General features: G+C 34.1%; 2 non-coding genes across 2 annotated transcripts; one reads left to right on the forward strand and one right to left on the reverse strand.

Moving 5' to 3' along the window:
• Positions 1 to 48,213: 48,213 nt before the first annotated feature.
• Positions 48,214 to 48,320, reverse strand: LOC139851220 (small nucleolar RNA R71). The gene has a single exon (XR_011760575.1). It is a non-coding gene; the product is annotated as a small nucleolar RNA R71 (small nucleolar RNA).
• An 11,686-nt stretch (positions 48,321 to 60,006) lies between these two features.
• Positions 60,007 to 60,113, forward strand: LOC139850809 (small nucleolar RNA R71). Its single transcript, XR_011760187.1, has one exon. It is a non-coding gene; the product is annotated as a small nucleolar RNA R71 (small nucleolar RNA).
• The last annotated feature ends 9,687 nt before the right edge of the window (positions 60,114 to 69,800 follow it).

Consider the following 69,800-nt stretch of genomic DNA (forward strand, 5'->3'; position numbering starts at 1 on the left):
TAGTAATCGGGTTTATTGTTATTGTTGGTGGATTTCGGTTTGGTGAACAAATTGGTTATGTTTAGAACTTGAAATTGGGTTTAATCACTAGGTTTAGTGATTGTGGAAGTATTGAAACCTATTTAGGGTTATTTGGTTGACTAACTTTGACTTTGGGTCAAATTAGGGTTTGGTGGTGATTATGACCCAATTGGCGATTTAACAAAGTTTATAAACTTAAAATGGATTAAGTTGAAGTGTTAAACCGAGTTAAATATGTTTTGGTATCAAAACTTGCTAATAGCGTGATATTGACTTCTTATGGGTCAAACTAGGGTTTAAGTGTCATTTTGGGCAAGATAGGTGTTTAACACCTATGATCGGGTTTAATTGGCGTATTAAGACCATTCTCACTTGTGTTAGTGATTATTGGTTAATTTTGGGTGCGTTTTGTACTTGGAAGTGCATTTGGGTCAAATTTGCACTAAGTGTCAATTTGGGTTGATTTGTGAATCCATTCTAAGTGTATTGTTGTAATTATGATAATGGAATAGGTATTTTCCATTGGCGAGTTGCAGATTATTTGGAAGCTTTCATCAAGACTTCAAGGTGAGTGTTAATATCCTATATGCATATGTATGTGTAGGATGGGTGCGGGTCGGGTGAAGTGATTCTCGGCTATAGAGCTCACTTCACATATAGGTGGATTTGATGGACTTGTGCATAGGTCCAATTGGCACGGTTGTGCGTTTTGGTTGACTACCTTTGGCAAAGTACACATTTTGGGTGTACGTTATCACACGTGGTTGTGAGTGGAATAATTATGCGTGTATGTATGTAATGTATTTAATTGTGTTGTACGAATGTGGTATTGTCGCGGTGTTTAAGACACCACGTTCTATGAAACGAGTAGTATTGTCGCGGTGTTTAAGACACTACTCATTGTGGAATTGACGAGTAGTATTGTCGCGGTGTTTAAGACACTACTCATTGTGTAATTGACTTGTGGTATTGTCGCGGTGTTTAAGACACCACAATGTCATGGGAGTGGAAGTGTCGCGGTGTTCAAGACACCACTCATTGTATTGAATGAAGTGTGGATTCGTCGCGGTGTTTAAGACGCCACATTGTTGTAAGGGTGAGTTAGTCGCGGTGTTTAAGACATCACCCGGGGGACTAGTGATTACGCGGTGTGTAAGTAACACTAGTGGATGTTATGAACTCCAACGGACTTTCATGTACCGTTCTCTTGTGTACTTGGTTAACCATGGTTGTATGAGTTATGTATTGGCATATTTAATTATGAACTATATGCTTTTGGTATTGCTAGCTATTGTGGACTTGCGGTTATTGGTATATGCACGATATGTTGCATGATTGTCGAATTGCTAATTCGTGATTAATGTTGTGTTGTCGTGATGTAGTTAACCCTCCGGGGGTAGTTATTGGCGTTGTTCACATTGACGTTGGTGAACTTACCTTATTGATGGTATTATTAGCTTGTTGCTTAGTGATCGTATGGTATACTTAGATTAGCTTGCCTTTAGGCTTGGACGCTCCGGTATGCGGTATTTGTTTATTTATGTGGCGTGTCCATTTTATGCATATATATGTATGTAGTATATTATCATTCACTAAGCGTTAGCTTACCCTCTCGTTGTTGACTCTTTTTATAGATTGTATGCGGACGTTGGCTCGGGTAAGCGCGGGGACTAGAAGACTTGCATAGTTGCTTTAGAGGCTTGCTTTTGGATTGTTTAGGATTGGGTAGCGTATCCCCAATCTCCATTCTCGGCCTTGTTTCGTATTAAGAGTCTTATGGTCAAAAAATTGTATTTTGATACTTAAAGGGTAATTTGGGTCGATGTGGGCCCCGCTTCGTAAACTTAATTTTATTAATTAAACGTGCTAGTTTTATATATATGAATTTATGGTTAAAAGCGTTTTGGCTAAAAATGTCGGGAACTAGTCAAACATTTTCGTTAAATTGACTTCCGGGGACAGCGGGCTGTCCAGGTGGTTTGGCGCGCCGCGCACCCACCTGGCGCGCCGCGCAAATGAACTGCACCAGAAATTTTTTTTTAAGTAGTGAAATTTAACGGGAATTGTCGTGGTTTGGTTTGGGTTGTTACATATCTCCAGACCCGTAATATGTCTATCCCCCACTTCATTCCAACAAATCGGAGACCTGCACTTTCTACCATAAAGTGCCTCAAACAGCGCCATCTCAATACTAGAATGATAACTGTTGTTGTAGGAAAATTTTGCAAACGGTAGGTGTCGATCTCAACTGTTTCCGAAATCAATAACGCACGCTCGTAGCATGTCTTCAAGCGTTTGTATCGTCCTTTCACTCTGCCCATCAGTTTGTGGATGATAGGCAGTACTCATGTCTAGACGAGTCCCCAATGCTTGTTGCAACGTCTGCCAGAACCTTGAAACAAATCTACCATCCCTATCAGAGATAATAGAGACGGGTATTCCATGTCTGGAGACAACCTCCTTCAAATACAATCACGCCAACTTCTCCATTTTGTCATCTTCTCTCATTGGCAGGAAGTGTGCTGACTTGGTGAGACGATCAACTATTACCCAAATAGTATCATAACCACTTGCAGTCCTTGGCAATTTAGTAATGAAATCCATGGTAATGTTTTCCCATTTCCATTCCGGGATTTCAGGTTGTTGTAGTAGACCTGATGGTTTCTGATGTTCAGCTTTGACCTTAGAACAAGTCAAACATTCTCCTACATATTTAGCAATATCGGCTTTCATACCCGGCCACCAAAAGTGTTTCTTGAGATCTTTATACATCTTCCCCGCTCCGGGATGTATTGAATATCTGGTTTTATGTGCTTCCTTAAGTACCATTTCTCTCACATCTCCAAACCTTGGTACTCAAATTCTATCAGCCCTATATCGGGTTCTGTCTTCCCGAATATTAAGATGTTTCTCTGATCCTTTGGGTATCTCATTCTTCAACTTTCCTTCTTTTACAACCCCCTGTTGCGCCTCCTTTATTTGAGTAGTAAGGTTAGTACGAATAATTATATTCATAGCTTTTACCCGTATAGGTTCTCTGTCCTTTCTACTCAAAGCGTCGGCTACCACATTCGCCTTCCCCGGGTGGTATCGAATCTCAAAATCATAATCATTCAACAGTTCAATCCACCTGCGTTGTCTCATATTCAGTTGCTTGTGATTAAATATATGTTGGAGACTTTTGTGGTCGGTATATATAATACTTTTGACCCCATATGAATAATGCTCCAAGTCTTTAAGGCAAAAACAACAGCACCCAATTCCAAATCGTGAGTTGTATAATTTTACTCGTGAATCTTCAATTGTCTAAACGCATAAGCAATCACCTTCGTTCATTGCATTAATACACAACCGAGACCTTGCTTTGATGCGTCACAATAAATCACAAAATCATCATTCCCTTCAGGCAATGACAATATAGGTGCCGTAGTTAACTTTTTCTTCAATAACTAAAACGCCTTCTCTTGTTCATCCTTCCATTCAAATTTCTTCCCTTTATGCGTTAATGCAGTCAAGGGTTTTGCTATTTTGGAGAAATCTTGGATGAATCTTCTGTAGTAACCAGCCAATCCTAAAAATTGATGTATATGCTTCGGAGTTTTTGGGGTTTCCCACTTTTCAACGGTTTCGATCTTTGCCGGGTCCACCTGGATACCTTCTTTGTTCACTATGTGACCGAGGAATTGAACTTTTTCCAACTAAAATGCACACTTTGAAAACTTAGCGTACAGTTTTTCTTTCCTCAATACTTCTAGCACTTTTCTCAAATGTTCTTCGTACTCTTGATCATTCTTTGAGTAAATAAGTATGTCATCGATGAAAACAATGACAAACTTGTCAAGATATGGCCCACACACTCGGTTCATAAGGTCCATGAACACAGCTGGTGCGTTAGTCAATCCAAACGGCATAACCATAAACTCGTAATGACCATAACGCGTTCTAAAAGCAGTTTTTGGAATATCATCCTCCTTTACTCGCATTTGATGATATCCGGAACGTAAATTGATTTTTGAATAAACAGACGAGCCTTGTAGTTGATCAAATGAGTCGTCAATTCTCGGCAGTGGATAACGGTTTTTGATGGTAAGTTTATTCAACTCTCTGTAGTCAATACACAACCTAAATGTACCATCCTTCTTCTTGACAAACAAAACAGGAGCTCCCCATGGTGATGTGCTTGGTCGAATGAAACCACGTTCTAATAGTTCTTGCAGTTGGCTTTGCAGTTCTTTCATCTCGCTGGGTGCGAGTCTGTAAGGAGCACGAGCTATTGGTGCAGCTCCTAGTACAAGATCTATTTGAAATTCAACAGATCGATGTGGAGGTAGTCCCGGTAATTCTTTCGGAAATACATCGGGAAATTCTTTTGTGACGGGAACATCATTGATGCTCTTTTCTTCAGTTTGTACTTTCTCGACGTGTGCTAGAACAGCATAGCAACCTTTTCTTATTAGTTTTTATGCCTTTAAATTACTAATAAGATGTAGCTTCGTGTTGCCCTTTTCTCCGTACACCATTAAGGGTTCTCCTTCTTCTCGTACAATGCGAATTGCATATTTGTAATATACGATCTCTGCTTTCATCTCCTTCAGCCAGTCCATGCCAACTATTACATCAAAACTCCCTAGCTCTACTGGTATCAAATCAATCTTAAATATTTCGCTACCCAGTTTAATTTCTCGATTCCGGCATATATAATCTGCTGAAATTAATTTACCGTTTGCTAACTCGAGTAAAAATTTACTATCCAACGGCGTCAATGGACAACTTAATTTAGCACAAAAATCTCTACTCATATAGCTTCTATCCGTACCCGAATCAAATAAAACGTAAGCAGATTTATTGTCAATAAGAAACGTACCCGTAACAAGCTCCGGGTCTTCCTGTGCCACTGCAGCATTAATATTGAAAACTCTTTCGCGGCCTTGTCCATTCGTGTTCTCCTGGTTTGGGCAATTTCTAATAATGTGGCCCGATTTTCCACATTTATAACAAACTACATTGGCACAACTTGCTCCGACACTACTTGCTCCGCCATTACTCGTTCCGAAACCATTTGTTCCTTTCGTTCTGTTAACCCCTGGTCCGTAGACCTCACACTTCGCTGCGCTATGACCATTTCTTTTACACTTGTTGCAAAATTTGGTGCAGAACCCCGAGTGATACTTTTCACACCTTTGGCATAGCTGCTTTGTGACTGTTGTTGTTGTTGCGGTTGTTATTGTTGTTGGGATGATTGTTGTAGTTGTTGTTGTTGTTGTTGTTATTGTTGTGCCGTTTGTTGTAGTTGCGATTGATGTTGCGATTGTTGGGATAGTGTAACACCGGCCATTTTTTTTTTTAACACACACACAGCGGAAGACTTTATTAACAAACCCACTATAAGTCGCGTCATTACATTAATCTGAGTAATTAAGTTTAAGTTTACACAACGGTGTTACGTTATTACAAAACATTATTTATACAAAAGTTCACATCAGAGTTGGGTTGTCAAACATGTCTTCTACAAAATCACCCTTCCCGACTAGCAGTACCTAAACCTGCAAGGGGAGAATATGTGGGGGATTAGCGCACCGCTAAGTGAATGGAATCTATCTAACAGATATAGCTTAAGTCACACACAAGCTATATACCAACAACAACACATGATAACTATCAACTAGCATACAATAGGACAATACGAGGATCGGCGGCTTGTACGAGCACACGACTCCTAGCTGATCGGGCCTGAGTCTACCGATAGTCCCTGCTACTCAATTAACAGTATAGTTATCCAGATGCAGGGGATGCATCATTCACACTATACTCCACAATTAGTAGCCTATGGACCCAACCTCCCCTAGGCACGGTTGACCTCATACGGACTCTAACCTCTCCCAGGCACGGTCTCGAGTCCCCAGTCTCCCTAGGCCCGACTGGTGCCATTCACACAGTGTACACATAATTCACATACAACATCAGGCAAACGACATTATTCTATCATGGCAATTCCTACACTATGCATGGTAAAAGAGTCAACCACAGTAGCATGACATGCTACTTAAACTCTATCCGTAGATAGACCCACTCACCAATTACCAGCAACTGCTCAGTTATTATTTCTGAGCTTCCTCCTTGTCCTTTTCTCCTGAGAACAGCAAAAACCAAGTTAGAATAGTGTTCCCATCAAGATTAGACACACTGACAGCGAATTATAGCAAATTTGTAAAAAAATGCGTCCGCTAAAATTTTCATGCTTAACACTTATGCACTTTCAAAATTTACATCCTGAAAATCTTAAAAATACACGGACAGCATAACGGCTATAAATCAACACTTAGTAAAATTTTCACTGTCTAAGACCATCGGTCGATGGTCCCATCCATCGGCCGATCTTCAACACACCATCGGTCGATGGTCTCCCCCAATCGGTCGATCGTCAAAATTACATCCGCTGGTCAGAAATCATACACCATCGGTCGATGGTCTCGTCCATCGGCCGATCGTCCTCACCATCGGTCGATGGTCAACGACCATCGGCCGAAGGTAGTTCATCAGCTGCAACAGCAGCAAAGTGACGGATTTCAACCCAAAATCACCAAATCTCAACTTTGGACACGTTTTTGACCTCTAAACTGGTTACATCTTTTACACTAAACATTTAGAAACATAAACCCACAACTTTTATGAACAAACAACAACAAATTGAACCAATTTGGACATCAAAACCCACTTTCATAAAACTTGACTAAAACACCCATTTTGACACTGATTTGATCACGAAATCAGATAAACTTTACCTTGTTAGAATCACAACAACATAAGGAACGATTTGACACCAAAATCAAGCTTTAATTCGAGATCAAATGATTTAGGGTTGTTTGAAGGAGGTGAAGTTAGGTGAGAGTGAGTGAGAGGAAGGTTCAGGAGCAATTGAGAGGAAATTAGCTGGTCTCACACTTAATTTGGGGTTAAAACCTCATACCCCACAACACACGGGTATTTACCAGTTATCTGATATCTTTCGCACAAGATTAGGTAACCCAAACGAGGTCCAAATAAAGTAAACAAACCTGTTCTGGGACCCTTGTCACAAACTGGTCACAACACAATTATATTAAAATACTAATAAAATAATTAAAATAAAAGCACTTAAGACTAAGAACAAACCCTAAAGGCAAAAATAGACAACTTACAACTAGCCCGGGTTTCAGTCTGTTACAAATCCACCCCCCTTAAGGAGATTCTGTCCTCGGAATCTGGTCTTGGTCAAACAAATAAGGATAGCGGTTTCTCATCAACTCTTCCGTTTCCCACGTAAGATTAGAACCCAAACTGTGTTTCCACTCGATCAATACCATCGGTATCTCTTTATTTCTCAACTTAGTCACCTTTCGGTCAACTACACGGACCGGCTCTTCCACCAATTTCTTATTCAAATCGACCCTTAAATCTTCTAAAGGAAGAAGTTGTGTTTCATCATCGACTTTACACTTTCGAAGATAACACACGTTAAATGTATTATGAATACCGGCTAACTCTGGCGGAAGATCTAGCACCACAGTCTGATCATTCAACACTTCACTGATCAGAAATGGACCAATAAATCTCGGTGCTAACTTACCACGTTTACCGAATCTGATAACCCCTTTCCACGGCGAAACTTTCAGATACACTCGTTCACCCACACTAAAAGTTACCGGACGTCTACGCGGATCAGCATACATTTTCTGCCTATCTCTAGCGGCTTTCAACTTTTCTCTCGCAATTGCAACTTTTTCAGCTGTCATTTGAACAATTTCGGGACCTGCAAACTGCTTCTCCCCGGCTTCTAACCAACAAGTCGGAGTTCTGCAACGACGACCGTACAACATTTCATAGGGCGGCATTCCTATACTCGAATGATATGAATTATTATACGCGAATTCGACCAACGGTAAATGTGTATCCCACGAACCACCGTATTCTAACACACAAGCCCTTAACATATCCTCCAAAGTCTGTATCGTTCTTTCACTCTGACCATCTGTCTGAGGATGATAAGCTGTACTTAAATTCACACGTGTACCCAAATTTTGTTGAAGACTGTTCCAAAAATTTGACACAAATCTGGAATCTCTGTCTGAAACGATCGATAACGGCACACCATGTCGACTAACTATTTCTTTCACATACAAATCGGCTAACTCACTTAACGAAGCTGTCTCACGAGTAGCAAGAAAATGAGCACTTTTAGTTAGACGATCCACTATTACCCAAATCATATCATGTCGTTTCTGAGTTCGAGGTAATTTGGTCACAAAATCCATCGTTATATATTCCCATTTCCACTCTGGAATCTGTAACTGACGTAGCGAACCATAAGGTTTCTGATGTTCTGCCTTCACTTGAGCACAAATATGGCACTTTTCGACATATCGAGCGATATCTGTTTTCATTGTCGGCCACCAATACACTGCTTTCAAATCATGATACATCTTATTACTACCCGGATGTACTGTCAATCTGGATTTGTGAGCTTCCGTCATGATTAAATCCCTCAAATCTCCAAGCTTAGGCACCCAAACACGATTGTTTAAGGTCTTTAGTCCACGTGAGTCATCAATTAAGTCTAATTTTCGTTTGGTCATTTGTTCAGATTTAATATGTTCGTCCTCTAAAGCACAGGCCTGAATGGTTTTTAAGCTGTTAATCAAATCTGAAGTTATATTCAAACTAAGAAATTTCACATTTTCACTTGACTTTTTACGACTTAGCGCATCTGCAACCACATTTGCCTTACCCGGATGGTATTTAATTTCACAATCATAATCTTTGATCAACTCTTGCCACCGTCTCTGACGCATATTCAATTCTTTCTGTGAGAAGATATATTGCAAACTCTTATGATCTGTACAAATAACACAATGAGTTCCATACAAATAATGTCTCCACAGTTTCAAAGCAAACACTACTGCAGCCATTTCAAGATCATGCACTGGATAATTCTTCTCATGAACTTTCAACTGTCGCGAGGCGTAGGCGATTACTTTATCTCTTTGCATTAATACACAACCCAACCCAGCATATGATGCATCACAGTATACCACGAAGTTGTCTGAACCTTCTGGTAAAGCTAACACTGGTGCCTGACACAGTAGCTGTTTCAAAATCTGAAAAGCCTTTTCCTGTTCATCAGTCCATCGAAAGGCTACATCTTTACGAGTCAACTTAGTCAATGGACCCGCTATTTTAGAGAAATTTTTGATAAACCTGCGATAATAACCAGCCAATCCCAGAAAACTCTTAATCTCAGTCGGAGTCTCGGAGAATTCCAATTCATTACCGCTTCTATCTTTGTCGGATCAACTTTTATACCCTCGGTACAAATCACATGACCCAAAAACTGCACTTCACGTAACCAAAATTCACACTTTGAAAATTTTGCAAATAGTTGCTCACGTTTTAACAAGTTCAAAACCAATCTCAGATGTTCAGCATGTTCACTCTCTGTTTTCGAATACACCAATATATCATCAATAAACACAATCACAAACTTATCTAAGAATGGACGACACATTCTATTCATTAGATCCATGAAGACTGCTGGCGCATTCGTCAACCCAAACGGCATGACAAGAAATTCATAATGACCATACCTTGTTCTGAACGCTGTTTTCGGTATATCTGATTCAGCAACACGAACCTGATGATATCCGGATCGTAAGTCTATCTTAGTAAAGAATGAAGCACCCTGTAACTGGTCGAACAAATCGTCTATTCGAGGTAACGGATACTTATTCTTCACTGTTCTTTTGTTCAATTCACGATAATCAATACACATACGCATTGACCCATCTTTCTTTTTAACAAACAATACCGGAGCACCCCACGGTGAAGAACTCGGTCGGATAAACCCACGATCTAATAGTTCTTGAATCTGTGACATCATTTCACGGATTTCAGACGGCGCTAATCGGTATGGAGCTTTTGCAACTGGAGTTGTTCCAGGAACCAATTCAATCTTATATTCAACTTCCCTTACCGGCGGCAGACCTGGTAACTCATCTGGGAACACTTCGGGAAATTCTGATACTATCGGAATATCGGCCACTGTTTTCTTTTCTTTCTTTGCATCAATCACATATGCAAGAAATGATTCACAACCCTTTGCCATCGACTTTTTCGCTTTCATCATGGTTATCAACAGAAAATTATACCCGCCCCGCTCCCCTCGGGCCACAACACGGGTTCCATCGGTCAAATGAAAGGTAATCATTTTCCTATCACACTTAATATTAGTCCTAAGCGAGCTCAACCAATCCATTCCTAATACTACATCAAAGCTAGGAATAGGTAACACTAAACAAGTCACCGGGAACGACTTCCCTTCGATCTCTATACAAACCCCAGTCACATAGGTTGTGACGGGTGTGGTCTTACCATCAGCTACTTCTACACTAACCGGCTTGGGTAACACAGTAGCTGGTAAATTCAACTTAGCACAGAAATCTAGGGACATAAAACACCTATTGGCACCACAATCAAACAATACGCGAGCAGGTATTGAGTTGATTAGAAACATACCGGTGATTTCTTCGTCGGTTGCCACAGCATTTTCCACCGACATCTGAAAAGCTCTAGCCTCTGCTGTTGGAGGGTTCTTCCTCTTCTGCCCACTCGAGGCGGTTGACCCTACGGCTGATGCTGAATGCGCCCCTGACCCTGACCCTGCCCCAGAACTACCACTCTTCGACGGACAACTAATTGCACGATGCCCTAGTTTGTGACAACTCCAACATACACTATTCGGATACGGGCATGCTGAAGACTCATGCCCAACAACACCACACTTTAAGCATCTTCTTGTAGCCTCGAAACACTGACCACTGTGAGAAGATCAACACGTGTGACACCAATTCCCTTTACCTGATCCAGATCCAGAACTATTCTGACCACTTTTACCCTTCGATTTAAACCCACTAGACTTCTTGGATTTAGATCCTGATTGACCAGATACTTTCCCACCTTGTTGTAGCACATTACCAAACATTCTGTTTCTGGCGGCATGAACATCACTTTCTACCATCTTAGCCATCACAACCGCTTGAGACAACGACGTAGCCGTTCTAACAAAAGTTTGGTACTCTGGCAAAATGATATTAACAAAATGTTGTATACGAGAATCTTCGTCTGGAACCCACTGTTGTACAAACCTTAGTTTATCCATATACTTCTCTACTACCTCGTCGATCGTCATTTGAGGTGTCATCTTCATTTCAAGAAACTCAGTCTTGATTCGATTCATATCAAACGGATTACAGTACTGTTCACACACCTTTCCATGAAACTGCTCCCAAGTGATCATACTCACTTGTTCTTTCGGTATACTGGAAATCAAGGAATCCCACCAAATCATAGCCCTACCTTTCAACATTCGACTAGCATATGTCACTTTCAGCTCGGGTTCACACTGGCACGCTTCAAATACCCTTTCAATTTCTCGTAACCAATTGAGAGTTACAGTCGGATCAGTACTTCCAGAAAACTTAGAGGGTTTGCAATCACGGAAGTTCTTATAAGTACATCTTTTGGGTGGTTGCATGTAAGGTTGTTGGAACATTTGCATTTGGTACGGGTTCATCATCATGGGATTTTGGTAAGTAAAAGTGTTTTGCGGTGGCATATAATATTGGTTAGGTATTTGATTCTGAAACTGGTTCTGGTGCACATTAGGTATCGTTTGGGATTGCGCGGTTGGGAATCCAGGTGGTGTATCATCATTTCCAGAATGCCTTGCCAATTCAAGCTCATTAATTTTGTCCTCAGCCTCTTTTAGCTTACTTTCTAATTGAAGGATGTAACTACTCTGATCATCATCAGACTCAACACCCTCTTCTGGTGCTCTGAATGTTCCGGGGTTAGATGGGCTAGTTGCGTTTCTATCAGCCATACCTGTGCTACAAAACAGCTCACACAAAAGCTTAGTGGATAACAGTTAGTTCAATCACAACTAACACACGTATATCCTATTTTCACTTAGCCCCCACTCCCACAGACATGTTTGACTTGCCTCAGGGTTTGGGAACAAAGTACGCTCACGTATTTGCTGCCAAACCATGCTCTGATACCAACTTGTAACACCGGCCATTTTTTTTTTTAACACACACACAGCGGAAGACTTTATTAACAAACCCACTATAAGTCGCGTCATTACATTAATCTGAGTAATTAAGTTTAAGTTTACACAACGGTGTTACGTTATTACAAAACATTATTTATACAAAAGTTCACATCAGAGTTGGGTTGTCAAACATGTCTTCTACAAAATCACCCTTCCCGACTAGCAGTACCTAAACCTGCAAGGGGAGAATATGTGGGGGATTAGCGCACCGCTAAGTGAATGGAATCTATCTAACAGATATAGCTTAAGTCACACACAAGCTATATACCAACAACAACACATGATAACTATCAACTAGCATACAATAGGACAATACGAGGATCGGCGGCTTGTACGAGCACACGACTCCTAGCTGATCGGGCCTGAGTCTACCGATAGTCCCTGCTACTCAATTAACAGTATAGTTATCCAGATGCAGGGGATGCATCATTCACACTATACTCCACAATTAGTAGCCTATGGACCCAACCTCCCCTAGGCACGGTTGACCTCATACGGACTCTAACCTCTCCCAGGCACGGTCTCGAGTCCCCAGTCTCCCTAGGCCCGACTGGTGCCATTCACACAGTGTACACATAATTCACATACAACATCAGGCAAACGACATTATTCTATCATGGCAATTCCTACACTATGCATGGTAAAAGAGTCAACCACAGTAGCATGACATGCTACTTAAACTCTATCCGTAGATAGACCCACTCACCAATTACCAGCAACTGCTCAGTTATTATTTCTGAGCTTCCTCCTTGTCCTTTTCTCCTGAGAACAGCAAAAACCAAGTTAGAATAGTGTTCCCATCAAGATTAGACACACTGACAGCGAATTATAGCAAATTTGTAAAAAAATGCGTCCGCTAAAATTTTCATGCTTAACACTTATGCACTTTCAAAATTTACATCCTGAAAATCTTAAAAATACACGGACAGCATAACGGCTATAAATCAACACTTAGTAAAATTTTCACTGTCTAAGACCATCGGTCGATGGTCCCATCCATCGGCCGATCTTCAACACACCATCGGTCGATGGTCTCCCCCAATCGGTCGATCGTCAAAATTACATCCGCTGGTCAGAAATCATACACCATCGGTCGATGGTCTCGTCCATCGGCCGATCGTCCTCACCATCGGTCGATGGTCAACGACCATCGGCCGAAGGTAGTTCATCAGCTGCAACAGCAGCAAAGTGACGGATTTCAACCCAAAATCACCAAATCTCAACTTTGGACACGTTTTTGACCTCTAAACTGGTTACATCTTTTACACTAAACATTTAGAAACATAAACCCACAACTTTTATGAACAAACAACAACAAATTGAACCAATTTGGACATCAAAACCCACTTTCATAAAACTTGACTAAAACACCCATTTTGACACTGATTTGATCACGAAATCAGATAAACTTTACCTTGTTAGAATCACAACAACATAAGGAACGATTTGACACCAAAATCAAGCTTTAATTCGAGATCAAATGATTTAGGGTTGTTTGAAGGAGGTGAAGTTAGGTGAGAGTGAGTGAGAGGAAGGTTCAGGAGCAATTGAGAGGAAATTAGCTGGTCTCACACTTAATTTGGGGTTAAAACCTCATACCCCACAACACACGGGTATTTACCAGTTATCTGATATCTTTCGCACAAGATTAGGTAACCCAAACGAGGTCCAAATAAAATAAACAAACCTGTTCTGGGACCCTTGTCACAAACTGGTCACAACACAATTATATTAAAATACTAATAAAATAATTAAAATAAAAGCACTTAAGACTAAGCACAAACCCTAAAGGCAAAAATAGACAACTTACAACTAGCCCGGGTTTCAGTCTGTTACAGATAGTTGTTGTTGTTTTGGTGACTCTTATCACCGTTTTCCTCCCACTTTCTTTTGACTAACTTCACATTGGCCTCTTCGGCCGCCTGTTCTTTAATTCTTCCCTCAATCTGGTTCACTAGTTTGTGAGCCATTCTACATGCCTTTTGTATGGGGGCAGGCTTGTGTGAACTTATATCTTCTTGGATTCTCTCCGGTAACCCTTTCACAAACGCGTCGACCTTCTCTTCCTCATCTTCGAACGCTCTCGGACACAATAGGCACAATTATGTGAATTGTCTTTCGTACGAAGTAATATCGAATCCCTGTGTTCGTAACCCTCTAAGTTTTGACTTGAGCTTATTGACCTTGGTTCTGGGATGGTACTTCTCGTTCATCAAGTGCTTGAATGCTGATCACGGTAGCGCGTAAGCAGCATCTTGTCCCACTTGCTCTAGATAGGTATTCCACCATGTTAATGCAATACCTGTGAAGGTATGCGTAGCATACTTCACTTTGTCTCCTTCAGCACACTTACTTATGGCAAACACCGATTCAACTTTCTCGGTCCACCGTTTCAATCCGATTGGTCCTTCGGTCCCATCAAATTCTGAAGGTTTGCAGGCAGTGAATTCCTTGTAGGAGCATCCTACACGATTTCTTGCACCGTTAGCTGTATTGCTAGATTCAGAGTTATTGTTGGTATGTAGCGCGGCCTGTACTGCGGCTATGTTTGAAGCAAGAAAGACACCAAATTCCTCTTCGCTCATATTCAAGGTGTGTCGAGTAGTCGGTGCCATTTCCTTCAAAATAGTCAAATGAAACAAGTTAATCATACAGAATATTAAGAGTAGTCAATAGTATCTCGTAGCATAATATGAACTCATTTATAAAAGCTTTTTCTTCATATTAGCGTTTTATAAGTTTAAATTCAGGTACTACATACCCGTTAAGTTCATACTTAGTAGCTAATATACAATTCAACTACTACAATTCCATATGAAAAACTGGTTATAATAATATATCACATAAAAATATTCTTCAAACTTACAACTTCGATATATTACATATAACATGAAATATAGTACACTATGATACAGAACAGTTTTGAAGATAAATCTAGTTAATACGCAAGTTGTTCAGCAAAGAAAATAAAGACACGTAATTCATAAGTCCAGAAACAAGTCATGCATTCTGGTTTTACTAAGACGACTTCCCATCCTTGTTCTTGTGGAAAATAACCGTTATGACCATTAGCTAGGCAGCATGTTGTAATGTCGTCAAAAGGACGAGGGTTTCGTAATGTCCAACAGCCCCGTAATAATCTAAAAACCTTGTTTCTCACCCCAAATACTGAATCCGTCACAACGGTGGAAACCCCAATCCGAACACCAACTCAAACCAGAACTACAAGGGAACCTTACCACAATGCAAGCGGTGCTACAAGCACCATACTGGGTATTGTAAAGTTTTTTGTGAAAAGTGCCAACGGACTGGACATATCGGTAAGGACTGCAAGGTCACCACCCTGAATGTGAAGGCGAACCCCAATGGACCGAAAAAGTGCTACGAATGCAGACAAATGGGCCATTTTCGAAATGCGTGCCCCAACAAAAGAAAAGATGGCAGACCACCGCGTGGTAGAGCTTTCAACGTTAATGCAAGGGATGCACGCGAGAATCCAGACTTGGTGACAGGTATATTCACTATCAATAATTTATTAGCTTCTGTCCTATTTGATACTGGTGCCGATAGGAGTTATGTATGTAGACACTTTTGCGATAAGATTAATTGGTCGTTAGTGTGACGATCGCTCCAAATCCTTATGGACGAACACGTCATTCATCGATTTCATTGCGAGGTATTTGACCTCTATATGATACGTTTTGTAAACATTGCATTCTTTTGAAAAGGCACACCATAAATGAATATTTAAATCAAAGGTTTTCGACATCTGATGATTTCTACATATAGACAATCACCGTAAATAATAGTTTACAATAGTAATTCCGTTGACAATGCAGTCAAAATAAGATACATGGTGATGATTTGGTGAATGCAACGTTTCCTTGATAAATATGCCATGTAAGACTCCATGCACATAGCTTGTCTAACATATAAGCAAACAGTGGAAGACTTCTAGGGAACCTGAGAATAAACATGCTAACATGTGTCAACAAAAAGGTTGGTGAGTTCATAGTTTTAGTGTTTCGCATAATCTGTATATAAAGGTGGATCACAAGATTTCAGTTGTTTTATCCGAAACGTTTATCAAAATATTCTACGAGATTGAGCACCCTGGTAACTAAATTTTAACGTATATATAATAAGTACCCCTATTTTAACATACATGCAACCAACATGTACAATACACGCAAACCAACGTGTACTAAACTCAAATAGCATACGTCTGTTTTATAGTTTAGGCTAGGGTTTCTATACCTGGAAAAGACGGGGATGTCAAGCCCTATGGATCCATATACCTCTATTCGCGCCCATCGGTTCTTATAACCGACAGTTACTAGTTACCAAAACTAAGGGATTTTCGGTTCCAACTCGGTGTAGAATTTAGTATGTACTTGTGTCCATTGCGTTTAAAATAAATTACATGTATTCTCAGCCCAAAAATATATTGCAAAAGCAATTAAAAAGGGATCAATGGAACTCACCTTAGCAGCACATAAGGTCATTCATCAAAAAGTGACCGTAACTCGGAATGCAAGATTAACCGTAGATCTCAACCTAGAGAACATATGTTAGTCAATACATGTCTAATAAACTAGGTTGGGTTATAGTGTATCACAATCCTAATGCTCGAGATCGACATACAAAAGTTATCAAAAGTCATTTCAAAAAGTCAATTTTGACAATTGTTCAACAAAACGAGACGTGCCTTATATAAGGATTCATTTACTTGGCTAGTAGTATTTTATCAATCTCACAAACAGGTTGTTTAAATATTAATTGCAGATTCAAAAGCAGTTCCAATTAACGTCAATTATAATTCAGTTGACCATATCTTTTGATTCGTTCATCGAAATTACGCGATTTCTAAATGAAAAGTTATTGATTTTTCGCCAGCTTTCCGAAAACATGTATATCATATACCTTTTACCAGTAATATATGTATTTAATTCGTGATTCATTATAAACTATTTAACGACAAAATTTAGCATACAAGCATGTATAAATATATACTCGAGCACTAGACATGTATACACTATTAATATATAAAAGATAAGATATGAATGCTCACGTATCAATATTGAGATTCAATATTGCAGGAAAGTACGTAGACGCAACAGAGATGATAAATACTAGGTTTGACTTGCGAACAATACCCATGAACATTACCCATAACCTCCATAGCTATAACCCATAATTTCCTTAGTTCTATCCCGTTTGAAGCTTGTTTTGAAAGTGACACGCTCATGACCTCGTCGTAATATTTTATGTATAATATTACTAAAAATATTAAGATTAATAATAATAATAATCTTAATAATATAATAATAATAATAATAATAATAATAATAATAATAATAATAATAATAATAATAATAATAATAATAAATAAATAAATACTTAGGAGTAATATGTGTAAAAAAAAACATGCGCAAGAAACTTGGTATTTATAGCCATAATTCCTGATTCTGATGCCCATGCGATCGAATGGGTTTTATGCCTATTTCTCATGCGATCGCATGGCCGTCAGATCCAGCTCACATATTTTTTGTTTTCTTGTTTGTCGACATAATTAAATATAATATATATAATATATATAATATAAATAATTAATTATATATTATATTAAATTCATGTGCATAGTTGACTTGTAATTTTCGTTCCGATGACTCGTACGTTGTCACTCGACTTATGTCTCGATTCTGGTTTCTCGAACGCATTTTCGTACGCTTAGAAAACTCGCAATTTATGTTTTGTGACTCGTACTTTTGTTAAAATATAGTCTTAAATTATCAATAAACTATATCATTCAAAGTGTATCTTAAACTTTCGAGTGTTTTGGTCATTTACTTCTATAAATCATTGTCTCGCTATTTGTTAATATATATATATAATAACAAATCATTTTATGACCAAGTTAATATATATTTTCAACATTCATAAACACGTTTTAAATATACGTCGTAAGTTATTCATACAATTAATATTCCAACTTATCATATATATTCAAATAAATATTTAAACCAATAAGTTTAATGTACGGTATCAAAAAAATTAATACATTGTTACGTTTTCAAGTTATAGTATATATATGTATCTATATACATATAATTGTTCGCGAATCGTCGAGAACAACCGAAAGGTATTTGAATATATGAAAATAGATCAAAAATTTTGAGATTCAGTTTTGCAGACTTTGTTTATCGTGTCGAAAATGTTACTCATACAAAGATTAAGTTTAAATTTTGTCAGAAATTTCCGGGTCATCACAGTACCTACCCGTTAAAGAAATTTCGTCCCGAAATTTGAGTGAGGTTGTCATGACTAACAATAAAAATGTTTTCATGCCGTATATGTGTTGATAAATAGAGTTTTATCACCGTTGAATAATATGGATAAAATAATCCGATTATTCGAATCGTATGAGAGAAGTTATCGTAAAAGAGTGAAATGAAGAGTAGAGATTCGTCTTAACTCTTGACGTATTAACGATTGATTTCCGTAATTTAAGGAATAGAAAATATTCATAATCTAAATAAGATTTGATTCTTCGAAATTTAAGGAAATTAAGATTTCTTTTGATTAAATGCGTAATTTGCCTCGATTGCTATGTTTGATATTTCGCTATAAATTGACCTCTTCCGTTTTATTATTTTCATCACTCTTACATCTTCTTCCTCATTTCCTATTTTCAAAAGATTGTAAAAATGCTTCATCCAGTTCTGATTCTTGATATACTCCTAACTTTCATATCTGTCATTCTTCTTTTTCATCTACCACCGAAGGAAGTTATTTTCTTCTACCTTTACCTTGGGGTTATAGTGTTTTTCATTCTCCCGTGTCTTTATATTGCTATACGCATTGATATACACGGTTTGTAATTTCTGGGTGGTTGTTGGGTTTTATATCTTCCTTTATATTTCGATGTCTCTGCTTCTGTCTTTCCATAATCATTGACATCCACAGTTAATACTCTCTCCAATTTACTGTGATTTATATATACTCCCATTGATATTTTGAAGCTTCATGCTTTTGTTTTATCTTCCCGACTTTAAATCAAGTCAATAATGGTCCAGAATTCGTAGGTATGAATTTCAGAATGAACATAATTAATGTTCTAAAAAAAAACGGTAATAGCACAATCTGACTTGTCAAATTACCAGAATACCTCGAAAAAGACCGAATCATTAAGAAAATATTTTCTTGATAGTTTAGAGGTTAAATAGAATGAAAGAGATATGTAACATGGTTTATAATGAGGGTATGATCTGTGAACCTTTATCACGTTCCATTAGAAACTCAGCATGACTTACTGTAATATAATCACGTTGATCAAGTGTCATTATATTATACTAACTCATGCTTCAGTTCCCAACACCACTTCAAAAACATTCATATTTTAAACTCGAAGGTTTCAGAATTTAGAAGCTAAAATACTTTCTTTTATGATGTTACATAGATATCACAAGGAGAAAATTGATTTCCGATGAGAATGATTATGGAATTATCTCCAGAAATATGGAGGATATTTATAATGAAAGATACGATGATATCTTAGAATTTCTAATATCAGAGGATGATGAAGAATATTGTCCGCAAGGGTTTAGATTCGGAAGCAAGGTATTCGTTAATGGCTTCAGCAGATACTGAATAATTTGGATTCTTTGAAGGCAGGTTTAGTCTTTTTGATTTATCCACAGCCTCCTTCATACTTTGCTCAATCCGTTTTCCAGTTCCAAACCTTCTCTTTTTCTGAGCTTTGCCAACACACTATTCTTTATCATCAAACTTTTGGCTGTTAAGGTCGTTTATAGTTTTTGCTGCTTCATCAGCATTCATAGTTATCATAACCGAATCGTTGGTTATCAATCCAAGGTGTTTTCAAAAGTTTGAAGGGTTTGCATGAAGATTGTAATTGTCAAGATACATATGATGTTCTAGAATTTTGAACGATACAAATTTTTTATTTTTCTTTTTTTTCCTGGGTTTATGAATAGAAGTGATGTTCTAGCACAGTTTTGAAGTCAAAGTATAGCATTTGAAAGATGTAAGAATCTAAGAGTGATGTTTTCTGTTAAATCTTGGCTTGGATTCTGATTTTTCAAAATCAGAATATGTAATTGAATTTGTATGTAAACGATTGTATATCGCTGTGAGCATAGTTAATAATTTTTGAATCAAAGTTGAAGAATGTACAGTATAACATATTAATTGTGAACTTATATATTTCCCGAGTATTACCTACCCGTTAAAGATTTCACAATTAATACTTTGTACAAAAGAATTTCTTTATTACCGTCTTTATGAAAATATATGTATGTATATTTTCTTCAGATGTAATACAGATTTGATGAGTTAATATCATATTAAGCTCATTTGATTTTTGAATTGAATGAATAATCTCTAAAACATTAAGGATTACATAATCTTCGCGGAGTATTTCACTAATAAAATCAATACTTCATTATTTATTCTTATTCCTCGGTGAAGGTTGTTGATGCTCGTGGAATTCTTATGAACTTCATAAGATATAAATGATGTTTTCTAGAAAGTTTCGAGTACATCGAAGATAAAAGTGTAAAATCAAACATGTAATTGATTAATACACCAAGTTCATTATGAAATGAAATTCATTGAGTTGAAACAGATATTTGTAGTTAACGATGGTTAAGTTGTTAACGACGGATGTACATCATAGCATATTAGTAATATGAATTAACCGAGTAGTATCTACCCCTTAAAATTCACACGTAATAGCTTAGTACGAAAAGATTCATGATGGTTTTAAAATTTATATATATAAGATATACATATAAATTCTTTAGATGAATTGAGTTATTACTTCATAACTCATTGATACAATATACTCGTTGTTGACTCGTAATGATATCCACGGTGCTTTCTTGAACTGACGGAGCTTGTGATGTTAGAGGTGCTGCTGATTCTGACGATGCTGACAGCACTGCCTGTGCTGGTGAGGCTAAGGGTACTGTTGATGCTGTTGGTAAAACAAGTCTAGCTTGTTTCTTACACCATTCGGATAAGGGTTTCTACTCTATCTGATTTAGGGTTAAGGCTAGAATAGATAATCTCTAAACTTTAGAAATTACATAATCGCCGTAGAATGTTTCTCCTCCGATGAAGTTATGAATCCATACTTCATCGTTTGTCGTTGCTGGTACTTCTTGGTACCTATGGTGCGTATGATGTTGATATCCGAGGTACAAATTGTGATGTTGAGGCGTGTGATGCGGATGTGGTTGTTAGTGGTGGTAATGATCCTGTTGGTGTGGATGATGGTGGTACCGGTTATGCTGCGGGTGCTGCTGCTGGTGTTCGTAACCCTTGCACCATATTCTCCAAAGCCACTACCCGAGCACGAAGCTCGTTGACTTCTTCTATTATACCGGGATGATCGGTAGTTCGGACGATCGGATAAATAAGATTTATAATATGGGATAGTATATAATCATGATGAGATACTCTGGAAATGAGAGAGAAAATAGTATTACGAATAGGTTCGCCGGTAAGTGCTTCAGGTTCTTCGCCAAGAGGTGAATGTGGTGGATGGAAGGGATCACCTTCTTCTTGTCTCCAATGATTAAGTAGGCTACGAACTCATCCCCAATTCATCTAGAATAGGTGATGGCTGACTGGTTGATCCATTCCGGTTACACTTTCTTCAGAGTTCAGGTGAATATCCATATCGGAATAGTTGTCAGAATTTAGGGAATTTGAACTAGATACGGGATCCATCTTGTATAATTAGAGAGATAATTTTTGATATGAAATAGATTATAGAATTTTATTGGTACTCTTCAATACATAATTTACATATGTATATATAATACCAAAATCCCGTAAATTACGGAGAAATTTTCGGAAGATGGCAGTCAAAGTTTACTATAATAGATATGCCAAGATATGAATTTTGTCTATACATTATCTATGCAATCAATGCAATAAGATGCGTTTAGACTTAAGATGATAGACAGGTAATTTCTGACAAGAAATGATAAGTAAAACTTTTGACATGCATACACAGTCGAAGTCCAGACTTACTAATGCATCCTAACAACTATCAATTAGACACACTTATGCAAGACCTGGTTCACTAGGACCAATGCTCTGATACCAACTGTGACGATCGCTCCAAATCTATATGGACGAACACGTCATTCATCGATTTCATTGCGAGGTATTTGACCTCTATATGATACGTTTTGTAAACATTGCATTCTTTTGAAAAGGCACACTATAAATGAATATTTAAATCAAAGGTTTTCGACATCTGATGATTTCTACATATAGACAATCACTGTAAATAATAGTTTACAATAGTAATTCCGTTGACAATGCAGTCAAAATAAGATACATGGTGATGATTTGGTGAATGCAATGTTTTCTTGATAAATATGCCATGTAAGACTCCATGCACATAGCTTGTCTAACATATAAGCAAACAGCGGAAGACTTCTAGGGAACCTGAGAATAAACATGCTAACAAGTGTCAACACAAAGGTTGGTAAGTTCATAGTTTTAGTGTTTCGCATAATCTGTATATAAAGGTGGATCACAAGATTTCAGTTGTTTCATCCGAAACGTTTATCAAAATATTCTACGAGATTGAGCACCCTGGTAACTAAACTTTAACGTATATATAATAAGTACCCCTGTTTTAACATACATGCAACCAACATGTACAATACACGCAAACCAATGTGTACTAAACTTAAATAGCATACGTCTATTTTATAGTTCAGGCTAGGGTTTCTATACCTGGAACAGACGGGGATGTCAAGCCCTATGGATCCATATACCTCTATTCGCGCCCATCGGTTCTTATAACCGACAGTTACTAGTTACCAAAGCTAAGGGATTTTCGGTTCAAACTCGGTGCAGAATTTAGTATGTACTTGTGTCCATTGTGTTTAAAATTAATTACATGTATTCTCAGCCCAAAAATATATTGCAAAAGCAATTAAAAAGGGATCAATGAAACTCACCTTAGCAGCACATAAGGTCATTCATCAAAAAGTGACCGTAACTCGAAATGCAAGATTAACCGTAGATCTCAACCTAGAGAACATATGTTGGTCAATACATGTCTAATAAACTAGGTTGGGTTATAGTGTATCACAATCCTAATGCTCGAGATCGACATACAAAAGTTATCAAAAGTCATTTCAAAAAGTCAATTTTGACAATTGTTCAACAAAACGAGACGTGCCTTATATAAGGATTCATTTACTTGGCTAGTAGTATTTTATCAATCTCATAAACAGGTTGTTTAAATATTAATTGCAGATTCAAAAGCAATTCCAATTAAAGTCAATTATAATTCAGTTGACCATATCTTTTGATTCGTTCATCGAAATTACGCGATTTCTAAATGAAAAGTTATTGATTTTTCGCCAGCTTTCCGAAAACATGTATATCATATACCTTTTACCAGTAATATATGTATCTAATTCGTGATTCATTATAAACTATTTAACGACGAAATTTAGCATACAAGCATGTATAAATATATACTCGAGCACTAGACATGTATACACTATTAATATATAAAAGATAAGATATGAATGCTCACGTATCAATATTGAGATTCAATATTGCAGGAAAGTACGTAGACGCAACAGAGATGATAAATACTAGGTTTGACTTGCGAACAATACCCATGAACATTACCCATAACCTCCATGGCTATAACCCATAATTTCCTTAGTTCTATCCCGTTTGAAGCTTGTTTTGAAAGTGACACGCTCATGACCTCGTCGTAATATTTTATGTATAATATTACTAAAAATATTAAGATTAATAATAATAATAATTTTAATAATAATATAATAATAATAATAATAATAATAATAATAATAATAATAATAATAATAAATAAATAAATACTTAGGAGTAATATGTGTAAAAAACACATGCGCAAGAAACCTGGTATTTATAGCCATAATTCCTGATTCTGATGCCCATGCGATCGCATGGGTTTTATGCCTATTTCTAATGCGATCGCATGGCCGTCAGATCTAGCTCACATATTTTTTGTTTTCTTGTTTGTCGACATAATTAAATATAATATATATAATTTAAATAATTAATTATATATTATATTAAATTCATGTGCATAGTTGACTTGTAATTTTTGTTCCGATGACTCGTACGTTGTCACTCGACTTATGTCTCGGTTCCGGTTTCTCGAACGCATTTTCGTACGCTTAGAAAACTCGCAATTTATGTTTTGTGACTCGTACTTTTATTAAAATATAGTCTTAAATTATCAATAAACTATATCATTCAAAGTGTATCTTAAACTTTCGAGTGTTTTGGTCATTTACTTCTATAAATCATTGTCTCGCTATTTGTTAATATATATATATATATATATATATATATATATATATATATATATATATATATATATATATATATATATATATATATAATAACAAATCGTTTTATGACCAAGTTAATATATATTTTCAACATTCATAAACACGTTTTAAATATACGTCGTAAGTTATTCATACAATTAATATTCCAACTTATCATATATATTCAAATAAATATTTAAACCAATAAGTTTAATGTACGGTATCAAAAAAATTAATACATTGTTACGTTTTCAAGTTATAGTATATATATGTATCTATATACATATAATTGTTCGCGAATCGTCGAGAACAACCGAAAGGTATTTGAATATATGAAAATAGATCAAAAATTTTGAGATTCAGTTTTACAGACTTTGTTTATCGTGTCAAAAATGTTACTCATACAAAGATTAAGTTTAAATTTTGTCAGAAATTTCCGGGTCATCACAGTTAGTCCCTTTAAAAGAGAGTATGCTTGTCGAGGTCGCCAATGGAAAACTTGAGAAAGTTGACCATATTAGTCGAGGAGCTATTATCAACATAGCTGGTGTAGATTTAAAGATTGATTTAATACCCATTAAGTTGGGAAGCTTTGATGTTATTATCGGTATGGATTGGTTGACCAAGATAAGGGCCGACATTATCTGTGGAGATAAAGCTCTTCGTATACCACAAGGAGATGGTGAGCCACTGATCATTTACAGAGAGAGATGTACCTCGAAGCTGAACCTCATTAGTTGCGTGAAAGCGCAAAAGATCATGAAGAAGGGACGTCTTGCTGTCCTAGCACATGTGAAAACGGTAGAAACCGAGGTGAAGAGTGTGGACGATGTTCGAATTGTGAACGAATTTTCTGATGTCTTTCCTGAAGAATTGCCTGGATTACCGCCACCGAGAGCAGTAGAGTTTCAGATCGATTTAGTACCAGAAGCTACACCTGTAGCTCGCGCACCTTATCGACTCGCACCTTCTGAGATGCAAGAGTTACAGAGTCAATTACAAGAACTGCTAGACTTTGGATTCATCCAACCAAGTTTCTCGCCTTAGGGCGCACCTGTTATATTTGTGAAGACTAAGGATAGATCCTTCCGTATGTGTATCCACTACCGCAAACTCAACAAATTGACAATCAAGAATCGGTATCCTCTTCCCCGTATTGACGATCTTTTTGATCAACTACAAGGATCGAGCGTTTACTCTAAGATCGATTTACGATCCGGTTATCACCAGTTGAGGGTGAAGGAAAGTGATGTGATGAAAACTGCATTCAGAACTCGTTATGGTCATTATGAGTTTCTCGTGATTCCATTCGGATTAACCAACGCACATGCCGTGTTCATGGACCTCATGAATCGTGTCTGCAAGCCATACCTGGATAAATTCGTTATCGTCTTCATAGATGATATTCTCATCTACTCCAAGAGCGAAGAAGAGCATGAGCAACATCTTCGATTAGTGCTTGAACTCTTGAGATAAGAGCAACTTTATGCCAAATTCTCCAAGTGTGAATTTTGGTTGAAGGAGGTCCAATTTCTGGGTCATGTTGTGAGTGACCAGGGTATCAAAGTTGATCCCGCCAAGATTGAAGCTATCAGCAAGTGGGAGACCCCCACTACTCTGACTCACATTCGCCAATTCCTAGGTCTCGCCGGTTACTATCGAAGATTTATTGAAGGATTCTCTCTGATTGCGCGTCCTTTGACCGTGCTGACTCACAAAGGGAAGAAGTTCATTTGGGAACCCGCACACGAATCATCATTCCAAACTTTGAAGAAGAAGTTAACCACCGCACCTATCTTATCACTTCCTGAAGGCAGTGATGATTTCATCATTTATTGTGATGCATCGAAAAGTGGTTTTGGTTGTATACTGATGCAAAGATCAAAGGTTATTGCCTATGCTTCTCGTCAACTGAAGATTCACGAGCGGAACTACACTACTCACGATCTCGAACTTGGAGCCGTTGTCTTTGCGCTCAAATTGTGGAGACACTATTTGTATGGAACTAAGAGCACTATCTTCACCGACCACAAAAGCCTCTAACACATCTTCGATCAGAAGCAACTGAATATGAGACAGCGTCGGTGGATCGAGACACTGAACGACTATGATTGTGAACTTTGTTATCATCCTGGCAAGGCCAATGTTGTAGCTGACGCTTTAAGCCGAAAGGAGAGGACGGCACCTCTTCGTGTTAGGGCTCTGAACATCACCATCCATTCGAATCTTGTGACGACCCGGAAATTTCCGACCAAATTTAAACTTAATCTTTATATAATTCTGACTTGATAAGCAATGAATTTTTAATAAATCTTGAACCTCTGGAAAGAGTTTTACACAAGCTTTTGTTCACCCTTTTATTCCGACGATTCACGAACGTCATAACTTGATTTAATTGTTTAATTATTGTGTATATATATGGATTTATATATATATAACTTGAAAATATGATAATTAAATATCTCATTAAGTATATTAACAAAGTATTGTATATATATTTTCATACTACTAATTTAAAGAGTTTTTGAACAATATATATGTTACTATTTAAACGACGTAATTAACTTATGTTAAAATGTATTTACATATAATGTATTACGAGTGTAAATATATCCTTACAAGTATTGAATACACTTTATAATATACCAATACATATAAAGGATAGCTATACTCATATTTCTTTTCAATTTTCTCAAGAATTCTACTCGCAATCAAACGGTATTTTTACCCGTATTATACACAGCTTCTAGAAGTATTTACTATTGGTATATACCAATAGAAATCTGCAATTATTTGTGTAATATGTCATCCATGACCTAATCAATTTAATATGTCATCCATGACTTAATACATTTTAACTTATCTTAGATATTTTCACTAAAAACCAAATTTTCAAGCCTATAAATAAGCACCATTTCTAACTCATTTTTACACATTCATTTTCCAAATTTTACTTTCAATTTTCAAACACACTTGCAAGAACTCTCTCAAGTTTTGTTCTACTACTTCTTTCCAGCAACTTTATATTCTAAACTTGAGGTAAAGACTCTACTTCAACTCTTGTTCAATTCATATGTTTATAGCTATCTATATAAGAGTTTATAAACTAGAACATAGTTTAGTTGATTCTAAACTTGTTTGAAAAACTAATCTAATCTTTCTAACTTAACTCTAATAACACTTATTTATATGTATTATGATGTTATATTAAGTTAATATAAGAACTTATAACTTGTACATATGAAGAACACCTTGAAACTTAACATATATCCTTTAATCTCCATTCAGTAAAAAGCGGGCTATTTTGGGTTGAGAATTAAAAACCTATCTTAGACTTTGAGTTTGAGGCTAAGACTTTGGAAATATGTTAATATATGTAAATAAGACTTCCAGTATTTTTTTCATGATTTTAGACAAAGTGGAAGTATTTTATCAAAAATCATATATTGGGTGGATGCCGGGATTTTTCCAAATCTGTCCACCGACACAAAAAGAGGGTAAAACTCTAAAAATTACTACTTGGGATGAACTTTTCTAATTGGTTTTGTAAAATTTACTTCTTAAGGAATCCATAGCAATTTGATTCACTTTAAACGGAGTTGTAATGAATATTTGGCGAGCAAAACAAAATCTGCTAAAATTAACGTGGTATGGACGAAATATATATTATAAAAACTATATTAACCATATCCTTGTTAACTTTTCCTATATCCTATATATATTTGGACATGTTATCATTAGTATAACAAAATATTATAATCTTGATTAATTTCGAGATTGTATATATATAACAATCTTGGTACATTCCATGACAATACGTGCACAATACGTTTTGATAAATCCTAAGACAATACGTACACAATACGTCTTAGTTAATTCTAAGAAAATACGTATACAATATGTCTCTAAATTGATGCAAGAAAATACGTACACAATACGCCATGGGGTAATTCTAAGATTATATATATATATATATATATATATATATATATATATATATATATATATATATATATATATATATATATATATATATATATATATATATATATATATATATATATATATATACCGATTATTGGACTGTTGGACTGTTGGACTTTTCGGACTATTTTGGACTACTGAACTTGACAACTTAAACAATCACATGTGATTGAATATATGATATGAACTTGCTATATTAATTTTGTTCACATGTATTATTATCTGAATCGTTATTATTATTATAGGTTCGTGAATCCAAGGACGACGGCCATATTTTTAATAAGTTAAAAACTTATTATCAATATACTTTTACTACCGTGAGTATATAGTCCCATTTTTAAACTCTACAAATATTTTGGGATGAGAATACATGCATTTTATGTTTTACGCCATGGACACAAGTACTTCAAATATATTCTACGTTGAGTTGTACCACCTTGCATATTTTCCCAAATAGCTTGGTAACTAATATTTACATGTTGTAAGAACATGTAAGCGCGAATCCTATTGATAGATCTATCGGGTTTGACAACCCCAACCGGGCTAGTCGCTCTAGTATCGTAAACGGTTGCATAGTACTTCGTTTTTACTACACTTGGTACAGTGTAGGGAGATTTCATAATAAAGGGAATATGCCACATTAATGGTTAAGTATGGTTACCGAAGCGCTCAACAACTTATAGAATACTTTTATATACTTGCGAGTGTACATATATTTATAACTATGAAAATCTTGTGGTCTATATTTATATCGATGCTAAACCTATATATCTCACCAACCTTTGTGTTGAATGTTTAAGCATGTTTATTCTCGAATCCTTAAGAAAGTCTTCCGCTGTTGCATTATCTGAGCAAGCTGTGCATGGAGTCTCATGCTTTTGTTTAAACGAAGTGGTGCATTCAATAAAACTTTTGTCATGTATTATATTCGATTGTTATGTCACGTGTGTAGTTTTTGGAAACCGATGTATCATGGGGATTATTTCTTAAATAATTGCCCACTTGTTTAAAACATGCATTAGTGTGTCTAACTGATAAGTCGTTAGGATACATTATGAGTCTGGACTTCGACCGTGTCTGCATGTCAAAAGTTTTGCTTATCATTTGTGTAGAAAATTACCTATTTATCATCCTTAGGAAATTACCTACTTATCATTCTTTGTCTAGACACGTCTTGCTGCATTGATTGCATGAATAGTGTATAGACAAAATTCATATCTTAGCGTATCTGCTAAATCATATCTTATCGTATCTATTACCGTAAACTTTGCCTAACATATTCCGTAAATTCCTCCGTAATCTATGAAATCTTTTGATCTATATATATAGATATTCTATGTAGTTAGAATACCACCCGATAGCCGGAAAATCATTTCGTATCAAAAAATCCTTTATCAAATCGTACAAAATGGAATTCATCATCAGTTCAAGTTCCTCGGATTCCGAAATGGAATCTCACTCAAGCTCCGAAAGCAGTGTGACTGGAATAACCAATCAGCCATCATCTATTCTGGATGAATTGGGGATGGGTTCGTAGCCTCCTTAATCATTGGAGACAAGAAGAAGGCGATCCTTTCCATTCACCACATTGCCCTCTTGGCGAAGAACCTGAAGCACTTATCGGTGAACCTGTCCGAAACACCATTTTCTCTCTCATTTCCAGAGTATCTCGTCACGATTATATACTACACCAAATTCTAGATCTTATTTATCCGCTCGTCCGAACCGACAATCACACTGGTGTAATAGAAGAAGTCAACGAGCTTCGCGCTCGGGTAGTGGCTTTGGAGAATATGGTGCTGATGATAAAGCTAAGGGGTATAAAATACTATTAAATTTTAGCAGGAAATACTATTAAATATGATACAATTTTACACAAGATATTTATTTATTTATAGAACGGATATAACTAAACCTTGCTACAACACTTATAGGCAGTGTACCTAATCGTACAGTAGTGTAGTTTTTAGTAAGTCAGATTCGTTCCACATGGAAAAATCTTTAAACAAAGCTTAACGCTATATTAGTTTTAATTTATAAAAATACAAATATATAAAAGTAATATTATTATTATAAAGAGGGGTTTTTACCGTTTAATGACCGGTTTGTCGATTTTAAAACTTTAGTCGCAGTTAAAACCTAATGTAAAATATTAAAAATAAATACAATACTTAATTTAAAGCGTAAAGTAAATAACGATAATGAAATTGCGATAAATAAAAGTGCGATAAAATAAAATTGCGATAATTAAAAAGTACGATAATTAAAAGTGCAATTAAATACAATAACAATAAATAAAAGTGCGATAATTAGAAGTGCAATTAAATATAAAATAAAGGAAATTAAATATGAAATAAAATAATTATGCTTATTTAAACTTTCGTAATCATGATGTTTGACGTGTTGATTTTAGTTTATTCCCATGGGTTAATTGTTCTTTGTCCTGGATTATTTAATATGTCAATACGGATTTGTCCATAATAGTCCATCAGTCATAAATATAAAGAGTGAAAGCCTTCTTCAAATTATTCTTATTCTCGAAGTCAAATATTCCAACTAATTGGGGATTCAAATTGTAACAAGGTTTTAATACTTTGTTTAATGAATACACCAGGTTATCGACTGCGTGTAAATCAAGGTTTTACTACTTTGTTAACAATTACACCAATTACCCTTGAATGTAATTCACCCCTGTTTTAACAAGTCTATTAACTATTAATCCAGTTCCGTGTCAGGTAAAATGAATAATTATTGGTATTTATAGATATCCCGCCCACCGTACCCAGTCAAGCGTATGTGGTTATATATAAGTACGTCAAATTATAAGTTTGTATATTAAATTAACAAGGTATTGTTTAGTTAATATAAAACCCATTAATAGCCCATAGTCTAATTTCCACAAGTGTCGTTCTTTTATCCAAACCCCAATTATGGTACAAAGCCCAATTACCCAATTTTAATATTTTTAGCCCAACATCATGATTACTTCGATATTAAATAAGCATAATAATAACTTAGCTATGAGACATTAAATTAAAAAGGTTGAACATAACTTACAATGATTAAAAATAGCGTAGCGTTACACGGACAGAAATTCGACTTACACCCTTACAACATTCGCTAACATACCCTTATTATTAGAAATTAAAATTAAAATTAAAATATAAATATATATATAATACGTTTAGATAGAGAGATTGATATATTTATCTTTTTTACGATCAGAATGCGCGAGCTTTATAGGCAGTTTCAGAATTTGGGGCTCCGCGACTCGCGGCATTTTTCCCCTTCAAACTCCGTGAGTCGCGGAGTTTGATTTTACAGCTCACTCCATTTTGGATCCTTTCTTGCCGACGGTTTTTAAATATAATATAATATATATATTAATTTTAAGAATTAATTATATATTATATTATATTCATGTGCATAGTTGACTTGTAATTTTTAGTCCGTTGCGTCGAGCGTTGAGAGTTGACTCTGGTCCCGGTTCCGGATTTTCGAACGTCCTTGCGTACAATTTAATATCTTGTACTTTGCGTTTTGTAACTTGTACTCTTGTCATTTTTAGACGTTTCTAATCAATAACTGGAACCTCTTTGATTGTATTTTATACTTTTGAGCTTTTTGGTCGTTTGCGTCTTCAATTCGTCGAATCTATCTTTTGTCTTCACCTTTTATTATTTAAACGAATATCACTTGTAAATAGAACAATTGCAACTAAAAGCTTGTCTTTTTTGAGGAATAATGCTATGAAATATATGTTCGTTTTTAGCATTATCAAATATTCTCACACTTGAGCGTTGCTTGTCCTCAAGCAATATAGTCTTGAAATACTAGAATCACATCTTTATTCTTCACACTTTGTACATCAGTGATTTCTATATGGCGGTATAAACAATGGTAGTAACGATGTGGTTTACAGTCCCACATGACTATAAAATTTAGATCCTTTAAGGAAATTGGATCTTTATGAAAATATTTGATCTTTTGAAAATTAAATCTAGTTTTTACCCTAGATAAGTTTTCCGGAATAACCCTTCACCGGTGTTTGCAAATTCTTTTTGTGGGTTTGGTGGGTTTCAGATTTGAAAATTTTAGCTCAAAACTTGCGGTTTTGTGTCACCCACTTTCTAACCTTGTATTGGGAAAGCAACACGTCCAGTTTACTTGCTCCGTATATTATCTTTCGTTAAACTACTGTTCGGTTGTAAAGGAAAGCGTTGAAGAAGCAACTGTTAAGGCAATGTCCCCTGACATGCTTTTAATTATGGTCTATAACGTGTCGGACGCAATTACTATCCTTTGTAGGAGCAATAGTAAAGCTCGCCCTTATAATTTTTTGTTCTGACACAAGGTCCTGTCTTTGACCATGCTATGCAACTACCGTTCTTACGGTTGACACCCGAATTGGTTCAGGTGACCTAATGAATTCCAGGTGAATTCCTAGGATTTTACGTTCAATGGTAATGAACGCATTGAAAATGGGTTTTTAGAAAACAAATCGGTTTGTAATTTTGATCAAAATATTTTCTCGTTCAAGCTCGAGTTTAGATATCATTGAATTCCATGAGTTTGAATTCTCAATCTTTAAGGTCAATCTCAAGGATTGAGTAATATCAGTCTTAAAAGCTGATTTTTGATCTTTTAAGGAGATTATCCTTTCTGGGGATCTGAGTCATTAGTCTTATCAAGCTAATTTGCACGGTGCCCTCCCCATTTTACAAGACATATCCTCTCATGGTTAGGATAAGTCTGACCACTTGGCGACCCTGTTTGATGCTGAGGTCCGTGGATTTCCTGCTGATTTTAGTGATGACTTTTCTAGATTTTTCGTCAACCTACAGCTGGTCTGGACGACAACTTCATGACCTAAATCAAGAAGCGCGTTTCTTTTTCGGAAGACTTTACTTCCTTTTAATGATGGAATTGATTCATCGTGTAGATCCATCTCTCTTTACAGTAAATCGGGTAAGACAGTTAATTATCGTCCAAAACAAAAGTATTTTCAATTAATTGTACAAAAATATGTGATATATGTTTTGAATAACTTGGTGAATTTTTCCACACTTGGCTTTTATTTTTCCTTTTTGTTCTCCTCTATTCCATTTTAAATGAATTCTAACATTTTGGTTTGTTTCTCAATTTATGTCCTTTCCGAGGTAACAATAATTTCGGTGTTAACACCTAGTTTTATCGTTCATAAATATGTATAAACATGATTTTGAGTTCATTTAATTGAAAATTTTCAAAAATTTTACTAGAATTGAGTAGTCAGTATATAAGACTAGGGCCGTTCTTTATTATCAGAGAGCACTAGATTCTAATACAACTACTGCGTTACTAGTATTTTTAATGGTAACCAAGTGTTTAAAGTAAAAATTTTTAAAATCCGAAAGAATTTAACCCCTTCCCACACTTAAGATCTTGCAATGCCCTCATTTGCAAGAAATCAGTAACAATTTAAATTATTGAGGGTGATTAGCGTAGAAAAATGATTAAATTTTTACCAAAGTTTCCAAACATATTGTCGTTTGTTTTGAATGATAAATGGTGCACATCATTTGTTCATTCCGTTTTGTTGTTACATCACATATATTTTGCATCTTGTCGTCAAAATTAGTTGCTTTTACTGAACTTAATGCCAGTCTTTGAAAATGCGTTGTTTTACCCTGTTGTGTACATAAGATAAATTGCAAACATATATACATATTTTTGAAGTTTGGTATATTACCCCACATTCAAAAATTATTAAAATCTAATAATAAAAGTTAGAAAATTATAAAAACTATTACAATATCAACATAAGTGTTAAATGTAGTGACATTACAAAAATAAAATAAATAAAACTAAATAAACTAGGGTTGATACTGATACCAGTAGGGGTTCCATGCATAACCGTATGTGTTATAAAATGCTTCAGCTGGGTTATAAGTAGGATATGGTGGTTGGATCTCTATAGACCAGGGAGGAAATACGGGCGTTGGAGTAGGAATATAGTTTCTACCTATATGTTGGCAATGAGCTATGATTTGGTTTTGATGAACTTGCCAATCTTCAAATGCTCGATGTCTAGCATTTTCATACTCTTGTGAAGCTATAAACCTTTGCATTTCTGTCATTTCATTTCCCCCTCCCACATTACCTGGCTGTTGATTTCTCTCAACCTGTGGATGTCTTCCATTATATCTTACTGCGGCATTATTTCGCCTCTTCAAAACCTTAGCACCATGATATACATTTAAACCAATTGTATCGTGGGGTTCTGGTTCTTCGATTAATAATCCCCCGACTTATATCCACATTGAGATACTCAGCAATTAATGTAATAAATATACCACCTCCTATTATACTGTGCGGTCTCATCCCCCTAACCATAGCTGATAAATAATAACCCACACAATAAGGTATACTTACAGCGCTTTGTGGGTCTCGAATACACATGTGGTAAAATAAAATCTTGCTCATTTACCTTTTCCTTATTTTTACCTCGCTGTGTAATCGAGTTCGCTAGAAACCTGTGAATTACTCTTCACTCAGCTCTATCTATATCCAAATAAGAGTAATTTCCCTCTTTAAATCGGTGATGGCTAGTCATTTGACTCCATACACCATGCGTATCAAAATTTTCATCAATCTTCCTACCATTTAATATCAACCTTCGACAATCGGCAGATGCTAGCTCCTCAGGCGTATATATACGTAAGGCCTGAGCCATGTCTAGTAGAGACAAGTGGCGCATCGAACCTTCTAACAAAAATCTAATAAAAGTTTGATCGGATAAACTAGCTACCCGATCATTTATTTCTATACTACACAATAATTCTTCACACCATACTTTATATACAGGTCTACGCATGTTGAATAATCGTACCCAATCGTTAAAAGTAGAATACCTCTGAGTAAGTAATTCCCTAATTGGCTCGGCCAATTCTACGACCTCTAACGGTTCTCATTCTATTACCCTAGGTACTTCAATAGCTTTAGAATGAAGAGTATGCAAGCCACTTTGGTATTTTGGATAATCTATCCAACGTCTGTCTAATCTCAAGTTCGGTTGCAAATTTTCCACGTGCATATCTGAAAATGTTATAACTGGATGAGGTATATCTTGTTTGTAATGGTTATCAACATATTGTTGTTCCGCATTCTCAGGAGGAGCAATGCGAGCTTGGGATGAAGATTCACCCCTTTCAGTCTGCAAAACACGTCAAACACAATTTTTGTCCATCCAAATATGCATTAGTGTCAGCAAAATCATCAAGCAAAATAATTACAATGACATGTTCAATTTATATCAAACTTATGCTCATTTTCATATTTTTATCAAATCTATACTTTTTCAAATAAGCTATATGAAAATGTTCACCAAGTTCATAAGCATTCAACTCAAATAACATGTCAAAATAATCATTATTAGTAACTAAACAAGTTTCAAATTGTGATGACCCAGAAATTTCGACTAAATTTAAACTTAATCTTTGTATGATTAACATTTCCAACACGATAAGCAAAGTGTGTAAAACTGAATCTCAAAATTTTTGAATTACTTTTATATATTTAAATACCCTTCGTTTGTTTTCGACGATTCGCGAACAATTATATGTAAGTAGATACATATATACTATAACATGAAAAGGTAACAATGTATTAATTGTTTGATACCGTACATTAAACTTATTGGTTTAAATATCTATTTGAATGTATATGATAAGTTGAAATATTTATTATTAAAATTTATTTATAAATAACTTCCAATGTGTATTTAAAAATGATTTATGTATATTAAAAAGATATATACATATATATAATAAACGATAGTAACATTCGTTTATTGATTCAATTGATATTTATATAAGTTAACTAAAGCGTTTAAGATGAACCAGTTAAACACTAATTTGCTACAGTGTTTTCAAATTGCCACATTACTCAAAATGCTACAGTGTTTTCGAAAATCACTATTTGCTACAGTAAAAGTTTGACTTTGCTACAGTAACTTTGCTACAGTAAAAATACTATTTCAAAATGAAAATGTATATATTATATATATATTAACAAATAGCGAGACGATGATTTATAGAAGTAAATGACCAAAACATTTGAAAGTTTAAGTTATACTATGAGTGGTATAGTTTATGAATAATTTAAGGCTATATTTTGACAAAGGTACGTGACACGAAACGTAAAATGCAAGTGTTCTAAAGGTACGAAAGGACATTCGAAAAACCGAAACCGGGACATAAGTCGAGTGATGACGTACGACTTATCGGAACAAAAATTACAAGTCAACTATGCACGTGAATTTAATATAATATATAATTAATTATATAAATTATATATATTATATTTATATTAATTTAATATTATGTCGACAAACAAGAAAACAAAAATTTGTGAGCTGGAATCTGAGGCCATGCGATCGCATGGCCACAAGCCTATAAATCCATGCGATCGCATGGAGGCAAAAGTCTGGCCTGATGCTATAAAATGGCATTTTGCTCGACACATTAACACACACACATACATATTGCTCCGTATTTATTTTATTATTATTATTATTATTATTATTATTATTATTATTATTATTATTATTATTAAGATTAATATTATTAATAATCTTATTATTATTATTAATTAGTATTATACATAAAATACTACGACGAGGTTATGAGCTTGTCACTTTCAAAATGGTTTCCAAGCGAGCTAGAGCTAAGAAAATTATGGGTTATTGCCAAGAAAATCATGGGTAATGTTCGGGGGTATTTTTGTGAATCAAACCTCGTGTTTATCATCTCCGATGCGTCTACGTGCTTTCCTACAATATTGTATATCAATATTAAACAGTGAGTTTCATAAGATCCCTTTTACTCTCTACATTTTTGGGCTGAGAATACATGCAAATGCTTTATTAACCGATATACAATATTTATATGTGTGAGTTTCATAAGATCCCTTTTACTCTCTACATTTTTGGGCTGTGAATACATGCAAATGCTTTATTAACCGATATACAATATTTATATGTGTGAGTTTCATTGATCCCTTTTTAATTGCTTTTGCAATCTATATTTTTGGGCTGAGAATACATGCACTTTATTTTAAACGCAATGGATACAAGTACATACTAAATTCTACACTGAGTTTGAACCGAAAATCCCTTAGCTTTGGTAACTGTTAACTGCCAGTTATAAGAACTGGTGGGCGCGAGTAGTAGTATATGGATCCATAGGGCTTGATATCCCCGTCCGAGCTAGAGCACTAGCCTTTTAACGGGCGTATGCTATTTAAGAAGCGTACACGTTGGTTTACGTGTATTATTAAGATGATTATACAAAGGGTACAAATTATATAAACGTTAAAGTTTAGTTACCAGGGTGCTCAATTTTGTAGAACCGATTGATAAACGTTTCGGATGAAACAACTGAAATCTTGTGATCCCCCTTTTATGTAAAACCTATTGATAAACGTTTTGAATAAAACAACTGAACTTTTGTAATCCACATTGATATACGGATTATGTGTAATATTAAAACTATGAACTCACCAACCTTTGTGTTGACACTTGAAGCATGTTTATTCTCAGGATTCTAGAAGTCTTCCACTGTTTGCTTATACGTGATACAAGATATGTGCTTGGAGTCATACATGCTATATACAAGAAACTTGCATTCACCAAACCATTACCATGTATCTTATTTTGACTGTATTGTCAACAGATGTATTATTGTAAACCATTTAAATAGTGATTGTCTATAAGTAGGAATCATCAGATGTTAAAAACCTGGAATTTATATATTCATTTATGAAATACCTTTTCAAACGAATACAATGTTACAAAATGTATCACATAGAGGTCAAATACCTCGCAATGAAATCAATGAATGACGTGTTCGTCCATATGGATTTAGAGCGATCGTCACACATAAAGTAACAAATTCGGTGTTTGAATAGGTTTGATTATTTGAACATTTACCTTCGTGTGACCATTTTCCGCATTTGTGACATTTTTAAAGGTGTCGTGCTCTTCTTTTCGCTGCGGATTTTGATTTTCCTTTACCAAATTGTAACTTATTATCTTCGCATCTGGATTCTTTTCTTACTCCGTCCAATTTACCTCTGATTAATGATACTATTTCATTTGGAAGTGTGTCATTATTACGTTTAGTGATCAAAGTGTGTAGCATTAGACCATGATACTATCAAGGTTTTCCTCCATATTAATCACTATGAAGTTTGCAACAAAGGTCAAACTTCCCACGTTAACGAGTAAATTATTTTCTATTCCAACCGGGTGTTTAATGGTTTAGTCAAATGATTGAACACCTATTTTGGTTGGTTTTAATTTACCCATGCCTAATCTTTTGTATAAGGAAAGAGGCATAATATTTGCACTTGCTCCTAAATCTGCGAGTCCATTATATACAGCACCATCATTAAGCAAGCAAGAAATGATAAATTCACCCGGGTCTCCAGCTTTAGTAAGTTGAGTTGGTTTGTAAACCTTTTTTGGGTGTTCTTTTCTTGGTTCTTTCACTTCTATTTGAACTTCTTGTTCACATTTTTCTTCGTTTCTTGGAATGGGAGGTTTGTATAAGAATTCTTCTTCATCACTCAAATTTGACTCCTCCCTATATTCCAATTTTGATTTTTCATATGTTGTTGATAACATATTTATGTTTTCATTTTGAAGGTTTTCTTGGGTGGTGAAATTATGATTAACTTCATTGTCAACTTCCATCGGACCATGTATGTAATGTTAAACTCTGTGACCATTAACTTTAAATTCAATCCCATTTGAATTTATTAATTCTACTGTTCCGTATGGGAAAACTCTTTTGTCTATGAATGGTCCAGACCATCTTGATTTCAATTTTTCAGGAAATAACTTGAATCGTGAATTGAAAAGAAGAACTCTGTCTCCTTCTTTGAATTCTTTTGAACTTCTGATTCTTTTATCATGCCATTTCTTCGTTCTTTCCTTATAGATTAAGGAATTTTCGTATGCTTCATGTCTTAATTCTTCTAATTCATTTAATTGACTTAACCGTAGACGTCCGGCTTCATGTAAATCAAGATTACATGTCTTCAAAGCCCAAAATGCTTTGTGTTCAATTTCTACTGGAAGATGACATGCTTTTCCATAAACGAGTCTAAAAGGTGTGGTTCCAATTGGAGTTTTGTAGGCTGTTCTAAAAGCCCAGAGTGCATCCTCCAATTTTATGGACCATTCATTCGGATTTGTTCCTACGGTTTTCTCTAGAATACATTTTAAAGCTCGGTTGGTATTTTCAACTTGTCCACTTGTTTGTGGATGATATGCGGTGGAGATTTTATGAGTTACTCCATATCTTTTAAGAATTTTCTCAAGTTGATTATTACAAAAATGAGTTCCCCGATCACTTATTAAAGCTTTCGGTGTTCCAAACCTTGCAAAAAGACGTTTTAAAAAGTTGACTGCAACTTGTGCATCATTAGTTGGGAGAGCTTGTGCTTCCGCCTATTTAGATACATAATCAATGGCTACGAGAATATAGAGATTATTATGAGATTTTGGAAATGGACCCATAAAGTCAATACCCCAAATGTCAAATACTTCACATACTTGAATGACAATTTTTGGCATTTCATCACGTTGACTTATTTTTCCGGCCCTTTGACAAGCATCACAGGATTTGCAAAGAAGGTGCGCATCTTTGTAAATTGTAGGCCAATAGAATCCAGCATCATAAACTTTCCTTGCTGCTAGTTGAGGCCCATAATGCCCTCCTGTTGGTCCTGTGTGACAATGGTTTAAAATTTTACTAGCTTCATCTCCGAATACACATCGGTGTATTATTCCATCTGGACAACTTTTAAACAAATGTGGATCTTCCCAGAAATAGTGTTTTATATCACTAAAGAATTTCTTTCGTTTTTGGTACGACAATCCTTTTTCAAGGAATCCACATACTAAGTAGTTTGCATAGTCTGCAAACCATGGTATTTCATTATAATCTATCTTCAATAGATATTCATCAGGAAAGTTGTCTTGTATGGCCGATTCATTTAGAACTTCTAATTCGGGATTTTCAAGAAGAGAAAGATGATCAGCGGCGAGATTTTCTGCTCCTCTTTTATCTCGGATTTCAATATCGAACTCTTGTAAGAGTAAGATCCAACGGATTAATCTTGGTTTGGCATCTTGTTTTGAAAATAGGTATCTAAGAGCAGAATGGTCGGTATAGACCACCGTTTTAGCTAGAACGAGATATGAACGAAATTTGTCAAAAGCAAAAACAATAGCAAGGAGTTCTTTTTCAGTAGTTGTGTAATTCGTTTGTGCTCCTTGTAACGTTTTACTAGCATAATATATAGGTTGAAATCGTTTTTCAATCCTTTGTCCTAAAACGGCTCCCATTGCAAAATCACTTGCATCGCACATTAGTTCAAACGGTAGATTCCAATTTGGAGTTATCATGATCGGCGCATTAGTGAGTTTCTCTTTAAGAATATTAAAAGATTTGATGCATTCATCTGAAAAGACGAATGGAGCATCCTTTTCTAGGAATTTATTCATAGGAGTGGCAATTTTAGAAAAATCTTTTATGAAGCGTTGGTAAAAACCGGCATGCCCTAGAAAACTCCTAACTCCTCTAACATTGGTGGGATGTGGAAGTTTAGCAATTACATCTACTTTAGCTCTATCCACTTCAATTCCTTCCTTTGAAATTTTATGACCAAGAACGATACCTTCTTTAACCATGAAATGGCATTTCTCCCAATTAAGTACTAGATTTGATTGTTCGCATCTAATAAGCATTCGTTCAAGATTAACTAGACATGTTTCAAATGTATCACCGAAGAATAAAAAGTCATCCATGAAAACTTCCATGCATTCTTCTATCATGTCGTGAAAAATCGCCATCATGCACCTTTGAAAGGTTGCAGGGGCGTTGCAAAGTCCAAATGGCATGCGTTTGTAAGCAAAAGTACCATAAGGGCACGTGAACGTGGTTTTCTCTTGATCCTCGGGTGCTATTGGAATTTGAAAATATCCGGAAAAACCATCAAGAAAATAATAGTAACTATTTCCGGCTAATCTTTCCAACATTTGATCAATAAAAGGTAAGGGAAAGTGATCTTTTCTGGTGGCGTCATTTAATTTTCTATAATCAATACATACACGCCATCCTGTTACAGTCCTAGTAGGAATAAGCTCATTTTTCTCATTTGTAATGACAGTCATGCCACCCTTCTTAGGCACGCATTGAACTGGGCTTACCCATGGACTCTCAGAAATTGGATAAATTAAACCTGCATCTAGCAGTTTAATAATTTCTTTCTTAACAACATCTTGCATATTAGGATTTAGTCTTCGTTGGCGTTGCACATACGTTTTATGACCTTCTTCTATAAGGATTTTATGTGTGCAATACGAAGGACTTATTTCTTTTATATCATGAATCTTCCATGCAATGGCTGGTTTATGAGCTTTTAACACAGAAATGAGTTGTGATTTCTCATTATCAGTAAGAGAAGACGATATTATTACAGGTAATTCAGATTCACCATGTAGATAAGCGTATTTCAAATGGTTTGGAAGTGGCTTTAACTCTAATTTCGGAGGTTCTTCTATCGATGATTTGTATCGATATCTGTCTTCTTCTTTTAGCATTTGAATTTCTTCTATTGTTGGTTCATATCCATTAGCTATTAGTGTAGCTAACATTTCAGTTTCATCAATTGGTTCAGTTCCTTCTCCTAAATAACATTCTCCTGTTCCTTGTAATTCTGGAAATTCTTCTAACAATTCTGCATGTGAATCTATAGTTTGAATATAATAACATGTATCATCTGCAGATTGTGGTTGTTGCATAGCTCTATCAACTGAAAAGGTAACACTCTCGTCCTCTATACTTAGGGTCAGTTTCTTACCGAACACGTCTATCATTGCTTTAGCCGTGTTTAAGAATGGTCTTCCTAATATGAGAGGAACTTGAGAATCTTCTTCCATGTCCAGAACAACAAAATCTACTGGAAATACTAAAGTACCAACTTTAACTAGCATGTTCTCCATTATCCCTCTAGGATATTTTATTGATCGATCGGCTAGTTGTATGCTTATTCTTGTTGGTTTCAATTCTCTAAGGTCTAGTTTAGCGTATAGTGAATACGGCATTAAATTTATACTAGCACCTAAATCTGCCAATGCTTCTATTGAACTAAGACTACCCAGAAAACATGGAATTGTGAAACTTCCTGGATCTGATAATTTTTCTGGTATCTTATTCAACAGCACTGCTGAACAATTAGCATTCATAGTAACGGTCGAGAGTTCTTCCATTTTCTTTCTATTCGATATTAAATCTTTCAGAAATTTAGCATATCTAGGCATTCCTGAAATTACATCAATGAAAAGAAGATTTACATTTATCTGTTTAAACATATCCAAGAATTTGGATTGCTCGGCTTCAAGTTTCTCTTTTTTCATTTTACTCGGGTAAGGAAGTGGTGGTTGGTATGGTTTAACATAAGGTTTAGCCTTAACTGTGTTATCTTCATTAACCTTTTCAACTACCGGTTCTTTTTCTTTATCTTGCTCAGGTTGTGGTTCTTGTGGAGTAGGAATAGCTTCATCAGAAATTACAGGTATTTCAGGTGGTTTAAATGTTGTACCACTTCTTGTGGTAATGGCTTTAGCTGTTTCATTCCGGGGGTTAGCATTTGTATCACTAGGTAAACTTCCCGGTTTTCTTTCACCTATTAACCTTGCTAGGTTACTTACTTCTTGTTCCAAATTTTGAATAGAAGCTTGTTGATTTCTAAATGCTTGAGCATTTTGTTCATTTGTTTGTTTTTGAGATGTGAAAAACTGTGTTTGAGATTCAACTAACTTCGTCATCATATCTTCTAAATTTGGCTTTTAATCATCGGTTTGTGGTGGTTTGTTTTGAAAATTAGGTCTTTGCTAATTGTAAGTATTATTGGATACTTGTTGATTGCTAGGACCTTGTTGGTTGTTGTATGGAATATTTCAGTTATAATTCTGGTTTTGATTGTAAATTGGTCTTGGCGGTTGATAATTATTCTGATAATTATTTCCAGGCCTTTGGTTTAGATATGAAACATTCTCTCTTTGTTCCATTATTAGTTCAATACTGAGACAATCTTTTATCAAATGTGGTCCTCCACACTACTCACAACTAATTCGTATTGAGTGTATATCTTTAGTCATCTTTTCCATTCGTCTCTCGACAGCATCTATCTTTGCTGAAATGGAATCTAAGTCATGGCTAGAATCGGCTCTAGCTGCTTTAGATGATCTAACAATATCTTTTTCTTGGTGCCACTCATGTGAGTGGGAAGCAGTGTTATCAATAATTTTATAAGCATCAGTTTCGGTTTTCTTCATAATAGAACCACCAGCTGCTATATCTATGTCTTTTCTTGTAGTGATGTCGCATCCTTGGTAGAATATTTGTACTATTTGACAAGTGTCTAAACCATGTTGCGGACATCCTCTTAATAACTTTCCAAATCTGGTCCATGCCTCATATAGAGTTTCATTTGGTTTCTGTGTGAACGTAACAATTTCTCCTTGAAGTCTTACGGCTTTAGATGCCGGAAAGAATTGTTTAAGAAATTTTTCAACTAAAACGTCCCATGTATCAACCGCCCCTTCAGGTAACGATTCCAACCAATCTTTGGCTTCTCCCTTTAAAGTCCAGGGAAATAACATGAGATATATCTGTTCATCTTCAACTTCTCTTATTTTAAATAGTGTGCAGATCCTATTAAAGGTACGAAGATGTTTGATAAGGCTAAAAAGGAACATATATTTTATAGCAATATTCCTTCTAAATAATAGGTTTTCATATGTAATTGTATTATATTTTCCTTGTAATTGTTTAAATAAATAAGTGCGAAGACAAAAGGCGAAAACGAATATTTGAAGACACAAACGTCCAAAAAGCTCAAATGTACAAGATACAATTCAAAAGCTTCAATTTATTGATGAGAAACGTCTAAAAATGACAAGAGTACAAGTTACAAAACGCAAAGTACAAGATATTAAATTATATGAAATGACGTTCAAAAATCCGGAACCGGTACCCGAGCCAACTATCAACGCTCGACGCAACGGAGCTGAAAGTACAAGTCAACTATGCACAAGAATATAATATAATATTTAAATAATTCATAATAAGAATAATAATAAATAATAAAAAGTTGTTAATTGAGCATAGTTAAGGGGTCATAAGTGAAAATTTCAATTCAATATTTGCCTATAAAAGGCAATTCATTTTATCGATTTATGTACACCTTTTCTTCTTTCTTTCTCTTTACATGTAATATATATATATTTATAATTTTAATTTTAATTTTAATTTTAGTTTAAGTTTAATAATAATTGGGTTATTGTAAGGAATGTTTTACGGGTTTTAAAGTCGAAACTCTGTCCGTGTAACGCTACATGATTAATAATCACTGTAAGTTATGTTCTTCCTTTTTAAATTATTGTCTCGTAACTAAGTTATTATTATGCTTATTTAAGCCGAAGTAATCGTGATGTTTGACTAAATATTAAGACGGGGTTATTGGATTTTGTACCATAATTAAGGTTTGGGCAAAAGACCGACACTTGTGGAAATTGGACTATTGACTATTAATAGATGGGGGTATTGTCTAATTGAGTGACAACTCATTGGAGTCTGTCGAACCTATCTTCAAATTAATTATCCTAATAATTAATAATGATTATGGTTGTCCTATTTAGTGACGTTCATATGGAATCTATTATAATCATTTAATTAATTATTTGGGTTGGGTAATTGATTATTCAAACTGATCAAGTGGGTAAATTAATATTCATATCTAATCAAAACAGGGGTGGATTACATACAGTAATAAATGGTGTAATTGTTGACAGAAGTGATAACTGCGTCACAGTTTAAATCCTTAATTAGTTGGAATATTTGACTTCGGGTATAAGGGTAATTTGACGAGGACACTCGCACTTTATATTTATGACCGATGGACTATTATGGACAAAAACCAGATAGGTATCAAATAAACCATGACAAAGGACAATTAACCCGAGTAACAATTAATTAAAATCAAAACGTTAAACATCATGATTACGGAAGTTTAAATAAGCATAATCCTTTTATTTCATATTCTATCGCAATTTTATTTATTGTTATTTTATTTATCGTCATTTATATATTTTACGCACGTTAATTATTGTCATTTATCTTTACGCTTAAAAATATAAAATCGACAAACCAGTCATTAAACGGTAAAAAAACCCCCTTTTATAATAATATTACTACTTATATATATATATATATATATATATATATATATATATATATATATATATATATATATATATATATATATATATATATATATATATATATATATATATATATTTATATAAATATAGTTTTATAAAAATATAGTACGTAATCACTAGCTCCCTGTGGAACGAACTGGACTTACTAAAAACTACACTACTCTACGATTAGGTACACTGCCTATAGTGTTGTAGCAAGGTTTAGGTATATCCCATCCGTAAATTAATAAAACTTGTGTCATATTTTGTAGTATTTTGTATTAAAAATAATACTATTTCGTACCCTCACGCTACATCATCATGTTTTTGGCGCCGCTGCCGGGGAGCGCTAAAACGCTATATTTTTAATTTATATCTGTAAAAATATAGTTATAAAAAAAGTAATTTCGGGGACACTTTTTGTGTTTTCACAGGGTATTTAAGTTTTTTTTTTAGTTTTTGATTGATTAAAGATATATTAATTTAAATATAATAATTTAATAAATATAATAATATAATAATATTGAAATAAAATATAATAATATAATAATATTTTAGAATCAAATTTGATACATAAAAGTTTTAAAAGTTTTAAAAAGTCGTATTTATTAAATATTTCAAGGGTATATTATGTAACTTATAATTAATAATTTCTATAATGTCGCTTTCATGTGAATAGTAAATTAATTAATTTCTTTCCTTTACTATTTTGAATCGTAAAAGTTTTAAAAATTTTAAAAAGTCGTATTTATTAAATATTTCAGGGATATATTATGTAACTTGCAATTAATAATTTCTATCATGTCGCTTTCATGTGAATAGTAAATTAATTAATTTCTTTTCATTTACTATTCATGAATAGTAAATGAGTTAAAAAAAAGTTTAAAAAAAAATAATAATAAAAAAATTATTAATTCCTTTAAAAAAAATTGTGTAAAAAAATCATTTTTTTAAAGAAAAAAAATTCATTTAAAAAAAAATTGTAAAAAAATCGTTTTTTTAAAGAAAATTTTTTTTTTTAAAAAGTTTTTAAAAAAAAATATATAAAAAAAATTTTTTTTTTTTAAAAATTTTAAAATCCTTAAAAAACGAAATATAAAAAAAAATTAAAAAAAAGTTTTTTTTTATTACCTTTAGATTTTTAGACTCTAGTTACAATTTTTAGTATTAAGTTTAGTTTTGCCATAGTTATTTTTATTTCTAGAATTTTTAGGTTTGCCGTAAAATCCCTTAAGTGCTTATTCCTTAGACTAAGATTTATGTGCTTTAGAATTTTGCGACGCCGTTTTTCGCGCTACTTTCTTATTTTTATTTTTCGACACCTATTTTTCGACCTTTTATTTTTCGACCTTTTTCGACGCGTTTTTTTTTTCTTTCTTATTTCTCGCTATTCTAGTTTTAGGATAAGATTTTTATTCTACTTCTTATCTAAATTTCTTAAAATTACGAAAATTTATTTTAAGTGGTTAAATTGATAGACATCAAAATTTTCTGGTTCGTAGTAATAGTTGGATTTGTACGTGGACCGGGTTATTGGAGCCAAACAGTACTCAATTATATTGAGACCAAACGAATCCTGCCCCTCTGCTGCATCTTTTGGCTATTCGAAACGTGGGCAAAATCAGAAAAGTCTATTAATTGGATAACTTATATAATTTTTCTTTCCTTTTAAAAACTAATAGGATATTCAGTGAATGCACCGAGTAAAACGTTCACCACCTTTCATACGTTCACCACCTATAACTCGATCAAGACATCTAGCCAATATTGTCGCCATTGATTTTTCTTTAGAATCATCATCTAGTCGACCAAGAACTCCGACTCAAATTTCCGATAATCCATCTTTTGAACCCGACCTCACAATTGAGAATCCGGAGAATATTCAGGGACAATTCCAAGATCCAGAACCACTAATCATTCCTCCTGAACCACAAACCATTAAATCAGAATCTTCTAGTGATTCGTATTCAACAAATTCAATTATGGAAAATCTGGAACCTCTAAGTATGGAAGACCGAATGAGAGCCACACGCACGGGCCAAGGTCACGCCATTATTAAGCCAGACATTAATGCGCCAGATTATGAAATCAAAGGACAAATCCTACACATGGTAACTAATCAGTGCCAATATAGTGGTGCGCCGAAGGAAGATCCAAACGAACATCTTCGTACGTTTAATAGGATCTGTACACTATTCAAAATCCGAGAAGTTGAGGATGAACAGATCTATCTCATGTTGTTTCCCTGGACTTTAAAGGGAGAAGCCAAAGATTGGTTAGAATCGTTACCTGAAGGGGCGATTGACACATGGGATGTTTTAGTTGAGAAATTTCTTAAAAGATTCTTTCCGGCATCTAAAGTCGTGAGACTTCAAGGAGAAATTGTTACGTTCACACAAAAGTCAAATGAAACTCTATATGAGGCATGGACAAGATTTAGAAAGTTGTTGAGAGGATGTCCTCAACACGGTTTAGATACTTATCAAATAGTACAAATATTCTACCAAGGTGTCAACGTTGCTACACGAAAAGACATCGACATAACAGCTGGTGGTTCCATTATGAAGAAAACCGCAACTGAAGCTTACAAAATTATTGATAACACAGCCTCCCACTCTCATGAGTGGCACCAAGAGAAAGATATATATATCGTTCATCTAAAGCGGCTAGAGCCGATTCTAGCCATAACTTTGATTCCGTTTCCGCAAAAATAGATGCTTTCGAGAGACGAATGGAAAAGATAAATAAAGATATTCACGCAATACGAATAAGTTGTGAGCAATGCGGTGGACCACACTTAATGAAAGACTGTTACATTGAACAAACGATGGAACAACGTGAGAATGTTGTCTACATGAACCAAAGGCTGGAAAATAGTTATCAGAATAATTATCAACCGCCAAGGCCAAACTTCAATCGAAATCAAAATATTCTTTACAATCCAAAAGGACCCGACAATAACTCGTATAACCAACAAGGTCCGAATAACCAACCAACTCAAAACAACACTTTCAATCAACAAAGACCTGGCTTGTATAAACCACCACAACAAACCAAAGAGAAAAAGTCAAATCTGGAAGAAGTGGTATTTAAGCTAGTTGAATCTCAAATACAATTTATTGAAACTCAAACTCAAACGAATGAGAGGTTTGATCAGTCATTTAGAACTCAACAAGCTTCTATTTTGAATCTAGAAAAACAAGTAGGTACTCTTGTTAGATTGATGAGTGAAAGGAAACAAGGAAAACTACCGAGTAATACTGAAGTAAATCCTCAGAATGAAAATGTTAATATGATTTCAACAAATTCTGAAAAACCAGCATCAGAAGATGGGGAGGTTTTAGATGTAAGTAACAATGAAGAAGTTACACCACCACCACCACCCGAGTATGTAAAGCCAGTGGTGGCACCATACAGACCACCCATCCCGTTTCCAAGAAAAGGAGTTGAGTATGAGCAAGTAATAGGTAATAAAGTTTGTGATACCTCTGGAAAGAAGAAGAAGAAGAATAAAAAAGTGCAAGAAACAAAAACAGTAGAAGTAAACCCGGTGAAGACTGTTCCACCAAATCCTCCACCTAGGGTAGGTGATCCGGGTGAATTTATTGTTCCTTGTCTACTTAGTGACTGTGTCATGTATGATGCACTAGCAGATTTAGGTTCAAGTGTGAGTGTTATGCCTCTTTCATTATATAAGAGATTAGGTGTAGGTGAGTTAACTCCAACGGATATGAGTGTTCGACTCCTTGATCAAACCATTAAGCACCCAGTTGGAATTGCTGACAACCTACCCGTTCAAGTAGGTAATTTAACCTTTCTAGTCGAATTCATTGTCATTGACATAGAAGAGGACTCAAACGTTCCTCTAATTTTAGGTCGACCATTCTTAGCGTCCACCGGGGCGTTATTTGATGTAAGAAAGGGTAGAATGACACTTAGTAATGATGAGAGATCGATCACCTTTATGATTCGAAAGTATAAATATCCACAAACCAAAACCGTTGAACCGACAAAAACGATTGGTAAGAACCATGTTGTTTTACCAACTCCAACGGTAATGCTTAACAATAATAGAACGCCTAAGTGTGGGGAAAATGAAGTAACACCTAATGATGACTTGATAATAAAGAACCCCATAGTTGATACGAAATTAAATGACCCCGTTATTAACAGTTCAATGAAGAAACTTTTTAAACGGGTTATTGATGCTAAAAGTAAGGGGAACTTTAAGTTATATAACCGGTTAGTATCCAATCTGTCGCCTAAAGAAAAGGCGAAGCTAGTTGAATTTGTGGATATTACGGAAAAAGCTGGTCACTGGCTTAAAGCAAAAGTCACAGATATGCAAGTTGATTATGGTCCAAGAGAAATTGACGATGAAGTTAATCACAATTTCGACACCACATCTACCTAAGTGTGAGGAGATTCAAATATTCTAAAAAGAAAATGCTGTTTGGAGTTAGTTGTTCTGTTCTCGTGTAGTTCCGAGAATGGAATCCGATTGGTCTTTTCCACTAGCAGACACTAAAGAACTAGTTTTCTCCCCCCATTCTGAATTTTTTTGTTTTTTAGGTTTTATATGAAATTAATATGTTTTCTTTTTAAGTTTTGTGTGAATTTAAAAACAAAAATTTACTTTATTTCATTAAGTTGAAAAAAATGATTTCTAAAATTCGTCGTGAGTTGAAGACTAGGTCGTTGAGCCGAAATTACTTTACTTGAGGGCGGGGCGAAAAATTTTGTCATCATTATTTTTAATTTTATTGATTTAAAGTATGCAAAAAAAAAAAATATTTGATTTTATAAATTTTTGAACGTGGGGTAATATACCCAACTTTAAAAATATGTATATATGTTTGTATTTTATCATGTAAACAACACGGTAAAACAACGCACTTTCAAAGACTAACATTAAGTTCAGCAAAAGCTACTGATTTTGACGACAAGATGCAAAACAACAAATGTGATATAATAAATGAAGGAATGAACGATGAGGCGCGCCATCTATCATTCGACGAGCTTTGTAATTACAAACTGGGTATTTTTAATCACTTTCCTACACTAATCACCCTCATGAATTTATAATTATAGTCTGATTTCATGCAAATGAGGGCATTGCATGATCTCAAGTGTGGGGAAGGGTTATAAATTCTCTCGGGTTTATACTTGGCTTATTTTCTAAATATTATGAAAATTTTAAAATTTTTTAACTAAATGAATTCATAATCATGTTTATACATATTTATGAAGGATAAAACTAGGTGTTAATGCCGAAATTATTGTTACCTCGGAAAGGACATAAATTGAGAAACAACTAAAACGCTTGAATTTATTTATTAAGATATAAAAAGACGCATGAAAAAAGTCAAGTGTGGGGAGAATGTACCAAGTTATTCAATTAAAAACTATCTATCACATGTTTTTGTAAAGTTATTGCAGGTGCTTTTACTTTGGACTAAATTAACTGGTTTACCCGATTTACTGTAAGAAAGATGGATCTACACGATGAATCAATTCCATCATTTAAAGGACGTAAAGTCTTCCGAAAAAGAAACGCGCTTCTTGATTTAGGTCATGAAGTTGTCGTCCAGACCAGCTGTAGGTTGACGAAAAATCTAGAAAAGTCATCACTAAAATCAACAGGAAATCCACGGACCTCAGCATCAAACAGGGTCGCCATGTGGTCAGATTTATCCTAACCATGAGAAGGATTTATCTCGCACAATGGGGGGGCACCGTGCAAATTAGCTTGATAAGTCTAATGAATCAAATCCCCAGAAAGGATAATCTCCTTAAGGATCAAAAATCAGCTTTTAAGACTGATATTACTCAATCCTAGAGATTGACCTTAAAGATTGAGAATTACAAACTCATGGAATTCAATGATATCTAAACTCGAGCTTGAACGAGAAAATATTTTGATCAAAAATAAAACCGATTTGTTTTCTGAAAACCTATTTTCAATGCGTTCATTACCATTGAACGTAAAATCCTGAGAATTCATCAGAATTCATTAGGTCACCTGAATCAAATCGGGTGTCAACCGTAAGAAACGGTGGTTGCATAGCATGGTCGGAGACAGGACCTTGTGCCAGACCGAAAAATCATAGGATGATCTTTACTATTGCTCCTACAAAGGATAGTACTAGCATCCGACATGTTTTAAGACCATAATCATATGCATGTCATTAGACATTGCCTTAACAGTTTCTTGTTCATCGCTTTCCTTTACAACCGGACGGTAGTTTACCGAAAGGTAATATACGGAACAAGTAAACTGGACATGTTGCTTTCCCAATACAAGGTTAGCAAGTGGGTAACACAAAACCACAAGTGTTGAGCTAAAATTTTCAAATCTGAAACCCACACAACCCACAAAAATATTTTGCAAACACCCGTGAAGGGTTATTCCGGAAAACCTATCTAGGGTAAAAGCTAGATTAAATTTTTAAAAAGATCAAATGTTTTCATAAAGATCCAATTTCCTTAAGGATCTACATTTTCATAGTCATGTGGGACTGTAAACCACCTTTCAAATGTGCACTTTGCTTTGGAAATCGAAAGTAAATCGGCTATTTGATTGCAAGTGTCGTTGACCTAAACCCGAGGTAACTGTGGATGACACACCCACCTTTAACCATGGTTCTATCGTTACTATCATTGTTTATACCACCATATCAAAATCACTAATGTACAAAGTGTGATGAATAAAAAAGTGATTCATGTATGTTTTTATTTCAAGTTCTGTATTGCTTGAGGACAAGCAACGCTCAAGTGTGGGGATATTTGATAAGGCTAAAAAGGAACATATATTTTATAGCAATATCCCTTCTAAATAATAGGTTTTCATATGTAATTGTATTATATTTTCATTGTAATTGTTTAAATAAATAAGTGCGAAGACAAAAGGCGAAAACGAAGATTTGAAGACACAAACGTCCAAAAAGCTCAAATGTACAAGATACAATTCAAAAGCTTCAATTTATTGATGAGAAACGTCTAAAAATGACAAGAGTACAAGTTACAAAACGCAAAGTACAAGATATTAAATTATACGAAATGACGTTCAAAAATCCGGAACCGGTACCCGAGCCAACTATCAACGCTCGACGCAACGGAGCTAAAAGTACAAGTCAACTATGCACAAGAATATAATATAATATTTAAATAATTCATAATAAGAATAATAATAATAAATAATAAAAAGTTGTTAATTGAGCATAGTTAAGGGGTCATAAGTGAAAATTTTAATTCAATATTTGCCTATAAAAGGCAATTCATTTGATCGATTTATGTACACCTTTTCTTCTTTCTTTCTCTTTACATGTAATATATATATTTATAATTTTAATTTTAATTTTAGTTTAACTTTAATAATAATTGGGTTATTGTAAGGAATGTTTTACGGGTTTTAAAGTCGAAACTCTGTCCGTGTAACGCTACATGATTAATAATCATTGTAAGTTATGTTCTTCCTTTTTAAATTAATGTCTCGTAACTAAGTTATTATTATGCTTATTTAAGCCGAAGTAATCGTGATGTTTGACTAAATATTAGGACGGGGTTATTGGATTTTGTACCATAATTAAGGTTTGGGCAAAAGACCGACACTTGTGGAAATTGGACTATTGACTATTAATAGATGGGGGGTATTGTCTAATTGAGTGACAACTCATTGGAGTCTGTCGAACCTATCTTCAAATTAATTATCCTAATAATTAATAATGATTATGGTTGTCCTATTTAGTGACGTTCATATGGAATCTATTATAATCATTTAATTAATTATTCGGGTTGGGTAATTGATTATTCAAACTGATCAAGTGGGTAAATTAATATTCATATCTAATCAAAAAAGGGGTGGATTACATACAGTGATAACTGGTGTAATTGTTGACAGAAGTGATAACTGCGTCACAGTTTAAATCCTTAATTAGTTGAAATATTTGACTTCGGGTATAAGGGTAATTTGACGAGGACACTCGCACTTTATATTTATGACCGATGGACTATTATGGACAAAAACCAGATAGGTATCAAATAAACCATGACAAAGGACAATTAACCCGAGTAACAATTAATTAAAATCAAAACGTTAAACATCATGATTACGGAAGTTTAAATAAGCATAATCCTTTTATTTCATATTCTATCGCAATTTTATTTATTGTTATTTTATTTATCGTCATTTATATATTTTACGCACTTTAATTATTGTCATTTATCTTTACGCTTAAAAATATAAAATCGACAAACCGGTCATTAAACGGTAAAAAAAAACCCCTTTTATAATAATATTACTACTTATATATATATATATATATATATATATATATATATATATATATATATATATATATATATATATATATATATATATATATATATATATATAAATATAGTTTTATAAAAATATAGTACGTAATCACTAGCTCCCTGTGGAACGAACCGGACTTACTAAAAACTACACTACTCTACGATTAGGTACACTGCCTATAGTGTTGTAGCAAGGTTTAGGTATATCCCATCCGTAAATTAATAAAACTTGTGTCATATTTTGTAGTATTTTGTATTAAAAATAATACTATTTCGTACCCTCACGCTACATCATCAATGTTCATTTGGATCTTCCTTCGGCGCACCACTAAATTGGCATTGATTAGTCACCATGTGTAGAATTTGTCCTTTGATTTTATAATCTGGCGCATTAATGTCAGGATGAGTAATTGCGTGACCTTGGCCAGTGCGTTTAGCTTGCATTCGGTCTTCCATACTTAAAGGTTCCAGATTCTCCATGATTGAATTTGTTGAATCGGAATCACTAGAGGATTCTGATTTAATGGTTCGTTCCTTAACAATCTCTGTTTGAATGATTGGTGGTTCCGGAGGAAAGATTAGTGGTTCAGGATCTATGAATCGTCCCTGAATATTCTCCGGATTCTCAATTGTGAGGTCGGGTTCAAAAAATGGATTATCGGAAATTAGAATTGGAGTACTTGGTCGACTGGATGACGATTCTAAAGAAAAATCAACGGCGGTAATATTAGCTAAATGTCTTAATCGAGTTACAGGTGGTGAACGTACAAAAGGTGGTGAACGTCTTGCTCGGTGCATTCACTGAATATCCTATTAGTTTTTAAAAGGAAAGAAAAATTATATAAGTTATCCAATTAATAGACTTTTCAAATTTTGCCCACGTTTCGAATAGCCAAAAGATGCAGCAGAGGGGCAGGATTCGTTTGGTCTCAATATAATTGAGTACTGTTTGGCTCCAATAACCCGGTCCACGTACAAATCCAATTATTACTACGAACCAGAAAATTTTGATGTCTATCAATTTAACCCATCAAGTATTTACGTATTTAATAGTTTCTTTATTTTTATTTTATAAAAATATAAGTCTTATTTAAATATTTTGTTTTTATTTAAAACATAAAAAAATGAAAATATATATATATATATATATATATATATATATATATATATATATATATATATATATATCTATTTTTAAGATTTTTATAAAATTATAAAGTATTTCTATTTTTATTTTTTAAAACATAAGTTTTTATTTAATTTATATAAATATTTTAGTTAATTATTAAAACAGAAAATTTAAAAAACAGAAAAATATAAAAAAATATCAAAAATACTTGATGGTTAAAGCTAAGGGGTATAAAATACTATTAAATTTTAGCAGGAAATACTATTAAATACGATACAATTTTACACAAGATATTTATTTATTTATAGAATGGATATACTTAAACCTTGCTACAACACTTATAGGCAGTGTACCTAATCGTACAGTAGTGTAGTTTTTAGTAAGTCCAGTTCGTTCCACAGGGAATCTTTTAAACAAAGCTTAACGCTATATTAGTTTTATTTTATAAAAATACAAATATATATATAAGTAATATTATTATTATAAAGGGGGTTTTTTACCGTTTAATGACCGGTTTGTATTTTCAACTTGTCCACTTGTTTGTGGATGATATACGGTGGAGATTTTATGAGTTACTCCATATCTTTTAAGAATTTTCTCAAGTTGATTATTACAAAAATGAGTTCCCCGATCACTTATTAAAGCTTTCGGTGTTCCAAACCTTGCAAAAAGACGCTTTAAAAAGTTGACTACAACTCGTGCATCGTTAGTTGGGAGAGCTTGTGCTTTCGCCCATTTAGATACATAATCAATGGCTACGAGAATATAGAGATTATTATGAGATTTTGGAAATGGACCCATAAAGTCAATACCCCAAATGTCAAATACTTCACATACTTGAATGACATTTTGTGGCATTTCATCACGTTGACTTATTTTTCCGGCCCTTTGACAAGCATCACAGGATTTGCAAAGAAGGTGTGCGTCTTTGTAAATTGTAGGCCAATAGAATCCAGCATCATAAACTTTCCTTGCTGTTAGTTGAGGCCCATAATGCCCTCCTATTGGTCCTGTGTGACAATGGTTTAAAATTTTACTAGCTTCATCTCCGAATACACATCGGCGTATTATTCCATATGGACAACTTTTAAACAAATATGGATCTTCCCAGATATAGTGTTTTATATCACTAAAGAATTTCTTTCGTTTTTGGTACGACAATCCTTTTTCAAAGAATCCACATACTAAGTAGTTTGCATAGTCTGCAAACCATGGTATTTCATTATAATCTATCTTCAATAGATATTCATCAGGAAAGTTGTCTTGTATGGCCGATTCATTAAGAACTTCTAATTCGGGATTTTCAAGACGAGAAAGATGATCAGCGGCGAGATTTTCTGCTCCCCTTTTATCTCGGATTTCAATATCGAACTCTTGTAAGAGTAAGATCCAACGGATTAATCTTGGTTTGGCATCTTGTTTCGAAAATAGGTATCTAAGAGCATAATGGTCGGTATAGACCACCGTTTTAGCTAGAACGAGATATGAACGAAATTTGTCAAAAGCAAAAACAATAGCAAGGAGTTCTTTTTCAGTAGTTGTGTAATTCGTTTATGCTCCTTGTAATGTTTTACTAGCATAATATATAGGTTGAAATCGTTTTTCAATCATTTGTCCTAAAACGGCTCCCATTGCAAAATAACTTGCATCGCACATTAGTTCAAACGGTAGATTCCAATTTGGAGTTATCATGATCGGCGCATTAGTGAGTTTCTCTTTAAGAATATTAAAAGATTTGATGCATTCATCTGAAAAGACGAATGGAGCATCCTTTTCTAGGAGTTTATTCATAGGAGTGGCAATTTTAGAAAAATCTTTTATGAAGCGTCGGTAAAAACCGGCATGCCCTAGAAAACTCCTAACTCCTCTAACATTGGTGGGATGTGGAAGTTTAGCAATTACATCTACTTTAGCTCTATCCACTTCAATTCCTTCCTTTGAAATTTTATGGCCAAGAAGGATGCCTTCTTTAACCATGAAATGGCATTTCTCCCAATTAAGTACTAGATTTGATTGTTCGCATCTAATAAGCATTCGTTCAAGATTAACTAGACATGTTTCAAATGTATCATCGAAGACTAAAAAGTCATCCATGAAAACTTCCATGCATTCTTCTATCATGTCGTGAAAAATCGCCATCATGCACCTTTGAAAGGTTGCAGGGGCGTTGCAAAGTCCAAATGGCATGCGTTTGTAAGCAAAAGTACCATAAGGGCACGTGAACGTGGTTTTCTCTTGATCCTCGGGTGCTATTGGAATTTGAAAATATCCGGAAAAACCATCAAGAAAACAATAGTAACTATTTCCGGCTAATCTTTCCAACATTTAATCAATAAAAGGTAAGGGAAAGTGATCTTTTCTGGTGGCGTCATTTAATTTTCTATAATCAACACATACACGCCATCCTGTTACAGTCCTAGTAGGAATAAGCTCATTTTTCTCATTTGTAATGACAGTCATGCCACCCTTCTTAGGCACGCATTGAACTGGGCTTACCCATGGACTATCAGAAATTGGATAAATTAAACCTGCATCTAGCAGTTTAATTATTTCTTTCTTAACAACATCTTGCATATTAGGATTTAGTCTTCGTTGGCGTTGCACATACGTTTTATGACCTTCTTCCATAAGGATTTTATGTGTGCAATACGAAGGACTTATTCCTTTTATATCATGAATCTTCCATGCAATGGCTGGTTTATGAGCTTTTAACACAGAAATGAGTTGTGATTTCTCATTTTTAGTAAGAGAAGACGATATTATTACAGTTAATTCATATTCACCATGTAAATAAGCGTATTCCAAATGGTTTGGAAGTGGCTTTAACTCTAATTTCGGAGGTTCTTCTATCGATGATTTGTATCGATATCTGTCTTCTTCTTTTAGCATTTGAATTTCTTCTGTTGTTGGTTCATATCCATTAGCTATTAGTGTAGCTAACATTTCAGTTTCATCAATTGGTTCAGTTCCTTCTCCTAAATAACATTCTCCTGTTCCTTGTAATTCTGGAAATTCTTCTAACAATTCTGCATGTGAATCTATAGTTTGAATATAATAACATGTATCATCTGCAGATTGTGGTTGTTGCATAGCTCTATCAACTGAAAAGGTAACACTCTCGTCTTCTATACTTAGGGTCAGTTTCTTACCGAACACGTCTATCATTGCTTTAGCCGTGTTTAAGAATGGTCTTCCTAATATGAGAGGAACTTGAGAATCTTCTTCCATGTCCAGAACAACAAAATCTACTGGAAATACTAAAGTACCAACTTTAACTAGCATGTTCTCCATTATCCCTCTAGGATATTTTATTGATCGATCGGCTAGTTGTATGCTTATTCTTTTTGGTTTCAATTCTCCAAGGTCTAGTTTAGCGTATAGTGAATACGGCATTAAATTTATACTAACACCTAAATCTGCCAATGCTTCTATTGAACTAAGACTACCCAGAAAACATGGAATTATGAAACTTCCTGGATCTGATAATTTTTCTGGTATCTTATTCAACAGCACTGCTGAACAATTAGCATTCATAGTAACGGCCGAGAGTTCTTCCATTTTCTTTCTATTCGATATTAAATCTTTTAGAAATTTAGCATATCTAGGCATTCCTGAAATTACATCAATGAAAGGAAGATTTACATTTATCTGCTTAAACATATCCAAGAATTTGGATTGCTCGGCTTCAAGTTTCTCTTTTTTCATTTTACTCGGGTAAGGAAGTGGTGGTTGGTATGGTTTAACATAAGGTTTAGCCTTAACTGTGTTATCTTCATTAACCTTTTCAACTACCGGTTCTTTTTCCTTATTTTGCTCAGGTTGTGGTTCTTGTGGAGTAGGAATAGCTTCATCAGAAATTACAGGTATTTCAGGTGGTTTAAGTGTTGTACCACTTTTTGTGGTAATGGCTTTAGCTGTTTCATTCCGGGGGTTAGCATTTGTATCACTAGGTAAACTTCCCGGTTTTCTTTCACCTATTAACCTTGCTAGGTTACTTACTTCTTGTTCCAAATTTTGAATAGAAGCTTGTTGATTTCTAAATGCTTGAGCATTTTGTTCATTTGTTTGTTTTTGAGATGTGAAAAACTGTGCTTGAGATTCAACTAACTTCATCATCATATCTTCTAAATTTGGCTTTTTATCATCGGTTTGTGGTGGTTTGTTTTGAAAATTAGATCTTTGCTGATTGTAAGTATTATTGGATACTTGTTGATTGCTAGGACCTTGTTGGTTGTTGTATGGAATATTTCGGTTATAATTCTGGTTTTGATTGTAAATTGGTCTTGGCAGTTGATAATTATTCTGATAATTATTTCCAGGCCTTTGGTTTAGATATGAAACATTCTCTCTTTGTTCCATTGTTAGTTCAATACTGAGACAATCTTTTATCAAATGTGGTCCTCCACACTGCTCACAACTAATTCGTATTGAGTGTATATCTTTAGTCATCTTTTCCATTCGTCTCTCGACAGCATCTATCTTTGCTGAAATGGAATCTACGTCATGGCTAGAATCGGCTCTAGCTGCTTTAGATGATCTAACAATAACTTTTTCTTGGTGCCACTCATGTGAGTGGGAAGCAGTGTTATCAATAATTTTATAAGCATCAGTTTCGGTTTTTTTCATAATAGAACCACCAGCTGCTATATCTATGTCTTTTCTTGTAGTGATGTCGCATCCTTGGTAGAATATTTGTACTATTTGACAAGTGTCTAAACCATGTTGCGGACATCCTCTTAATAACTTTTCAAATCTGGTCCATGCCTCATATAGAGTTTCATTTGGTTTCTGTGTGAACGTAACAATTTCTCCTTGAAGTCTTACGGCATTAGATGCCGGAAATAATTGTTTAAGAAAATTTTCAACTAAAACGTCCCATGTATCAATCGCCCCTTCAGGTAACGATTCCAACCAATCTTTGGCTTCTCCCTTTAAAGTCCAGGGAAATAACATGAGATATATCTGTTCATCTTCAACTTCTCTTATTTTAAATAGTGTGCAGATCCTATTAAAGGTACGAAGATGTTCATTTGGATCTTCCTTCGGCGCACCACTAAATTAGCATTGATTAGTCACCATGTGTAGAATTTGTCCTTTGATTTCATAATCTGGCGCATTAATGTCAGGATGAGTAATTGCGTGACCTTGGCCAGTACGTTTAGCTCGCATTCGGTCTTCCATACTTAAAGGTTCCAGATTCTCCATGATTGAATTTGTTGAATCGGAATCACTAGAGGATTATGATTTAATGGTTCGTTCCTCAACAATCTCTGTTTGAATGATTGGTGGTTCCGAAGGAAAGACTAGTGGTTCAGGATCTATGAATCGTCCCTGAATATTCTCCGGATTCTCAATTGTGAGGTCGGGTTCAAAAAATGGATTATCGGAAATTTGAATTGGAGTACTTGGTCGACTGGATGAAGATTCTAAAGAAAAATCAACGGCATTAATATTAGCTAGATGTCTTGATCGAGTTACAGGTGGTGAAAGTACAAAAGGTGGTGAACGTCTTGCTCGGTGCATTCACTGAATATCCTATTAGTTTTTAAAAGGAAAGAAAAATTATATAAGTTATCCAATTAATAGACTTTTCTGATTTTGCCCAAGTTTCGAATAGCCAAAAGATGCAGCAGAGGGGCAGGATTCGTTTGGTCTCAATATAATTGAGTACTGTTTGGCTCCAATAACCCGGTCCACGTACAAATCCAACTATTACTACGAACCAGAAAATTTTGATGTCTATCAATTTAACCACTTAAAATAAATTTTCGTAATTTAAAGAAATATAGAGAAGAAGTAGAATAAAAATCTATGTCATAAAACTAGAATGGCGAGAAATAAGAAAGAAAAAGAAAGAGCGCGTCGGAAAAGGTCGAAAAAGAAAAGGGTTGAAAAATAAAAGGCGTCGAAAAATAAGAAAGAAAAAGAGTGACTTATAAAACTTAAAAACACTCGACTATCCCAACCTTATTACTATCACTAACTTAAAATTAAAATTACAAATTGAGATTACTAATTGGAGTGATAATTGATACATAGGTAAAAGGCGTCGAAAAATAAAAATAAGAAAGTAGCGCGTCGAAACTTAAAAAGGAATTAAAAACTAAAAAATTAAAAGTTGCGTCTAAAAATATTAAAGCTTAAAAGAAAAACTATATCCCAAATAGCAATAACTTAAAAACGTACTAAAATATAAAAATGCGTCGCAAAATTCTAGAGCATTTAAATCTTAGTCTAAAGAAAAAGCACTTAAGGGATTTTACGGCAAGGCCTAAAAATCTAGAAATAAAAATAACTATGGCAAAAACTAGGATTTAAAATTAAATACGAGCGAAAATACAAAAGTTACGCTAAAACGAATAAAAAGGGACAAAATATAAAAATACACTAAAAGTTGTAAAAATGTACAATTTTTATAAAAATATTATTTTTATATTATTTATTTATTAAAACTATTAATTTTAAAATTTAATTAAACTAATTAAACTAAATATATAAAATAATTATAACTAAACTAAATTAATTAATTAACAAAACCTAATTAGGGTTTTTATAATAATAATAATAATAAACTCCGTATTAAATGCTGATTAGGGTTCTGTCAGGCGCGTCAGGGTAAACTCCGCGAGTTGCGGTTCTACCTGGCAACAAACTCCGCGAGTCGCGGGGTTTGAAATTTCAGATAAGGTGCTTTCGTTTGACAGGTTTCGGTTTTTAATATTTATATTTTTTTATTTTTCTGTTTTTAATTTAATTAAAATATAAATAAAACTTATATTTTTATAAAATAAAAATAAAGAAACTTTATAAAACTTAAATATTTAACAAACTCTTAAAAATATTTATATTTTTGTTTTTCTTTTTATATTTTCGAATATTTAAAACGTATTTTTACAAAAATGTATTTTTATAAAAGTAAACTGAAAATAAAAATCTTTTTTTTATATTAGCGTTGCGCTTCCTGCTTTTAAGCTAGATTGGTCCCCGGCAGCGGCGCCAAAAATACTTGATGTTAAAGCTAAGGGGTATAAAATACTATTAAATTTTAGCAGGAAATACTATTAAATATGATACAATTTTACACAAGATATTTATTTATTTATAGAACGGATATAACTAAACCTTGCTACAACACTTATAGGCAGTGTACCTAATCGTACAGTAGTGTAGTTTTTAGTAAGTCCGATTCGTTCCACAGGGAAAAATCTTTAAACAAAGCTTAACGCTATATTAGTTTTAATTTATAAAAATACAAATATATAAAAGTAATATTATTATTATAAAGGGGGGTTTTTACCATTTAATGACCGGTTTATCGATTTTAAAACTTTAGTCGCAGTTAAAACCTAATGTAAAATATTAAAAATAAATACAATACTTAATTTAAAGCGTAAAGTAAATAACGATAATGAAATTGCGATAAATAAAAGTGCGATAAAATAAAATTGCTATAATTAAAAAGTACGATAATTAAAAGTGCAATTAAATACAATAACAATAAATAAAAGTGCGATAATTAGAAGTGCAATTAAATATAAAATAAAGGAAATTAAATATGAAATAAAATAATTATGCTTATTTAAAATTCCGTAATCATGATGTTTGACGTGTTGATTTTAGTTTATTCCCATGGGTTAATTGTTCTTTGTCCTGGATTATTTAATATGTCCATATGGATTTGTCCATAATAGTCCATCAGTCATAAATATAAAGAGCGAAAGCCTTCGTCAAATTATTCTTATTCCCGAAGTCAAATATTTCAACTAATTGGGGATTCGAATTGTAACAAGGTTTTAATACTTTGTTTAATGAATACACCAGGTTATCGACTGTGTTTAAACCAAGGTTTTACTACTTTGTTAACAATTACACCAATTACCCTTGAATGTAATTCACCCCTGTTTCAACAAGTCTATTAACTATTAATCCAGTTCCGTGTCCGATAAAATGAATAATTATTGGTATTTATAGATATCCCGCCCATCGTACCCAGTCAAGCGTATGTGGTTATATATAAGTACGTCAAATTATAAGTTTGTATATTAAATTAACAAGGTATTGTTTAGTTAATATAAAATCCATTAATAGCCCATAGTCTAATTTCCACAAGTGTCGTTCTTTTATCCAAACCCCAATTATGGTACAAAGCCCAATTACCCAATTTTAATATTTTTAGCCCAACATCATGATTACTTCGGTATTAAATAAGCATAATAATAACTTAGCTACGAGACATTAAATTAAAAAGGTTGAACATAACTTACAATGATTAAAAATAGCGTAGCGTTACACGGACAGAAATTCGACTTACACCCTTACAACATTCGCTAACATACCCTTATTATTAGAAATTAAAATTAAAATTAAAATATATATATATAATACGTTTAGATAGAGAGATTGATATATGGATCTTTTTTACGATCAGAATGCGCGCGAGCTTTATAGGCAGTTTCAGAATTTGGAGCTCCGCGACTCGCGGCATTTTTCCCCTTCAAACTCCGCGAGTTGCGGAGTTTGATTTTACAGCTCACTCCATTTTGGATCCTTTCTTGCCGACGGTTTTTAAATATAATATAATATATATATTAATTTTAAGAATTAATTATATATTACATTATATTTATGTGCATAGTTGACTTGTAATTTTTAGTCCGTTGCGTCGAGCGTTGAGAGTTGACTCTGGTCCCGGTTCCGGATTTTCGAACGTCCTTGCGTACAATTTAATATCTTGTACTTTGCGTTTTGTAACTTGTACTCTTGTCATTTTTAGACTTTTCTTATCAATAATTGGAACCTCTTTGATTGTATTTTGTACTTTTGAGCTTTTTGGTCGTTTGCGTCTTCAATTCGTCGAATCTATCTTTTGTCTTCACCTTTTATTATTTAAACGAATATCACTTGTAAATAGAACAATTGCAACTAAAAGCTTGTCTTTCTTGAGGAATAATGCTATGAAATATATGTTCGTTTTTAGCATTATCAGGTGCAAAGGTTACAAACACCAGCAGCAGCACCAGCAACATAACCAGTACCGCCATCAACAACATCAACAGCACCATTACCACCACCAACAACAACCGCATCGTAAACCTCAACTTCACAATCTGTCCCATGAGCATCGACGTCATACGCCCTGTAGATACTAAGGAATACCACAACGATGAAGTATTGATTCATAACTTCATTGGGAAAACATTCTACGACGATTATGTAATTTCTAAAGTTTAGAAATTATCTATCCTAGCATTAACCTTAAATCAAATGAGTTTAATTTAATATTAACTCATTAAATCTATATTACATATGAAGAAATATACACATATATTTCCATAATGACTGTAATAAAATTCTTTTGTACAAAATATTAATTGTGACATTTTTTTTAACGGGTAGGTAATACCCGAGAGATATATAAATTCACAATTAATATGTTACATTCTTCGAATATGATTCAGCAAATCATCCATTATACTCCCTACTTTCACAACGATATACATTCTTTTATAGAAATCAAAACAACCATACTCATTAAAAAATCTAATTACATATTCTGATTTTGAAATCGCCGAATTCAATTCAAGATATAACCGGTATCATCACTCTTAGATTCTTATATCTTTCAAAGCTATACTTTGACTTCAAAACTGTGTTAGAACATCGTATGTATATTAACGATTATAATCTGTGTTCAAGCCCTTCGAAATACCTGAAGACACTTCAAATAATGAACAATCGAGATGATGATCCAATCACATGTTATCCACAGTTACATACCTGAAAAACTCTTGAAACCAAGGTCATAATTTAACACATATCCATGTCAGACCTTTTGGCATTTACTAGCTAAAATAACTTTTCAATCCCTTCTAAAAATAGACGGTTTTGTCACAGCTCCAGCAAACCAACTTCAATTGTTCATTCGAATAAGCCTTATTATAATGATTACCCCTTCATCATTATTACCGAGGAACCTTTTATATCTCACCACATTAGCAGTAAACTTATTAACAACTTCATTGATCTTTGACTTTCCGAAAAATCTTTATATTTATCAAAACCCCATCATTTACTCATCTGCATCTTGTAACGAGAATTTCCATACGAATCATCGGGAATTAGTAATCAATATTTTGAAATCTCGCAGCATGTCTACGCCAACAATTATATGTGTCTATCTTCTGGACATATATACTTTGAATGTGAAGTTTCTTAAAAACACCCTAAACTGCGAACTAGTTCTCGAAATGCTGATGAAGCAGCAAAAACTATAAACGACCTTAACAGTAAAAAGTTTGATGATAAAGAGTAGTGTGTTGGCAAAGCTCAGAAAAAGAGAAGATTTGGTACTGAAAAATACAGATTGAGCAAACCATGAAGAAGGCTGTGGATAAATCACAAGGAAGAAATCTACCTTCAAAGAATCCAAATGATTCCGTGTCCGCTGAAGTCATTATCGAATACCTTGCTCCTGACTCTAAACCCTTACGGACAATATTCTTCATCATCCTCTGATATTAGAAATTCTAAGATATCATCGTATCTTTCATTATAAATATCCTCCATATTTCTGAAGATATTTCCATAATTATTCTTATCTGAAATCATTTACCTCTTCGCGCTGTTTGTAATACATCATAAAAGAAACTATTTTAGTTTCTAAATTCTGAAACTTTCGAATTTAAAATAGGAATATTTTTGAAGTAGTGTTGGGAACTGAAGCATGAACTAGTATAATATAATGACACTTGATCAACGTAATTATATTACAGTAAGTCATGCTGAGTTTCTAAATGGAACCTGATGATTCACAGATCATAACGTCATCATGTGCTATGTTACACGACTCTTGTATTCTCTTTAACCTCTAAAATATCAAGAAAATATTTCTTGATGATTCGGCCTTTTCCGAGGTATTCTAGTAATTTGACAAGTTAAGATCGTGCCATTACAATTTCCTTCTTAGAACATTAACAATGTTCATTCCGAAATTCATATATGCGAATTCTGGACCATTGCAAACGGTGCTTAATCGCAAGAAGAAGAAACGAAAGGACAAAACTCCGAAATAGAAATTGGGGTATAAATCGCAGCAAATAAAAGAGAGCATTAATTGGGGATGACAATGATTATAGAAGACAGAAGCAGGGACATCGAAATATAAGGGAAGATATAAAACCCAACAACAACCCAGAAACTATAAACCGTATATATCGATGCATATAGAAATATAAAGACACGGGAGAACTAAAAACACTATAAAACCAAGAGTATAGTAGAAGTAAATAGATTTTTCCGGAGGTAGATGAAAAAGAAGAACGACAGATATGAAAGTGAGGAGTATATCGAGAATCAGCACTGGATGAAGCATATTGATGAATAATTATAAAGTAAGAATTGAGAGAGAAAGAATAGAAGGTGTGAATTAAAATGAAACGAAGGAGGTGGATTTATAGTGAAATATCTGACAGAAAATCGAAATGAATCATCGCATTAAATCGAAGAGGATCATAATTTCCTTAATCACCGAAGAATCAAATCCTATATAGATTACAAAGATTTTCTTTAATCCGGAGATCAACCGTGATGACGTCAAAAGATAAGACGAATCCCTATTTTCTCATTTCACTCTTTTATGATAGCTTCACTCATACATTTTGAGTAATCGAATTATTTTATCCATATTTCTCAATCATGATAAAACCCTATGAATCAAATTATATTCGTCATAATAACATTCTTATTGTTAGCCATGATGACCTCGATCAAATTTCGGGACGAAATTTCTTTAACGGGTAGGTACTGTGACGACCCGGAAATTTCCGACCAAATTTAAATTTAATCTTTATATAATTTTGACTTGATAAGCAATGAATTTTTAATAAATCTTGAACCTCCGGAAAGAGTTTTACACAAGCTTTTGTTCACCTTTTTATTCCGACGATTCACGAACGTCATAACTTGATTTAATTGTTTAATTATTGTGTATATATATGGATTTATATATATATATAACTTGAAAATATGATAATTAAATATCTCATTAAGTATATTAACAAAGTATTGTATATATATTTTCATACTACTAATTTAAAGAGTTTTTGAACAATATATATGTTACTATTTAAACGACGTAATTAACTTATGTTAAAATGTATTTACATATAATGTATTACGAGTGTAAATACATCCTTACAAGTATTGAATACACTTTATAATATACCAATACATATAAAGGATAGCTATACTCATATTTCTGTTCAATTTTCTCAAGAATTCTACTCGCAATCATACGGTATTTTTACCCGTATTATACACAGCTTCTAGAAGTATTTACTATTGGTATATACCAATAGAAATCTGCAATTATTTGTGTAATATGTCATCCATGACCTAATCAATTTAATATGTCATCCATGACTTAATACATTTTAACTTATCTTAGATATTTTCACTAAAAGCCAAATTTTCAAGCCTATAAATAAGCACCATTTCTAACTCATTTTTACACATTCATTTTCCAAATTTTACTTCCAATTTTCACACACACTTGCAAGAACACTCTCAAGTTTTGTTCTACTACTTCTTTCCAGCAACTTTACATTCTAAACTTGAGGTAAAAACTCTACTTCAACTCTTGTTCAATTCATATGTTTATAGCTATCTATATAAGAGTTTATAAACTAGAACATAGTTTAGTTGATTCTAAACTTGTTTGAAAAACTAATCTAATCTTTCTAACTTAACTCTAATAACACTTATTTATATGTATTATGATGTTATATTAAGTTAATATAAGAACTTATAACTTGTACATATGAAGAACACCTTGAAACTTAACATATATCCTTTAATCTCCATTCAGTAAAAAGCGGGCTATTTTGGGTTGGGAATTAAAAATCTATCTTAGACTTTGAGTTTGAGGCTAAGACTTTGGAAATATGTTAATATATGTAAATAAGACTTCCAGTATTTTTTTCATGATTTTAGACAAAGTGAAAGTATTTTATCAAAAATCATATATTGGGTGGATGCCGGGATTTTTCCAAATCTGTCCACCGACACAAAAAGAGGGTAAACCTCTAAAAATTACTACTTGGGATGAACTTTTCTAATTGGTTTTGTAAAATTTACTTCTTAAGGAATCCATAGCAATTTGATTCACTTTAAACGGAGTTGTAATGAATATTTGGCGAGCAAAACAAAATCTGCTAAAATTAACGTGGTATGGACGAAATATATATTATAAAAACTATATTAACCATATCCTTGTTAACTTTTCCTATATCCTATATATATTTGGACATGTTATCATTAGTATAACAAAATATTATAATCTTGATTAATTTCGAGATTGTATATATATAACAATCTTGGTACATTCCATGACAATACGTGCACAATACGTTTTGATAAATCCTAAGACAATACGTACACAATACGTCTTAGTTAATTCTAAGACAATACGTATACAATACGTCTCTGGATTGATGCAAGACAATACGTACACAATACGCCGTGGGGTAATTCTAAGATTATATATATATATATATATATATATATATATATATATATATATATATATATATATATATATATATATATATATATATATATATATATATATATATATATATATATATATACATACCGATTATTGGACTATTGGACTGTTGGACTTTTCGGACTATTTTGGACTACTGAACTTGACAACTTAAACAATCACATGTGATTGAATATATGATATGAACTTGCTATATTAATTTTGTTCACATGTATTATTATCTGAATCGTTATTATTATTATAGGTTCGTGAATCCAAGGACGATGGCCATATTTTTAATAAGTTAAAAACTTATTATTAATATACTTTTACTACTGTGAGTATATAGTCCCATTTTTAAACTCTACAAATATTTTGGGATGAGAATACATGCATTTTATGTTTTACGCCATGGACACAAGTACTTAAAATATACTCTACGTTGAGTTGTACCACCTTGCATATCTTCCCTAATAGCTTGGTAACTAATATTTACATGTTGTAAGAACATGTAAGCGCGAATCCTATTGATAGATCTATCGGGTTTGACAACCCCAACTTGGCTAGTCGCTCTAGTATTGTAAATGGTTGCATAGTACTTCGTTTTTACTACACTTGGTACAGTGTAGGGAGATTTCATAATAAAGGGAATATGCCACATTAATGGTTAAGTATGGTTACCGAAGCGCTCAACAACTTATAGAATACTTTTATATACTTGCGAGTGTACATATATTTATAACTATGAAAATCTTGTGGTCTATATTTATATCGATGCTAAACCTATATATCTCACCAACCTTTGTGTTGAATGTTTAGGCATGTTTATTCTCGAATCCTTAAGAAAGTCTTCCGCTGTTGCATTATCTGAGCAAGCTGTGCATGGAGTCTCATGCTTTTGTTTAAATGAAGTGGTGCATTCAATAAAACCTTTGTCATGTATTATATTCGATTGTTATGTCACG

Source organism: Rutidosis leptorrhynchoides, chromosome 5, assembly GCF_046630445.1.
Source record: "Rutidosis leptorrhynchoides isolate AG116_Rl617_1_P2 chromosome 5, CSIRO_AGI_Rlap_v1, whole genome shotgun sequence".
Lineage (NCBI taxonomy): Eukaryota > Viridiplantae > Streptophyta > Magnoliopsida > Asterales > Asteraceae > Rutidosis > Rutidosis leptorrhynchoides.